The sequence below is a fragment of the Nycticebus coucang genome, chromosome 21 (genome assembly GCF_027406575.1).
Source record: "Nycticebus coucang isolate mNycCou1 chromosome 21, mNycCou1.pri, whole genome shotgun sequence".
Classification (NCBI taxonomy): domain Eukaryota; kingdom Metazoa; phylum Chordata; class Mammalia; order Primates; family Lorisidae; genus Nycticebus; species Nycticebus coucang.
Genome location: NC_069800.1, coordinates 44,965,793 through 45,030,497, shown reverse-complemented (window position 1 = coordinate 45,030,497; position 64,705 = coordinate 44,965,793). Strand labels below are relative to the sequence as shown.

Sequence of the window (64,705 nt, the reverse complement as noted above, 5' to 3'; positions counted from 1 at the left end):
CAGGACACCTATTATGTTCTAGGCACTGTGTTAAGCCTTTTCGGTGCATTATCTCACTGGATTTTTTATAATAGGTTCACAAGGAGAGATTATAATCTCCATTTTATGGCAAAGAAACTGTGGCCCCAAGAGAGAGAATCTACCCAAGGCTACACAGCAAATGGGTAGCAGAGCCCATTTCCACATCACTCTCCCACTTCCCGCATTCCACCTATACGTGTAAAATCAGCGATGGATTTTGTTATTTCTCAAATCCAGTGTAGCAATTGGAGCATGATTCAGTTATTCATTTGCTAAACTGAGAGGAAATAAACACTTAAACAGCCCTTGGAAAATCCTCTGGAAAGTCCCTGAGAGATGAACCAAGTCTAACCCAACAGTGTGATCAGAGGGTGAATTCACAGCCGTCAGCCCCTCACACAGACAGCCCTACTTTATGTGCTACGTATTAATTCTGTGTAGCAGCCACAGTGCAAAGCACTTTATAGTCATAAACTTATTGAATTGCCACCTTCGAGGAAGCATGATTCTCTGCTTTACAAAGAAGGATGCTGAGCTCAGAAAGGTGACCCTCCTTGTGGGTCACACATAGTATGGATTCAAATCAAACAGGGGTGTGTACGTATGCACAGTGCTGGTTGCATGTGCAATTGTACCAGGTAAGTAGAGAGTAGCTTTGGAAGAGCACATGTGGTAATGAAGGTATGAAGGATGCTGACAGGCCCAAGGGGTGGACTGTAATAGTGCTTGTTTGTAGGCCACTTCTTATCCATTCCCTCTCCTTCTTATGCAATTTGATTTCCTTTCAGGTGACCTGGTATGTGCAGTCCTAATGGGGCCCTCAGCACATGGCCCAACTGGAATCGCTCTTTTAAGGCTTTGCGTCTAGCAGGCAGCCATAGGAGGCAGGAAGAATGCTTGGGATTCACTCAGGGAGGGTAGCAAGGTGGTTAATAACCTAATTTCTAGAACTGGATAGCCATGCCTATTCCAAATTCTGGAGTCTACGGCTTAACCAGCTGTCTGAATTGGGCAGGCTACATAATCTCTCTGTGGCTCAGCTTTTCTCTGTAAAACAAGGCCAATAGTAGAATCTACCTCATAACTCTTCCACACTTAGAAAAGCACTGACATGCATAAAGTGCTGCTTTGGTGTGTTTGTTTGCCTTGATGTAATTCCACCAGTCTTCAAGGGCTTCTAATTCATTCCTGCTAATGAGACCCCTGGAGCATCCTGCTTGTTCCTGTGCTTTTCGGAGGATGGCCTCAGCCTTCCCAGTGATTCTGTGAGCACCTGATCCTCCTGCTAACCAATTCCTTCTCTGTTTAACTCAGAGCCTGCTGCTGTTGCCCACAACCCCAGATCGCTGGCTGTCATGTCACTTCTGTGTCTTCGCAACCCGAAACTCTGAAATCTCCAAGTTATGATATCCCAACTCCCAGTGGAATTCTGCAATAAGTCTGCTCTCTCCCAAATTCACATCTGGAGTCATGATAACAAAACCATCCAGGCCATTTCCTGCAGGTTGCAGCCTAATAAACACCATCTCAGGCATCTTCTGGGCTGTGTGACATAGTGAAACTATGGGGAGGGGTAGCGTTATCAGTCCTAAATTGGTGATAAGCCAATGAAGGCTCAAGGACATTAAGGAAGTTGTCAGAAGTTACACGGAAAGTTGGGGGCGGGACACAATTATAAGAGGGAATTTACCTAACAAATGTAATCAGTGTAACCTAATTTTTGTACCTTTGATGAATCCCAAACAATAAAAGAAAAAAGAAAGTTACACAGAAAGATGGGGTGGTTTTTAGGTCCAGTAGGGTGGAGGATGGCTGTGGATAAGAGTTGGGCTTTGAACTCAAACCCTTACCATTGCACGTGTTCATTTTCAGTTCTTCACTTATTCCACACGTCTTTACGTTGCTTTTTGTTTGTTTATTTTTCAGTTTGTTTTTAAAAAAGAGACAGGGTCTTGCTCTGTTGCCCAGGCTGGAGTGCAGTGGCATGATTACGGCTTATTGTTGTCTCAAACTCCAGGACTCCAGTGGTCCTCCTGCCTCAGCCTCACAGTAGCTGGACTATAGGCATGCACCCCCATGCTCTGCAAATTAAAAAATAATTTTTTTTTAGAGACAGGGTCTCACTATGTTGCCCAGGCTGGCTTCAAACTCCTGGCTTCAAGTTATCCTCCTGCCTCAACCTCCCAAAGTGCTGGGATTATAGGTGTGAGTCACTGCACCTGGCCCTTCTCAATGTTTCTAAGATTGGCTTCCCAGAGCCTTTGCACATGCTGTTCCCTCTGCTTGGAACTCTGTTTCTCTCCACCCTCTGCAGCTTCCCCTACTCTAATTTCTCCCTCTCTTTCAGATCTGAGCTTCTCACCCCTTCCGAGACCACCAGTATAACTTGACCCCTGTACAGCTCCCAATGTAACATCTCTTTGCTTCTCAGCAGTTACCACACTTAGCTATCATTTCTCCTGTGTAGTTCCTCACCTGTCTTTCCCATTAAATTGTGAGGGCAAGGACTTGGTTCTGGCTCAGTGCTTGGCACAATGTTTGGTAAATAAATGGATGAATTCCTGAGTCATCCAACTTCAGGAATAACTAGAATAACTTCAGTCATTGTCCTAGTCTGTTTGGGCTGGTATAACAACAAACCTTAGGCTAGGTGGGCTTGGTGCCCGTAGCCCATTGGTTAGGGCGCCAGCCACATACACGGTAGCTGGCGGGTTCGAACCCGGCCCCGGGGCTGCTAAACAACAATGACAACTGCAACAACAACAACAAAAATAGCTGGGCGTTGTGGCGGGTGCCTGTAGTCCCAGCTACTTGGGAGAATCACTTAAGCCCAAGAGTTTGAGGTTGCTATGAGCTGTGATGCCACAGCACTCTACCGAGGGTGACATAGTGAGACTCTGTCTCAACCCCCCCCAAAACCCCTTAGGCTAGGTGGCTTTAAATGATAGAAATTAATTTCTCAGAGTTTTGGAGATTAGGAAGTCCAAGATCAAGGCACTGGCAGGTTGAGCATCTGGGGAGGGCTTGCTCCTGGCTCACAGATGATGGAATTGCTCCCTGTACCTGCACATGGTGGACAGGCATTCTCCAGGGTTCTCTTTATAGGGCACTGATCCTGTTCATGGGGGCTCTGCCCTGACGACCCAGTCACCTCCCAAAGACCTCACCCCTCTAACAACATCACAGTAGGGGTTAGGTTTCACAGATGAATTGAGGGTTGGGGACACACATTCAGACCACTGCCGTCTAGTTTCTCAGTCTCCCTGCAAAGCTGAGGCCCAGTAGGGAACGATGGCTTGGCCACCGTGGCACAGCCAGTCAGCATTTGGGAAGTGATAATAGAGCCGCAAACAGCTACCACCGTGAACTGGAGCGTTATGATGGGCCTAAGGGGGGGATGATTCATAGGGGAAGGGCTTTGGGACAGTTTTGGTGGCTTCTTGCCACCAAATCTAAGGGGCAGGTACTATCATCACCACCACCATCACCATCATCATCCTTGTTTTACGGATAAGGAAACTGAGACTTAAGAGCGTCTGTGACTTGCCCGGGAGCGGAGGAGGAGACTGGACCCCGACTCTGACGCCACGGGTGTCCGTAGGCACCGAACCTGCAGCTCCCGCCTGGCCCTGCCAGTCCGCGATGGGGCTGCGGGACCCAGGCGGGAGCTTGTGGGAGGAGGAAGGAGAAGGGGGACAACTCGCTGGAGTTCCTCCGGGAGGCAGGCTTGGCCAAGGGCGGGAGGGGACGCCGGGTTCCCACCACCCGCGCCGCGCGCACAAAGGGGCCGCTGTTCCGCCCCGCCGCGCAGCTGGGCCTGGAGCAGCCTGCCCCGCCCCTGGGCCGCCCCCTGGCTGGTGGCCGACCCCGCCGGCTGTTTCTCCGTCAGTCTCTTGCTGTCTCCAGCCTCCGTCTCCACCGGTCCCCTTTCTTCTCTCTCCCTGTCCCCCGGCCCCCGCCCCTCGGAGATGAGGCCAGGGTCGGCGCCCAGGGCCAGCCAGCTCCGCTCGCTCCAGGGCTAGACGAGGGCAGGGGCTGCACCCGGCAGATGGACCCTCAGACCCACAAACCCAGCGACGAGAAGAGGAGCAGCCACCGCCGCTTGTAGCCGGTCACCATGGTAACGCCTGCCAAGGCTTGGACCACTTTGCTCTGACCCCTTCAGCAGGGCACCGTGCTCCCCAACCCTCTAGAATTGCCCCGGGTGTGCAGCACCTGACCTTTTAAGCAAAGACCTCCTTCAGTGCCTGGCCAAGGGTCTGTGCTTAACTGCCCTCCCCTCCAACAGGGGTGGGGTGGATGGGGTGCAGGAACCCATCTGGGGCCTTGTCCTTTGCAGGCCTCTCCACGTGTGAAGGGCTCAGAGTAAGATGGGACTGCTTGTAAACTTTAATTTGTCCCCACCTGTAGCACAGACCTGAGCTTGAACACCACCAGCTCTTGGGCCTTGGACAAAAGTTGGAGAGGTTTTGCATTTTAATTTTGGGCTGACGGTCAGAAATGCAGATTTTCCTGACATGGGGTTTGGATGGAGCTGGGGGTTAAAGTCCCATTCCAGCCCAGCTGGGCAGGTCACAGCAAGGAGGGTTAAGGGTGCAGAGTGGAGAGGAGAGAATTGTTTGCCAGAACTTGGGATGGCCTGGCTACTTTAGACTCGGCTCTGGGAAGTCAGATCAGCTCCCGTGAGAACTGGGTGAAGAGCAGGGTGGTACCCTCATACCTGGGCTTTCTGGACTGCCAGCTTGAGAAGGTTGGGACACTCTGTGAGAGTCGTGTGTGTGCACTTGGGTGCATTTGTGCCAGAATCTGGGAACAGGGATGAAAGAAAAGTCTGTTTTCAGGGAATCTCAACCCAGCTCCAGACAGGCCCAGGTGCCCCGGGCAGATTCGCAGGAGCTCTGAGGATTTGGAAAAGAGCTTTGAAGACAGTCTGGGGCTTTAACTGTAACTGTCCATGTTGAATTCGTATGGATTTTCAATCGAGTGTGTGTCCACATGCAGATGAATTGTATATAAAAGTGTATTCATGGGCGGTGCCTGTGGCTCAGCGGGTAGGGCGCCGGCCCCACATGTCGAGGGTGGTGGGTTCAAGCCTGGCCCCAGCCAAACTGCAACAAAAAAAAAAAATAGCCGGGAGTTGTGGCGGGCACCTGTAATCCCAGCTACTTGGGAGGCTGAGGCAAGAGAATCGCCTAAGCCTAGGAGTTGGAGGTTGCTGTGAGCTGTGTGATGCCACAGCACTCTACCAAGGGTGATAAAGTGAGACTCTGTCTCTACAAAAAAAAAAAAGTGTATTCGTACTCACATACACATGTGGACACACAGCACACTGTAGTGCTCCCACTGATTCACTGGCTGAACATACGTGTCTTCTCATATACAGGAGCCTAGCCCACCTGCTCTTTCATACTGCTAAAATATGGGCATACACCGGCAAAGCCAGGCACCGAAATCCACGCACACACATTGCTCTTGGAGCTGTTTGAAAATAATCATTAAAAAGCTAATGGTTATTCACCTCTCCCTGCAGGCAAGGCCCTGTGCTAGGTGATTTACATGTGGGACTCATGTAACTCACACCAACTCTAAGAGCTGGCCTGCTGGTATCTCCACCCAGGAGATAGGGACGGGAAGCTCTGGGAGCTTAAGTGGGTGCCCAAGGTCACCCGACCAGGAAGTGTGAGTTAGGACAGCCTGAAATCTGAGCCTGCACTCAACTGTCATAGTCACCCCAGAGCCACAGTGGGCAACCACTGGCATTTGCCAAATCTCTCCTGGTTTTGCATCTAACCTAGTTATTATTTTTAGAATCCAGAGACCCATCACTGAACCCCAGACCCTCAGATCAAGAGTGAGGCATTGGTTGGGCACCTGTAGTTCGGTGGTCAGAGTGCTGGTTAGAGTCAGGGGTGGGGAATAGGTTTGAACCCGGTCCAGGCCTACTAAACAAAACAAACAAAAAGTACTATAAGAGTGAGGCATTGGGCTACCCTTCTCAAAGTTTGAGCACCTCTTTCCTGATGGGCAGATTTTTCTCTCTTTCTTATCTTTAAATTGTGAAAGTTGTCTCCAGCCCACCTCTCTGGCCTCAATTCTGTGCTCCAGCCACTCTGGCCATGGTTTAGAACCTCTTAGGGTTTGTACTCCCTGCTGCCTCAGGGCCTTTGCATGTGCTGGTCCTACTAAGTGGAACACCTGTACCTGTGAATTCTTATTCATCCAGTAAATCTCTAACCAAATGTCACCTCTTCAGGAAAGCCTTCCCTGACTTCCCCGACTCTCACTCTACCATGCTACTTATCCTTCCTTTATGATACCCATCACAGTTGTAATTTTTTACAAAAAGCAAATTGATGAATGGCTGTCAATGTTTTAGAACAGCCCAGTATCACAGAATTGTATGGCGAAGGGGCTTAGGTTTCATCCAGTCCCACATTTCCCAAATTTTAGTATGATTGGAACAACTTTTACATATCTGCTTACTGGATAAAATGTTGTAAGAAAATAATAAAATCTGCTACTCATTATTTGCTCAGTATTTTTCTTTAAGTCAACTTGCTTTATACACTTAAAAATACATTTAAATAGAAATGTTTATGTCGTGACCATGAAAAATCAGTACCTATTGTCATAAATAAAAAGTAACTAAAATATATATATGTTCAGTGAAGGCAAATCTGTAAGTTCTGACTGATGAGGTTGACTGTGAATAATTCCAAAGCCGATGACTATTTTCTTTTTGTTAAAAAGAGTAATGACTAAGTATCTGAGGGGTGCTCAAGATATACTGACCCCAGACTGATGCTTTCTCGTTGGTGTCATCAGGAAGAGTAGAAGAGAATTAGAGTAATTCTCTTGCTGTGGTTTCATACAGAGTCTATGTCATCCTAAAATTGTCCTAAAATTGTCCTTGTGGGCCACCTGTGATCACCTTCTAATGAACTGATTGAGCCCAGTTCAATTCATTCAACATTGCCTGAGTACCACCTCACCCGAGCCCCCTTCTGTGTGCCAGGCCCTGTGTAGGATGTGGTCCCTGCCTTGGGGACTTGCAGTCCATGGGGAAGCCAGGACCATTCACTGAAAGTTCTGAGCTGTCCCAAGGATGGTCAAGTCCATCCCTATGCCTGGAAGCATGTGTCATGAATATCTAAAGAGAAGAGAGATAGGGCTTGAAGGGCTCTGAGGGGTGGGTAGGAGCTCATGCAATCCCAGGAGGGGGGCAATGGGAGCAGAGCACAGAGATGTGTTCAGGCAGTGCTTCTCATCTTAATGAATGTTAGGAAGTGATTTAAATAGCACAAATACATTATAATGAAAAATAAATTTAAGTTGAAAAAGAATGACAAAAAAATGTTGAGTAAGTCATAATTAATGGTAAATGTTAAGCAAATAACACATTGGGATATGTGAATCTGGCAAGAGTGCCTCATGAATGGGGAAGCCCTGAGCTAGAGCATAAAGCATGTTTGTTTATTTATTTATTTATCTACTTATTTATTTTGAGACAGAATCTCACTTTGTCACCCTGGGTAGAGTACTGTGGCGTCATAGCTCACAGTAACCTCGAACTCTTGGGCTCAACATATTCTTTTGCCTCAGCCTCCTGAGTAGCTGGGACTATAGGTGCCCACTACAACGCCTGGCTATTTTTTCTATTTTTAGTAGAGACGGAGTCTTGCTATTGCTCAGGCTGGTCTCAAGCTCCTGAGCTCAAGCAATCCACCTGCACTGGCTTTCAGAGTGCTAGGATTACAGGCATGAGTCACTGCACCTGGCCCATAAAGCGTGTTTAGAAGAAGTAGGAAAAGTAACCTGGAGGCCAGCTGGTGGGTCACAGAACCAGGCCAATGAGTTGCTAAAGTAATAGGGAGCCACTCAAGGTTGTTGAGCAGTGGAGGGTCACTGTTGGATCTGGGTGTTGAAAAGGCCACTGTGTTGGTCAAAGGAAAGTTTGGCCTGGTGGCCAGGAGCCTGGGGGAAAACATAGGACAGCTGGGGGTTATGTGCCCAGGTTCATACTGGAGTTCTGCCATCTATTAGCAGTAGAATCTTGACTTTAGTTTCTTAACTTATAAAATGGGAATAAAGGTACCTCGCCCATACAATTATTGGGATGATAAAGTAAAATAATGCATAGAAAGTGCTTATCACAGGCCTAAGACGAAACTTGCTCAAGAGGAAGCAGCCCTAGTTATAACTGTTTGGGTAGGATATGGTGAGTCCCAGGGCAGAAGCAAAGGGGAGAGGGAAAGAAAGGCACAAAGCAAAACGAAGTCTCAGAGAAGGGAAGCGACTTGCTGGAGGTCACTCAGATGATAAAAAACACAGCCTGACTCGAGCGTGGGTCTTCTGACGCCTACTCTTCTTGGCTCATGCATCTGGGCTGTTTTTCCAGTTTCTGAAAGATTTTTTTAATAAGGAGCCAATTCTCGCTCATACCTCCACCCACACAAAAATAAAAAGGCACTTAAAGCAAGAAAGTTTTAGTTGGATGGGAATTAGACCTTCCCAGCAGCCAGAGCAACAGAATGCTGGGTTTAGACTCTATAGTCTGGAGAAGTTTATTGGGGGAGTGTCCCAGGTACTTGAGACTGGAGGTCCTGCTGGGCTGTATCTGGCTCACAGATGTGTTTGGTTTGGCCAACCTTTAAAAACTTGGGAGGTTTTACTAAAAAAGCAGTCGATGAGACAATGCTGTGCCAAAGCAACACTCAGCGGCTGCTGAAGAGTAGGGGCGCAGATCGCAGACCTCAGTACTCCATACTGTTTCCCTGATGCTGAGGCTATTGGGGGCCACTCACCTCCCTTCCTGAATTCACTTCTGTCACCCAGGCAGCGACTGTGTGCCAGGCTCTCTGCTCACATTCTCTTGCTCAGCCCGTGCAGGGGTGCCAGGGGCTAAGCAAGGACAGCTATTTTGCAGTTAAAGAACTGAGGAGGGCCAGTTTCAGTGCTTCAGCCCTGTAATCCCAGCACTTTGGGAGGCTGAGGTGGGAGAATCTCTTGAGGTCAGGAGTTTAAATCCAGCCTGGGCAATATAGCAAGATTCTGTCTCTCAAAAAATGTTTTTTGAAAATTAGCCAAGCATGGTGGGCATGCCTGTAGTTACGTGGAGGCCGAGCCAGAAGGATCACTTGAGCCCAGGACTTTGCTGCTGGGCTCAATTGCCCCACCACACTCCAGCAACAGAGCAAGACCTTCTCTCTAAAAAGCATAAATAAATGAGAAAGAAACCGAGGCTTATCTCGGCCAAGATCACAGAGAAGAAAAGAGAGGAACCAACCCACAGCTGGGTCAGCCACATCCACCCTCCTCGCCTGTCCCTTGCTTTTCCCCTGCCTAGGGGCCACTAGCCTGGGGGGTGGCCTCCGCAACTGCCTGTCATTCCATTTCTAGTGGGGCCTAAAGAAGCTGTTTACCCTGCACAGAGCAAGGCTCACAGACTGGGACACTTTTGGTTTCCATAAATTGGCTCAGTTTGCCACACGCTGTTACCATTTAGGGACAGCCAGTGAAAAGGAAGAATGTTCTGAGTTAACAGGACTTTGCGCTCTCGGCCAGCGCATTACCTGCTACGGGCCTGGACCCCAGGGACTCATAGCCGTTCAAGAATTCAGGGAAGCAGTACACGATGAAGGGGGCCCTGGCAACTGCAGGATGGAATACTGGCCACTCTTATTCCCAATCAACCAGGCAGTCCAGCCTGGGTCCACAGGAACCCTACACCAGACGAAGGCCCCTCAGAATGATTTGCATGAAACTTAATAGACATGTTTCCATTCCTTCCCAGTGAGCACAGTCAGCTGGGTCTTTAACTATTCCAGGAGCCAGGGCAGGAGACAGAGGTGTGAGGCTGGGAAAGAAGAAAGGGAGGCAAGCCCAAGCCCCCTCTCCCTGCAGCCCAATGCCAGAGGAGCCCACCAAGCAGACAGGCAGAACCAGGCCACATCGCTGGCCCCTATGCAATGCTCATGACCTTCTGGATTGACACGGGGAGCCTTGTATGATGCCCGGGGTCATAGAAAACTCTCTATTCATAGTGGTTTTGTCTGGGCAGGGGTGTATTCCTTTACTTCTATTTCAATGTCTTTACAATCAGTCACTGCTATTACTATAATCTTAAGTATTATTCTTATTAAGTAAAATAAACAAATGTAAAGAATACAGGTTGATGCCTTTTTACCTATATACTCACTAAGTATACCTGTAACCACTTGCCCAGATGAACAGACAAAAGATCTCCCCTCTCCCAGAAAGAGGCTTCCTCGCAGCCAACCCTTGGAGTAATGACACGCCTAGGTTTTTAAAGAAAAAATGTCATATAATATAATCTATAGTATGTATAAAAACATTTATAAGCCTAGAAAAAAGTCCAAGTTGACATGAAATGAAGTGTTAACTACAGTTGCCCCTGAGGGCTGTGAGGGGCAGGAGGCTTGTAAGGCAGCTTTTAAACTTTCTTTATAGTTTGTTGGATTTTCCAAACATTCTGCAAGCAGCTTGTATAGTTTTTATAATCAGGAGAAAAAAAAACAAAAGTGTGATTGTGTGTGTTTTTAAGGCCAGTCGCCTTTTTAAATGGTCTCACCAGATGTTTGCTGGATCTTCTGAGATGTGGACTGAACTTTTCATAAAAATCCAGATTTACCCGTTTACTCCAACAGGCAAAGATTTTAATATCACTTAGCATCAGCTGCTTCCTTGCTTGGGAAGAAAAGCCGGGCTGCAGGGTAGAGTGCTAGGGTTGCCTTGAACCCTTGTTCTGTTCTGTGGGGGAAATGCCTAGGGATGGTGATATTCTGCCCCTGATTCATTGGGTGACCTTGGCCTTAGTTTCTCCATCTGTAAAAGGAAAGTACTAATCATATCTATCTGCAGGGGATCTTTCATTCTAGAATTCAAAGTATGATGAGGTTCAGGAAGGTTTGGAGCTTGGATGTGGTTTCTGAATGGGTTCAAGTAATCCTCAGTTGATAAGGAAGTTTAAAAAGATTGGTCTCATCCATCTTCCTGCCTCACAGGGAGGGTCTAAACCAGAAGCCACAGATACAAATGCTTTCAAGGGCCTGACAGGTGACATAGAAGACAGAGATTGGCCAAGTGTGAGGAAGTAACTTCTTCAGGCCTTCTGGGGGCCTCAGTAGAGGCTGGGACTTGAGCTTTGTCTGACGGATGAGTAAAGGTAAATAACAAGAACATTAACACTCCACCAACACTTTTACTTCTCCCAAGACCCTCGACGTCCCTCATTTCCTTGTATCTCCAGGATAAGCACCTCAGCTAGGCAGCATAGGAACTAGAACCCCATTTTGCATATGGGGAAACTGAGGCATGCCAAGGCTGAGATAGTTTAACTCATTGTTTTCTAGAGACTGGGATGCAGACCATAGTTAGGACCCAGCTATGTCACAGACTGGAGCTAAATGACACGGAACCACGTGGGGAGAGAGTCAGTCCCTTTTGAATTCTCTGATCTTCTGTTGACCCACGCCTTCCTCTGATGATAAGATATCTTTAACATCTTTTTAATAATGCATGACAGTCTTGATTTGGGAGAAAGACAGAAGACATCTCAAGCCTCCAGGAGGTGGCGATGTCCCCAGAATTTAATGGCATTATTTATTTTTTGTTTACTTTTCTTTTAAAAAGTAGGTTATTTGGCTTTGTGCTTATAGCTCAGGAGGCTAAGGCTCCAGCCACATACACCAGAGCTGGCAGGTTCAAATCCACCCTGGGCCTGACAAACAACCATGACAGCTACAACCAAAAAATAGCCAGGCATTGTGGCTGGAGCCTGTTGTCCCAGCGACTTGGGAGGCTGAGGCAAGAGAATTGCTTAAGCCCAGGAGTTGGAGGTTGCTGTGAGCTGTGATGCCATGGCACTCTACCCAGGATGACAGCTTGAGGCTCTGTCTCAAAAAAAAAAAAAAAAAGGTAGTTTATTTTTGTAAAATACAAAACAGTAAAATAAAACAGATTTCATATAATAAATCTGTCTTATATATTCATATTTTGCATTATTTATATTAATATAAACTACATAATTTATAGTTATACTCACAAATATCTAATAAATATAAATGATACATTTATTTATTATAAATAAATAACATAAAATATATTATAATATGTAATATAAGATATAACATATCTTATAAATAAAATAATATAAAAATCACCCTGTGCATCATTATTTTTGAAGTTTTATTCTATTTCTGAGAGTTAACACTGATTTTTCCTCTTATAGGGTAATGTATTAATTGTAATAACTATATATATATATATATTTTTTTTTTTTTTTGCAGTTTCTGGCTGGGGCTGGGTTTGAACCTGCCACCTTTGGCATATGGGGCCCGTGCCCTACTGCTTTGAGCCACAGGCGGCACCCTGTTGTAATAACTATATTATGACACAAAAATAGCAGTGATGGCTCTTACTAAGTGCTAGCACCTACTCAATGCTGGTCCTGTACAGATTATTTACGTGTATTATCTCATGCAATCTCAGTCAACTACAATCTCCATTTTACAGATGAGGAAACTGAGGCACAGAAAGTTAAGCAACTTGCAAGATCACACAACTAGTAAGAGACAGAACCTGAATTTGAACCTGGGCAGTCTGGCCTCGCTCTCATAGCCATTATGATGTGTAGAGTCTCATTTAAAAACACAAAGATGTGGGCGGCGCCTGTGGCTCAGCGGGTAGGGCGCCGGTCCCATATGCCGGAGGTTGCGGGTTCAAACCCAGCCCCGGCCAAATTAAAAAAAAAAAAAAAACACAAAGATGCAAGGTTTTAAAAAAATGAGTGCAATGGAAGAAAAATAGTAAGTGCTAAGAGGATAAATGGTATGTGGAGAGGCTAAACATTGTGAAAGTAAAGGTGGATGATTAAATGTCCAAAAACTAAATGAGCTTAGCCCAGCTTGATCTGCACACCAGGAAAGAGGCTAAGAGGGAGAAGGGACATAGTCAAGGCTGAGCAGTGAGGAGGAAGCCATACACCACTGTTCCAGGAGACGGGACAGGAAGTGGACAGGGCACCTGGCAGCGAGGGGTGCTGGCCTAATCCACTTGGGCATGTGTGTGTTCACTAGTGTCAGATGAGGTCCTCTAGCTCTTGTCCCCTTCCCACTGCTGTCCCCAGGATTGCATGGGGTGGGGAATGTTGGGAGCTGGGGGGGATTGAAGAGGACCATAGGCTGGATGAGCCTTCCCCTGTTCTGCCAAGCTGAAGATCCCTCCCCCACCTTACTCTGAGAACAGTCCCTCCTGGGCGTGTGCACTTTCTGATTCAAGTACTTGTTAGCACATCATCCCCTCTGGGCTCACTGACACGCCAGTGCCAGGACCCTCTTTCCTTCAGAGTGAGGCTATAGACATTCATTCATTCATTCTACAAATAGTGACGGCGGCCTACCCTGTGCCCAGCACTGTACGGGCCACAGGTGGGAGTGAGTCTTGTTTTACAGCCTCCCGGCACTGGAATCTTGCTAGGATTGAGGAATGCCATCTCCCTCCTCCTCAAAGTCCTTGTTTTATTTCCCTGTCTTTTGTCAAATTTTTCCCTCCTAAATAAGCCCCCTTTGTGTTGAGTTCTTATTTATTCTCATTTCCCTTTGCATCCCTCAGCAACAACTGTACTCAGAGCTTGCAGCCAGTCTAGGGCAACTGGGTCCTTCCTTCAGGCTGGTAGCCCCTGGGTCCTTGTTAGAAGGATCTGGTTAAAAACCTCTGGCCTTATCCAAACTGCCTATTTGACAGAAGGAAAAATTATAGTCCAGAGAGGGATATTTTGTTCATTCTTTCACAAAATATACTGAGTATCTGTTTTGTGCTAGGTCCTGGGCCAGGCACTGAGGACCCAGGGAGGAAGAGGAGCTATTGTCTGCTGTATTTGTTTCCCATTGCTGCTGTAATAAATGATCACAAACTTAGTAGTTTAAAGCAACACAAATTTCTTATTTCGCAGATAACAAGCATATCAGCTGTCCAACACAGGTCAGATAGAGCTACGTTCTTTTTTGGAGGCTCTAGGAGAGAATCCATTGCTTGCCTTTGACGGCTTCTAAGAGACACCCTCATTCCTTGGCTCTTCCTCCATGTCCAGAGCCAGCAGCACTGCATCTCTCTCATCCTGCTTCCAGAGTCACACTTCCTCTGACTCTGTCCTCTTCTGCATCTGCTTCTGCTTTGGGACAACACTGGGCCCATCTGTATCATCCAGGATAGCCTCCATGTTTTATGGCCAGCTGATTAGCAATCTTAATTCCACCTGCAACCTTAATTCCTCTTTGCTGTGTGAGGTAACACATTCAAAGGTTCCAGAAATTAGGTACCTTTGGGGGCTGTTACGCCTACTACAGCTGCCCTTAGGGAGCGCGGAATCCCCTGAGGGAGATAGTCATCAATGTGGAAACTGCTATGATAGGAGTGCTATAGCAGCCCAGAAAGGGGGACACCTAAGCCTGCTGGGTGGGGGCAGTGGGAGGTCAGAGGTGAGGGCTGACCTGAGTCTTTAAGAATGAGGAGTTGGCCAGGTGAGGAGGGAGTTGAAATGGAAGGCATTCCAAGAAGAAGGAACAGCATGTGCAGAGGCCTGGGGGTAAGCAGGAGAAGGTGTGTGCCACTGTGACTGCAGCAGTGGCCAGAGCATGAGGGACTGGACACCTGGAGGCTGGTGCTCCCTGAGGCAGTGGGAGCCCTGGAGGGACCTTGAGCAGGAGATAGATGAGGTCCAGTCTGCATTTGAGAAAGGTCCCTCTGAGGTCCTGGTGGGGAGTGGCTGGCCACAGAGGAGGGGATCCCAGGGCACAGGTGGTGGAGGCCTGGATCGGGGTGAGGACAGGCACAAAGCAGAGCACATGGTTGATGAGCAGTTGGACTAGGACCTGCTGAGGGACATTTGCATGTCAGAGGCAGGGACATTGGCGTGTCAGGGCAGTGTACTGAGCAGATTAATTTCTCACCCAGGAGCCTGACTGGGTGGTGGGGCCATTACTGATGTAAGCACAGGGGGAGGAACAGATTTGGGAAGTTGCTGGGTTAGGATTGATGTGTTGATGGCCAGTGTCTGAGAGACATCTAGAAGGAGGCCCCAAGAGGCAGCTGGATATATGAGGAGGCTCTCTGGACTTGTATCAGTTAGTTGTTGCTGTGTAACAAACCACCCCAAAGTCAGTGTTATAAAACAGCAATCACTGTCTCTCACCCATCTGCATGTGGACTGTGGATGTCTGATCTAGGCTGGCTTCACTGGGGGCACAGCTCCCTGCTGCAGGTGTGCAGGTCAGCCATGTGGTGGAGTTTGGGTGATGCCAACCTCCTCTTTCCCTTTGGCCCTGACCTGAATGCCCCCTCCATTCCTGCATTCTTTACTGGACCAGCAGATTTCATGTGAGCAAAGCCCTACAGGAGATGAGGGAACAAGGCTGTCCTGAGGAAGAATACTCTAAACAGAGGGATCAGCTAGTGCAAAGGCCCTGAGGTGAGATTGTGCCTCGTGTGTTTGAGGAACAGGAAAGAAGGCCAGTATAGCTGGGAAGAGCAAGTGAGAGGACAGGGTAGGAGAGGAAATCAGAGAGTTAGCAGGGGTCTTAGTCATATAGGGCCTGGACAGTCATGGTTATTAGCCATTACCATCATTATTATGGATATTGTTACTTTTCATTCTATCCTTCTGTCCCCTGCAGGACCCCCCATCCTTGGACATGGCCATCCAGCATGCCCTGGCGGGCCTTTACCCTCCTTTTGAGGCCACAGCACCCACTGTTCTGGGTCAGGTGTTCCGTCTTCTGGATTCCAACTTCCAGGGGGATGGGCTGAACTTCCTTCTGGATTTCCTGATCCCTGCCAAGCGTCTGTGTGAGCAAGTGCGTGAAGCAGCCTGTGTAAGTCAGGAGAGAGATGGTGTCAGGGGACAAGCTCTCCCAAAAATCACAGGTTTGGAGGGGAACAGCCAAGGAGGTGGGCTGATGTGTGACTTATCTCCCAGGAAGAGTGGCGGTTTGGGGTGGTTTTCCAAGTATCATTGTTTTCCCAAAGGGAGACATGAACCGCCCTCCCCTGGCCAAATGGAGCAAGAGGGCCACTTGGCCCTTTACCCTCTGACATCTAGTAGTCAATTACACTTTCATTTTCACTAGCAGGGAGGAATTAGTGACATCCTTGGGTGTTTCCAACCCTCGGAGAGTCTGCACTGAGGCTGGCACCATTGACATTGCCAGGTTGCCTTGAAGTAAGGCAGCTTCAATGGAAATAGTAGAGAATGCCCCAGAACTTCCCTGGAGACCCTGAGGTATCAGGAATCTTGCCTTTTTCCCTGGTAACCCCTTCACCTCAGATCTCCAGGAGGCTTTTCCTGAGGCAATGTGGAGAGAAAAATGTTTTAGGCAGGACTCATGGCTGCAAATAACAAAATCCTTACTCAGACTAGGGCAGGGTGGATCAGGCCTCAGACTAAGATGATCTACTGATCAACCCCCTCAAAGACTTTTATTTATTGGCTCTGCCTCTCTCTGCTTGTCAACATCATTCTTATAGGCTAATTGTTCCCCCAAAGGCCGGAGCCCAGGGAAGCTCTATGATTATCTCCTACTCTGGAGAGGATAATGAGCTCTTCCCCAGCTGCAGATAGAAAAATCTATGGGCAGCGCCTGTGGCTCAAGGAGTAGGGTGCTGGTCCCATATGCCAGAGGTGGCGGGTTCAAACCTAGCCCCGGCCGAAAACCAAAAAATAAAAAATAAAAAAAAAAAAAGTGAGACTCTGTCTCTACAAAAAAAAAAAAAAGAAAGAAAGAAAAATCTAAAGGAAGAATCCTGATTGGCCAGATTTGGGTCATATGTCTGTTCCTGGACCAATCGCTGAGGCCAGAGGAATGAGGTATCATGATTGGCCAGGGTTGAGTCAGGTGTCTATCTCTGTGGTCAGAGTGAAGAACAGTTGTTTTAAGGAAAGGATGAAGAGAAACCTGAAGAGACCAGACCCTAGAACTCCCACTGGAGAAACTTGCTCATACTTCTTCATGGGTTTCCTGTTTTATTTTAATGCCCCACCACCCCAGCCTTAAGAATCACAAAGAGATTCTTAGGCTCCATCAGCCTTTCTTGATTTGCTCAGGACACACCTGTCAGGCACATAGCTCATCAGGGACAAAAAGTAATGGTGGGGACTATGTGTGTCATTTTAGTGGTAGAAGGAAATCGAATCTGGCAGCTAAAACTTCAAGTTTAGGAACCAGATAGCTCAAGACACAGAAATTGGTATTGTAGAAGAGAGCTTCTTAGGGAAATACTTGCACCCAACATCCACATATCCAGGTTGACATTATTTCATGAAGATTCTTCCCCATCCTTATTTCTTCTCCCTGACAAGTCACATAACTGTCCATTTCCTTTATGTGGCCATTAAAACCACGTTTGCACTGCCCCCTTCCTCATTTTTCCTAGTGATCAGCTCACAACTCTTTCACATCTCTATTTTAATTACAGGTGAATTTAATTTAATTGTAATTATAGGCAAATTTGTGTCACCTCAGAGCAGGGCAGACTGACATGGGGTTAACAGTAGGGCCTCTGGGGTCAAGTGCCTCAGGTTCATATCCAGGCTCATCACTATGAACTTGGGAGATCCACGTCACCTCTCTGAGTTTCAGTTTCCTTATCTGTCAAGTGGGAAAGTTGATAACATAGCACCTAATGCACTGAAACGATGCACACAGCTTAGCACACCCTGGCACATCATACGTTCCTAGTAGCTGTTGGATCTCATTTCCTTGTTTCTTCCTCTGAAATGAAAATGTAGCATCCATAAAGTCTGCCTCTCTAACTGCCACCACCTATAGTCACCTTTAGATGAAGTCTAGAGAGGCTTGGAAACGGGCACAGCCGATTTCAAGTGTGAAGCCCTAAGTACAAGTCGCACTTTTGTCACTTAACAGTGATATGACTATAAGCCAAATAATTCACCTTTCCGAGTTCCAGTTTTCTCATCTGTGAAGTCAGAATAATCATACCTGAGCTGTTTGCTCCACTGAGTTACCAGGAAAAGGCAAATGAGATGATCACGGCTGTCATCTCAGTGGTGCTTTGCTGGCTGTTTTTTCTCATTCGATGAGAAGGTGAGGGAGAAAGCACATTGTAAGCCACAGCAGTCTGAGTGAAGAGGGTGGTAGAACTCAGGGGCTCACGAAGCCTTAGAGATATGAGGCTTTCCCAGGGCAGCACCATCGACAATATAACTGATAGGAATGAGTTCATCAGTGTGGAGTACAAATAAGGTCAGTTCTCACTATTTTCTTAATTAACAATTTCAGGAAACTCTTGTTTATTTAGCGGGAAGTTCAGCATCACTCTCTGGAGGCCTCCCACTTACACATTCAAATTATATAAGATTGCCTGGGATTTATTCAATCTACCCAATCAGGACTCAGACTTCTTTCAAAAAGCTGGGTAAAGAAGCCCTAAGGTTGGTCCAGTGGCCCTGCTGTTTCTGCTGCTGCCATATGGTGTCGTCGTTGGACTCTAGTCCTGCACAGCCCAGTGGAGAGCTCAACTGAGAGGGTTAAGGCCTTTTCTAGAATGACTTGCTGTGCCTATGTATGCAGGGAAATGCTGCTGGCATCTTCTCTTAAAAAAAAAAAAAAATTAAACTTTTGCCTTATCTGTGTGCTGTTACCTACTAATAGGAAACAAATAAATAAATAATAGAATTCAGGCCTTTTCAATGACATTTGGTAAGGAAAATATAAAAGGTCATCTAGTAAATTAGTGGCAGGGTCAAATTTCCTGACTTCTCATTCAATATTGTTTCTAATTCACCCCATATCCCCTCTACTTAAAAATTGGAGAATGGTATAAAAGCAGTAAATTACTTTTTTTTTTTTGAGACAGAGCCTCAAGCTGTTGCTCTAGGTAGAGTGCTGTGGCATCACAGCTCACAGCAACCTCCAACTCCTGGGCTCAAGCGATTCTCCTGCCTCCACCTCCCAAGTAGCTCGGACTACAGGCGCCTGCCACAACACCTGGCTATTTTTTTGATTGCAGCCGTCATTGTTGTTTGGCGGGCCCAGGCTGGATTTGAACCCATCGGGTCAGGTGTATGTGGCTGGCGCCTTAGCTGCTTGAGCCACAGGTGCTGAGCCAATAAATTACTTTTTTTTAAAGTGAAAATCCCCACAATTTTTTGTTGTTGTCCAAGGGAGAGGGAATTCATATTTATTGAACATCTACCTATTGCATACCAAGAGTGTATATGTACACACACACACACATATATATATATATACACAGATGGTCCTCAAATGACAATGGTTCAACTTACAGTCTTTTGACTTTATGATCATGTGAGAGCAATGCACATTCAGTAGAAACTATACATCAAGTACTCATGTAGCCATTCTGCTTTTCACTTTCAGTGCAGTATTCAATAAATGACATGGACTATTCACCTTATTATAAAATAGGCTTTATGTTAGATGATTTTGCCCAACTTTAGGCTAATGTAAGTGGTCAGACCACATTTAAGGTAGGCTAGGCTAAGTAAGATATGCTGTTCTATAGGTTATGTGCATTAAGTACAGTTAAACTTAGGATATTTTCAATTCACCATGGGTTTATCTGGCTGTAATGTAACCACACTGTTAATTGAGGAGCATCTGTATAATCTCACTTTATCCTCATAGCAATCCAGTATGCTGACACATATTGTTATTCCTATTGACAGACAGGAAAATTGAGGCTCAAAGTGTTAAGTAATTTGCACAAATTAGTGATGTAAACCTTTGTCCAAACTCATGTCTCCTTGACTTTAAAATAGAGAACTAAGTCTTGAGCTGGGGTGAGTGAAATTTTGGATAGATGGGGAGAAGAAAGCAAGAGCTCTTCAGGGGAAAGATGCTTGCTAACTAGTGCCTGGCATTCTGAGCTTTCTCCCTCAGGCCAGTGGGCCAGAAAGTATTTTCAAGGTCAGGGCTAGGACTAGGGTGAGGCAAGAGAGACAATCTTTGCATCACTCCAAGAGTGAGGGCCTCTTGCATACTGCCTCACCCTAGTCCCTGACCTGTTCAATATTCCATCTGGGAGAGGGAAGGAAGAAGATCCAAAAATGTAGTCATCTGGGGCCAGAGTCTCTGACACCACCCCCTTCTCTCCACAGGCCCCCTACTCACACTGCCTCTTCTTACACGAGGGCTGGCCTCTCTGTCTGCGGGATGAGGTTGTGGTCCACTTGGCACCCCTCAATCCCCTGTTATTGCGCCAGGGTGACTTCTACCTCCAAGTTGAGCCCCAGAAAGAGCAGTCTGTCTGCATCATGATCAAATGCCTCTCCTTGGACCTCTGCACAGTGGACAAGAAGCCTGTTCCTGAATCATCCTACTCTACACTTTTCACCCAAGAATGGTTGGATGGCATCAACAGCGACTTTGAGGGAAGTTCTCTACACAACTGCCTGGTAGCTTCAGAAAATGGGGTTGCTTCTTTGCCGTGGACCAAGATAAGCAGCCCAGAGTTTGTGAATGACAGACCCCGAGCAGTGAATGTCCCTTCCCCACCCTGGGGGTCCCTTCCATTAGAGGGATTAGATTTGAGCAGCCCTCAAGAGCTGCACCAGGCCAGATGCCCAGACAACCAGGTGTTTCTTGCCCAGAGTTTGGCTGAGGGTAAGGACAGGACCCATGGGAACAAGTATCCAGGCCTCATTAAGGTGGAGCAAGCCAGGCCTGAAGAGGTGGCCTTTAGGATGGACAATATGGCCAGCCAGGACTTAGAGGGGGACTATGTGGCTCTTCTGGACTTCTCCCAAGAGAGCAGAGGACACTGTTCCAGTAGGAAGGTGGAAACTTCCAGTGGGTATACTCTTGGGGCACTGGAGGAAATATCTGGAATAAAGGACATTCTTTTCTCTCGAAAGATGCTGCCTCTGTCAGAGGCCAGTGAGGGACTTTCCTCAGAAAAATGGGCTTCTGTGATGCCAGCAAGCTCAGAGGAGGAGCTCTGCACTTGGGGCTTGGGGAGAAATGTCAACCATAAAGCCACACCCACCCACCACTCAGAATGGCAGCCCCAAGGCCCCTATGTCAATGTCCTTGAGGACCCCGTGGACTGTGCCTCTGGACTCAAGACAGGTGTCTCAGAAGAGCCAGCTGCTGCCAAAACACAGAGAATTCTGGGAAACCCAGAGAATGTGGTCCAGCCCAGGTCTGGACCAAGACAAGCTTCCTCTCCCAGCCTGTGCCCAGCTCTTCCTGTGGCTCCAGTCTCTGAAACAAAGATGGAGGAGAAGACCACACAGGGAAGCAGGAGACTTCCCAAAGCCATGACCCGCTCTGGTCAAAACACCTCCTCTTCTGGGTCCCCCATTCCTGGGCTCAAGTTCTCATTCTTTAAAGGGCAGAGGCAATCCCCTGTGCCCCCAGAGAAGGCCTCACTACAGCAAGATGGGCCTTGGAAAGTCTTGTGTTCACTCAACTCTCCTAAATCCAACCAAGCCAGATCCTTGGGGAAAGGTAGGGTGCCCTTGCTCAGCTGCACAAGGGGGTTACAGTCTGCATGGAAAGCAGGTTACAAGGTGGTTCTGGTTGGAAGGGACAGAGACCCACCTGGGTTGGCTCAGTTTCAAACTACAGTGTAGCATGTTAAGGGGCTTGAAGTCTCATGGGTCTGGCATTGAGCAAGGCTTTGTGACTGTGTTACTACTGCCTGAGTTCACACCCCAGCTTCACCACACACTGGCCGTATGAGCTTGGCCAAGTACTCAACCTCTCTGAGTCCAAGTCTCCCTGTCTATGCAATGGATAGGGAATAACCTCTTCACAGAGTTATTCTGAGGATTCAAAGAGAAGTAAGGAGTTTAGCACAGTGCCTGCCACATAGCAGGAGATCGTTAGTTGTAAGCTTCTTATTGTTAGTCAGAAGGAGAAAGGAAATATTTTCCCCTTAGAAAATCCATCTTCTGCTTAACATCCCTTCCTTTGTTGCTGCTTCCCCCAGCTGGAACAACTCAGACCAAAACATCATCGGGCCCAGCCGCTGACTCAGCACCACTGACTGGGGAAAAGGCACATTTCCCAGAAGCTTCTACAGGCCCCCCAGAAGGAGGCCCCACCCTGGATGAGGAGCCCCCAGGGCCTGAGCTCAGGACTGGGGCTCTGAATGTCAAGGTTTTCCACTCCAGGATAGCATGCCTGCCAGGTTCTGGGGATCAAGGGGGAAGGTGGAGGCAGATGGGAGGGAGCTGGAGGGTCCCAAAGCATGCTGGTGGGAGAGTGGGGGGAAGTGTGGGAGGCCTGGGTCCCAGGCCAAGCCTCTCCAGGCCTCAGTTTCTTCATCTTTCCAATGATGGAGTTGGGGAAAAGTCAAAAACATCTTCCTCTCTGGGTCCCCCATTCCTGGGCTCAAGGTATCCATTCATCCTTCCTTCCATCCATCCATGTATCCATCCATCCATCTAGATTTCAGTGAAGCAGCCAAGGTAAATGTCAGGTAAATGCCCGACATTGTCTTTGGGGGAAGTAATTTATTGGAGAAGGAGAAGGGGAGGGAAGGAAGAAGGACAGGGCTGGGAAGGGAGCTGAGTAAGGCTGGGCCTGACCCCCAGCGGGTAGGGAGCTCTGGAGCATGAATCACCCCACAGAGTTGGCTCCTAAAAGTGTAGGGGGCTGCCTTCTGTATGCCTGGGTCTATCAGTCATTAACTGCAGGCTGATCCTGGGTCTGTCAGTCATCAGCTGTAGGCTGATCCTGGGTCTGTCAGTCATTAGCTGTAGGCTGATCCTGGGTCTGTCAGTCATCAGCTGTAGGCTGATCCTGGGTCTGTCAGTCATCAGCTGTAGGCTGATCCTGGATCTGTTAGTCATTAGCTGTAGGCTGATCCTGGAATGGAATGGGACAGGGGAGCCAATGATCCACTTCACCAGGAAAGGGCACGTGTGAGCCATTTACAGTCAATGCTTCTAGCCTCTGGGGGATGGTTCTCTGCCACTGAGGGCAGACACCCATGCACTGTTATTGCACTAATAGTATTCAGTACACAAGGTGTTCTCACTCCTGTTTATTGTTCACTCATCGTTATAACAAATACTTATTGGGGCCTGGGCTTGGCATGGTGGATTTATCATATTCTCTGCTCTCAGGAAACCTATATTCTAGCAATGAAGAAAATTCAATAGTTTATTCAAATAGATTATTGCAACCCAGTGTCAAAAAAAAAATTGTGATACTGGGGAAGCACAGAGGGCCATAGGGGCACAGACAAGGCCCTTGGCCCAGGCATGGTGCAGGAGTGGTCAGAGAAACTTCCTGGAGGAAGTAATGGGAAGCTCAGTCCTATAGTGTGAGTTATTCTGGTGAAAGTCTGGAAGAGTGTTCAGAGGGAACAGCATGTGCAAAGTCTGGGGATAAGAGAGACCACAGTGCTTTCTGGAAACTAACTATCCTGCAATTCTACCCTACTTTATAGACTTCTACATCTCTGTAGGACCTTGGGCACTTCCCTGCCTTTTTGCAGCTTCCGGGGCACATTGTCCTTTCCCCTGGCTATTTGCTTCTGTATTAATTGTACACAAAGGGTCTCATGATCCTCTTGGAGCTGTCATGTTCAAAGAGCTCAGATTTTGTCCACTGAAGGCCCTAGTCTGGGAGGAAAAAGACCTTCCTTTTAATTCTATTATCTCCCTGTGTGACCTTGAAGAAGTCGCTTGCCCTCTCTGTGCTTCAGGCACTCCCTTATGTAAGAGCAGGCAAATAAGACCTGGCTCACTGTCACTCTTTCCACAATCACTTTTGTTGTAATTCTTGGGGAATACAACATATGCTGATGGGTTCCCAGTGCCTGGCACATAGTATGTGCTCAAAAAGTATTTGCTGGGCTCAGCATCTGTAGCCCAGTGGTTAGGGTGCTGGCCATTATACACCTGGGCTGGCGGGTTCGAACCCGGCCCAGGCCTGCTAAAAACAATGACAACAACAACAACAACAACAAAAAAAATAGCCAGGCTTTGTGGTGGGCGCCTGCAGTCCCAGCTACTTGGGAGGCTGAGACAAGAGAATCGCTTATTAAGCCCAAGAGTTTGAGGTTACTGTGAGCTGTGAGGCCACTGAGGGCAACATAGTGAAACTCTGTCTCAAAAAAAACAAACAAAAAAAGTATTTGTTGACTGAATGAACAGTATCCACATGGATGCTCCTCCTGCTCTCTAGTTTGACCTCCTCTTCTCTAGTCATCTTGTCCTCACTCTCCAGGCTACTCCTCCCATGGCATCCTCCATAATTAGCTGCTCCCTCCCTGGTTTCCATCTCAAGACCCCGACTCCTTCATTGCCTCCTTCATTACCACTGCCTCACTTTCCAGCCCTCCACTGTACAATGTCAATAACCATAAACCCCCTAGAACCGACATCCCACCGATCCAACCACCTCTTCCTGCCCTATGGCTATGTCCCTCCCATTCTCTATCACGTCATCATGTCCCTCCATCCCAGCATAGATCCCAGGGCTCCTCAGGGTGACTGCCCTTCAAACACGCTCACTTGCTTGCCTAGTGAGAATTCCAACCTCAGTGAAACTCTCCACCTCCTCCCCACTGACACCCTCAAGCGAAACAGAGCTGGAGAAATTCATATAACCAGGCTGATTTGTCATGTGTTAGATTCCTGACCACTGACCCCCGGGGATCCCAGGGGTGGCCTTGGATTCTGCTTCACCTTTGGAGTCCTGGATAACTCCCCCCCATCCTGGATGATGACTGCACACCTCCTCTGTCCTCTGGCCGTCCCCAACTTTATTCTCAGCGGACCTTCCTTGAGTTTTACTGAGTATGCAGACGCCACCTTTCCCTACCGCCCAGACCCACACAGCTGGCACTCTACCATGGAGGACCCGTCTGTGCACCCTAAGCCAACCCCTCCACCCATGCACTGTTACTGTTTACCCACTCAAAGACACACCTCCAGCAAGGTCCTCCCGCCTTCCCTCCGTGATCACCGCACCTCTTCTTCCTCAACCATTCCTGTCAGCAAGAGAACATGCTGTCACGCCGCCAGCTCCATGCGACCCTTGTTCTTTAGTCCACAAAGGAGCCGTCTGCATTGTCTGTCTCTGCACCTTCTCACCTCTTTTTCTCTTTTCCACTCACTCTAAACGGAATTTCTTCCCCACGTGGCCACTGATCAGGTCTCATTAAGGTCACCAATGACTTCCGAGTTTCTAGATCAATGATGGATTCTCAGTCCTCATCGTCCTTACCCTTCAGCAGCAGTTGACACAGGTGACCTCCCTCCTTGGAAGGCTTTCTTCACTTGCCATTCGTTCAGCTGCCACACTCCAGCTTTACTGGCCACACTTTCTCAGCCTCCTTTGCTGTCCCCTCATCTCCTCACCCTGTAAGTCCTAGAGGCCCCTGTGGCTCAGCCCTTGGTCCCCTTGTCCCCCATTCACACTCCTCCCTGCATTTTCTCCCCCAGGAAGTGCAGCCTTTGTTGTAACTGCTGTCTCTATAATGACAATCCGCAGGTTTATTTTTTCAGCTTGGACTTTGGCCATGAACTCCAGCCTTGTTCATCCAACTGTCTGCTACGTGATGTCTCTATTGGCTGTCTCACGGGCACCTCCAACTCAGCGTGTCCACGTGTGGACCCTGACTTCACACCCCTCCCTCTTTCCCAAACTTCTAGTCTTTCCTCATGATAGTAAGAGGGGGCAACTCCAGCCTTGATTGCCCTCTGTCTTGTACCTCCCACATTTATTTTAGAGACAGAGGCTTACTCTGTCACCTAGACTAGAGTGCAGTGGTGCGATCATAGATCACTTCAGCATCTAACTCTGGGCTCAAGTGATCCACCTTCTTCGGCCTCCCAAGTAGCTGGGACTACAGGTGTGTGCCACCATACCCAGCTAATTTTTAAAACCTTTTTTAGAGCCAGGGTCTTGCTCAGGCTAGTCTCAAAGTCCTGCCCTCAAGTGATCCTCCCACCTCAGCCTCCCCAAGTGCTGGCACTATAGGCATGAGCTTGGCCTCAATTTGTTAGTAACTCCTGTCAACTCTGCCATTAAATTGTGTCCAGAATCTGATGGCTTCCCTAGACCCAGGTCCAAAGCAGCATAGTCGCTCGCCTGTTGCAGTAGTCTCTTCCCCGTTGCCTCTGCTGGTGTGTCCTCGTAGCCAAAAGGCCCCCGGAGTCTGTGCTGCAAGGTCAAGATCTACTCCAGGCCAACCTGGTGAAGCAGATGTCCCAGTCTTTCTGAATCTTTTCTTCACCTTGTCCTGGCCTCCTTTCTTCTCCTTAGGACCTGGGAGATTGAGCTCCAAATTTTCCATAAAGATCTGTCCTCAGGAAAGAAACTGATCAACACTAAGGTTTGAATGACAGCTCCGTGCTGGGGGTGGGGGTGATGTTTCAATAGGCACTGTATTAGCTTCCTGTTGTGGCCATAACAAATTACCATGAACATAGGGGCTTAACTCGACACAAATTTATTATCTTACAGTTTTGTAGGTTAGAAGTCTGACATGGGTCTTGCTGAGCTAAAATCAAGGTGTTGGCAGGGCTGCATTCTTTTCTGGAGGCTCTCGGGGAAGCCCCCCGCCCCTCCTTCTAGGAAGTTTCTAGAGAGCACACACATTCCTTGGCTTGTCCCTCTCCCTCCATCTTCAAAGCCAGTAGCACAGCATCTTTCTGAGCCTTCATCCATTTTGATACCTTGTTCTGACCAAAGCCAGGTAAAGTTCTCTGCTTCTAAGGATTCATATGATTAGACTGAACCATCTGGGATAATCTCCCCATCTCAAGGTCCAAACCTTCATCGCATCTGCAAAGTCCCTTTGCCATGTCATGTAACATATTCAGAATTTGGGAGCTTAGGAAATAGACATCTTTGGGGCCACCACTCTGCCCACCAACAAGCACAAAGCCTTTGGAGAGGGCTTCCCAGGTTTCTCACTGCCAAAGCCCTAACGCAGAGGGAGTGAGCAGGGTCCCAGAGGGTGAGCCCTCACCCTGGGCTCTCAGTTGCCCTAGACATATCTTTGGGCTCTTTTTTGTCTTTGAAATTTTACATGGTCGTATTCTACTTGAGAATATATGCACACTTGTTGCAATATTAAAAAATGCTTTCAATTGTTTGCAAATTAAATTACTTACTATTTCCCCCTCAAAACTTGGAGTAAATCTAATGCTACTGGCAGGTGCAACAAATATTTTGGGGGTTTGGGATAACCTCCACCCCCCATACACCACCCAACCTGCCATGCCCATTTCCACCTGAGACATAGAACCCAGTATGAACAGCATAGCTTCAAGCCAGGGTTTTGAGGTGCTAATGATGGCATTTCTGGCACCAGCTGTTAGGTGAGTCTGGCCTTTGGGACAAAGGAGTATCTTTGGCCCAGCTAAAGACAAATCATCAGGACAACTGCTCCTTGCTCTAATCAGCTCAGCCAGCACTGACTGAGGGCCTCTGTTCTAGGCAGAGTTTGGTAGGGAACTGGGCAAGCGCATTAATTGCATAACCATTGCCTCCCAGTATGGAATGTTCTTTTTTATTTATTTTATTTTATTTTATTTTATTATTAAATCATAGCTGTGTACATTAATGCGATCATAGGCACCATACACTGGTTTTATAGACCATTTGACATATTTTCATCACACTGGTTAACATAGCCTTCCTGGCATTTTCTTAGTTATTGTGTTAAGACATTTATATTTTACATTTACTAAGTTTCACATGTACCCTTGTAAGATGCACCGTAGGTGTAATCCCACCAATCACCCTCCCTCCACCCACCTTCCCCCTTCCCTCTCCCCCTTCCCCCTATTCTTAGATTATAACTGGGTTATAGCTTTCATGTGAAAGCCATAAATCAGTTTCATAGTAGGGCTGAGTACATTGGATACTTTTTCTTCCATTCTTGAGATACTTTACTAAGATAAATATGTTCCAGCTCCATCCATGTAAACATGGAAAAGGTAAAGTCTCCATCTTTCTTTAAGGCTGCATGATATTCCATGGTATACATGTACCACAATATATTAATCCATTCATGGATCGATGGGCACTTGGGCTTTTTCCATGACCTGCAATAAACTTTCTGGTACAAATATCTTTGTTATAATGTGATTTTTTTTTGTCTTCTGGGTATATACCTAGTAGAGGAATTATAGGATTGAATGACAGATCTATTTTTAGATCTCTAAGTGTTCTCCAAATATCTTTCTAAAAGGAATGTATTAATTTACATTCCCACCAGCAGTGTAGAAGTGTTCCCTTTTCTCCACATCCGCACCAACATCTCTGGCCTTGGGATTTTGTGATACGGGCTAATCTTACTGGAGTTAGATGATATCTCAAAGTAGTTTTGATTTGCATTTCTCTGATGATTAAGGATGATGAGCATTTTTTCATATGTCTGTAGGCCATGCACCTGTCTTCTTCAGAGAAGTTTCTCTTCAAGTCCCTTGGCCAGCCTGCGATGGGATCATTTATTCTTTTCTTGCTTATACGTTTGAGTTCTCTGTGGATTCTGGTTATTAAACCTTTGTTGGAGACATAACCTGCAAATATCTTCTCCCATTCTGAGGGCTGTTTGCTTGCTTTACTTACTGCGTTCTTGGCTGTGCAGAAGCTTTTTAGTTTGATCAGGTCCCAGTAGTGTATTTTTGAAGCTGCTTCAATTGCCCGGGGAATCCTCCTCATAAAATATTGGCCCAGGCGGATTTCTTCAAGAGTTTTCCCTGCATTCTCTTCTAGTATTTTTATAGTTTCATGTCTTAAGTTTAAATCTTTAATCCAGTGAGAGTCTATCTTAGTTAATGGTGAGAGGTGTGGGTCCAGTTTCAGTCTTCTACAGGTTGCCAGCCAGTTCACCCAGCACCATTTGTTAAATAGGGAATCTTTTCCCCACTGAATGTTTTTAATTGGCTTGTCAAAGATCAAGTAACGGTAAGTAGCTGGGTTCATCTCTTGGTTCTCTATTCTGAGTATGGAATGTTCTAAGTGCTTGAAAACTTTGCTACTCAAAGTGTGGTCTGGGGACCAGCTACATCAGCATCACCTGACCTAGGGACAGAGACAGGACCTCAGACCTGCTGAGCAGGTCTGCCTTCTAGCAAGATCCCTAGGCCTGCTGAAGCTTGAGTGACAATGCTCTGCCCCTCCATTCATTTCCTAATCAATCACAGACACTGATTATCTGATCCAGCCTGGTGCAGAGCTCTGGGCTACAATGAAGAATTTGACCCAGTGTACCCAAGAATTTGACTCTTAGTCTTATAGTACCGAACAGAGACTTATATTTGCTGTGGGAAGCTGGAGGTGGAGATAAGGGAAAGGATTCTTTTTTTGTTTTTTCTTTTATAGACACGATCTTGCTCTCTTGCTCAGGCTGGAGAGCAGTAGCATGATCATAGCTCACTGCAGCCTCAAACTCTTGTGCTCTAATGATCTTTCTGCCTTAGTCTCCAGAGAAGCTGGGCCTACAGGTGCCTGCCACCACACCTGACTAATTCTTTCTTTCTCCTTCCTTCCTTCCTTCCTCTCTCTCTCCCTCCCTCCCTCTTTTCCATCCTTTCTTTCTCTCACTGTTTCTTTCTCTTTCTTTCTCTCACTCTATTGCTCATTCTGGTCTCAAACTCCTGGTTTCAGTTAATCCTCCCTGCTTCAGCCTCTCAAAGTGCTGGGATTATAGGTGTGAGCTACTGTACCAACCCAAAGGGTTTCTAAAGAGGATGTCTTTCGGGAGGAGGTGGCATCTTGGCTGTCTGTGACAAGATGAGGGGGATTTCACCAGAAATAGGGGAGAAGGGCGCCTGGGCAGAAGGAATAGAGTGAACGGGCCTGGGAGGTGGCATCTGCCACTGGTGACATGGAGGGATATGGTGCTTTAGTGTCCTAGGTGTCCTACAACTGCCATAACAAAGTACCACAGAAGGAGTGGCTTAGACACACAAATTTATTTTCTCATGATTCTGGAAGCTAGAAGTCCAAGTTCAAGGTATCAGTTGGTTTGGTTTCTTCTGAGGCCTCTCTCCTTGGCTTGTGGACAGTCCCTTTCTCCCCATGTCCTCACAGATTCTTCCCTCTGTGTCCTCTTCTGGTCACAGTCATAATATATTTGGGCCCAGCTGAATGACTTCATTTTAATTCAATTACCTCTTTAAAGACTTTTTCTGGCCTGTGGCTCAGTGAATAGGGCACCGGCCCCATATGCCGAGGGTGGCGGGTTCAAACCCAGCCCCGGCCAAACTGCAACAGAAAAAATAGCTGGGCGTTGTGGCGGGCGCCTGTTGTCCCAGCTGCTCGGGAGGCTGAGGCAAGAGAATCGCGTAAGCCCAAGAGTTAGAGGTTGCTGTGAGCTCTGTGAGGCCACGGCACTCTACCCGAGGGCGGTACAGTGAGACTCTGTCTCTACAAAAAAAAAAAAAGACTTTTTCTCCAAATAAGATCACATTCTGAGGTACTGGAGGTTAGGACTGTAACACGTGAATCTGGGGGGGAGTGAGGTGGGGACACAGTTCAGCCCATAACGCAGTGAATGAAGCTGGAAGAGTGAGCAGACCCTGGGAGACTTTGGTGGCAGGTCAGGAAGCTTGCACTTTCTCCTTGAGGCCATGAGGAGCCACGGAAGGTTTTAGAGCAGAGGACAAGCACCCCTGGAGCTGTGATTAAGCTTTAGTCATCAGGTTTACAGCAGACAGAAACTCACCCATTGGTGTGGCCCAATGGGTGAATCAGGTTCTTGCAGAGAAGATGGGGACATGGGCCTGTGGGAGACTGGGAAGCTGCTTCCTCTCTCCAGGCCTCAGTTTTCTCCTCAGTAGAATGGGCCCAGGGACCTGATGCAGTGTTCTCTTACCTGAAAGACCCATCAGCTGTGATAGGATTTTGGAGGGACATGTAGCCGCATCTCCAACTTTGCAAGTTGTACGATTTTTTTCATGATTTAATTATTTCACTGTTTTGACTTTGCATTATGAAATTTTTCTAACATACAGAAAAATACAGAGAATAGTGTTATGAAGACCCATGTACCCATTACCCAGATTTAATAAATCTTAACATTTTGGCATGCTTCGTTCATTATTTTTCTAAAGCATTTTAAAGCAAATTACAGATAGTCACTTTTTACCCCCTAAATACTTCAGCATGTTCCCTAACACTCACGGTATCATTCACACCTAACAGATTAAAAATAATGCCTTAACATCACTGACTATCCAGTTCATAGTCAAGTCTTTCCTATTGCCCTGAATGAAATGTCTTTACTTTTGAAATTTATAGATGAATCTTAGGAAATAAGTCAAACCAATATCAAGAGCATATAAAGTGATCACATATACATGTGTATTTATATGTATATGATCTATGTGCATAAATAAATATAAATTTGTTTAATTTTTAAATTATATCACGTTTTAAGACATACATGAAAGAAAGAATGTTCCAGATGGTGGGACCCCTGTATAAAGCTGTGCTTGTGAGGGTGGTTTTGTCCAAGACTTCATGAACTATAAGGGTCTTGCCCACTGCAGAGGGTTGTGCCCTCATGGTGTGGGTGGTGGTGGCTGCAGGGTGGCCCTGAGTGAGGTGACTCTGGAGAGCAGGGCTGCAGGGCAGGCAGATTTTCCAAGGCCTGGGCCTCATTCCCCCTGCTCTACTTCTCTCTCCCCAAACCCCAGCAAAGTCACTGGCTCCCTGGCCTTGGCCTCATGACCCTTGTGGGGAGAGTGGGGCACAAAGCCCAGATTCTTGGAGTGGAAATAGCCTGGTAAGAACCCACAGCTGAATGTCGGCAGGAATAAACAGTGAGCTGGTGGTCACAGGGCTGTGCTCTCACCATGAGAACAGAGAGGGCGATCATTATAGGCACCACCATTCGCTGAGCTCTTGCTGTGCTTCTCAGGCAGCACTGATGTATCCTCCAAATAACCTAATAATAAGCTCAATATATCCCGCCATTTAACAGATGAGGAAACTGAGGCTCAAAGATGCACTGACTTGCCCAGGGACACACAGTGTGACAGTATATAGAGCAGGGTCTTGAGCCCCTGTCTGTGTGACCCAGAGCTTCTGTGATCCTTTCCACTCAGGGTTTCCTATATAGAGGGAGCTCAGAGGAGGGGGAGGCTACCTCTGTGTGGAGGAGCTATTCAGGGAAGACTTTTCTCAGGATGTGACTTGTGAGCTGGTTCTTAAGGATGCATAAGAGTTCAGAGTTCATAGAAGCAGAGAGAAAGGGTATTCCAGGCAAAGGAATCATCATGGGAAAGGCCCTGAAGGCTATGAAGGATGCTGAAGGCCATGGAGGATGTTTCCACCACCAAATTTCTCACTGCTCAGGCATGTCCTCTCTCCTTCAGGTGGTCGAGACAGAGCCAGGAGGCCCCTGCTTCTGTTGTCAACTATGGAGCAGGCCTGGGAGGCACCGTGGTGCACAGCCTCAGAAGTCACCAAGCTACTGTCCTACCTGTGCGCCATCCCTAGGTAAGGCTCTGAGCCGCCCCGACCACCCCACTCCCACCTCAACCTCCTAGGCCCAGCACCCTGGACCAGGCACTGAGCAGAGAAGCGCTGACACTTCCATCCAGTTGTCTGTTCCCAGAGTCAGTCCTGAGCCACATTCTGGGGGGATGGGGGAAGGCAGGACAGACTACATCTCTGCCATCAGACGATCACCAGGCTGGTGAAGAGATGGATGGTACCTAAGAAACAAACCAGGGGCAAACAACTTTCAGGAGTGTTAATATGGTGAAGAAAACAAGGATGTTGTAGATCAGTGGTTCTCAAACTTGAACATGCATCAGAATCCCCTAGAGGGCTATTAAAACACATTACTGGAAATTTGCATTTCTTTTTTTTTTCAAATTTGCATTTCTAACAGTTTCCTAGGGATGCTGCTGGGCCCAAGACCACATTTTGAGAACCACAGTTGGAGAGCAAGAAGGGTGGGAGGGGTAATTTCAACTGGGAAATCAGGAAAGGCTTCCCTGAGGAGGTGGTAATTGAGTTGTCACCTGAATGATAAGTATTTGTTCAATAAAAATTGAAAGGGTGAAGGAATGGGTAAGCGTGCGTGAGTGATGAGTGACCCAGGCTGATTTCTAACACCCCTCCCTCACATTCCTTCCCCCATCACCATGCAGACTTCCCACATTGGACTGCCTGAGACCCTGCCCCCAGAGGTGTGTTGCTCAGGACTAGCTAATAGGCCCCAGCCCGATCTAGAGGTCTGCTGCTTGGGGGAGGGGGTGGCAGTACAGAAGAAACCCTTCAGATACCTCTTCATGCACCCCAACCCACAGGAGTCATCACTGCTACCTGCTGGCCACTGATAGTTTTCTCCTTTGTGTCCCAGGTAGAGTGGCTTTTCAGGCCTGAGAGGGAGAAGGGACACACTTTTCTGTGCTGGGAAGTGGCCAGCGTGGTAGACAGAGCCCTGGAATCCTACCAGTTTTTTATGTGACCTTGGGGCCCTAACCACCCTTCTCTGGGGCTCACCTGAAAAAAGGGAGTGACCCAGTGGGCTCTGACCACCAAGTGGGGTCACAAATGATGGGGATGGGGGACAGTGGCAATGTAAACTGTCGAGGGCAATGCACACTAGGTTCATGTGTGCTTGGTTTGTTTTTCCACTTGTGCTCTGAGGGAACATTGGCTGGGTGCCTGCTCTGGGCTCAGCTTCATGCTGTGTGGTGTTAGGTATTGGGACAATTAGTCCTTGACTTTAAGACCCTAATTCTAGGGACCCAGAGGCTCCTAACGTTGGGCCTGGCCTTTGGGGTTCTCTAGGCTGGTGGCAGAGACAAATCTGTAAAAAAAAAAAAAAAAAAAAAATCAGTATTCCAGCACAGGCAGAGTTGGAGGCAGATACCCCCGGAGTTGGCAGTCATCTCCCAAAGCCTCCTCTCAGCATCTGCCACTTTGCCTCTCTGTGCTTCAGCTTCCCCTTCTAGGATAGTAATAGTAGCAAATACACATATTTACATCTCCCTTACTCTGGGCAGTCACTGAGCACTTACATCAGTGAACTAACCAGTCCTCAGGACAGCCCCTCATGACCTAGACAAGATAACTTGCCCAGGCCACCAGACACTAATGGCAGTACCATGGCTCCACTCCTGTGCTGGGCCACCTCTGATTTTGTCTATGAACTGGGTGGTTGTAAGGCTTGCAGGCAGTTAGGGTTTATTTTCCAAAGCTGCCTGGTCATGATATTGGCCAAGGATACTGGGACCACAGGCATTCACTGGCCTCATATTGTACCTGTTGGCCTGCTGTTTGGGAGGCTGGGGTGGGGTGGAGTGTGGGTGAGGAATCGGCATTTTAACAAGTCCTGACAATGGGATCGGTTCTGGAAATCCTAAGGTAATTGCTGTAAAGTGACCCATCATAAGCTCCAGGCATTGTGGCTGAACCAGTGAGAGTTTTTGGCTGCAAGTAACAGAAAGTCTGATTCAAAATGTTTTACCTGATAAAGAAATATATCATTCAATGTCTCCACCTTATTTCTCTTTGTAAGACCTTTTTTTAAAGAATGTCTTTCCCAGAAGCTCCCCAACTTCTCCTTACCTCTCATTGGCTAGAAACATGTCACATGCCCCCATCTAAACCAATCATTAGCCAGGGGGATTGAATCACTACTATTGGCATCAACCAATCAGAAGACCAGTTCTTGAGAGGCAATGGCTGTTTGGAGGGACTTGGATTCTTGAACAAAATGAGGGTTATGCCCACACAAAAGTACTGGGTGAATGCTGGGTGACTCAACCACTGTAGCTGGGCTAGTGGCTATAGTTAGGAAAATTAAGACCGTAAAGGAGGGCCGCATGAGGTATTGAAAAAGCTCCCAAGGATGGCGGCGCCTGTGACTCAAGGAGTAGGGCGCGGTCCCATATGCCAGAGGTGGCGGGTTCAAACCTAGCCCTGGCCAAAAACCAAAAAAAAGAAAAAGAAAAAGCTCCCAAGGGAAAAGCCGTAGGCTTTGCCTGGAGAATAATCCGGAGGGCTTCCTGGAAGCGGCGTTGGTCTTGCAGGATGAAGTTTCACTAATAAATCAGGGCTTCTAGCAGCCAGTTTCCCTCACCTTCCGCTAGGTCCTTGCCTTCCTAAAGTGCCCCAGGGCATCCAGCAAGACTGCCAATTCTGTTTACCACCCACAGGCCTGAAGATAATGCCAAGGGGCTGGTGGTCGTGATTGATGCCCGGAAACAGCCCCCACAGCCCAGTCTGGTCAGTGCCCTGCAGGCCACTCAGGTAAGTGGGAGGTGGAGAGCCTCAGTCTCGCGAGTCTTGGGAGCCATCAGGGGTCTCCTGACATTCACTGAGCACTGTGGGCTCAGGGCTGGAACCAGGACTCCCAGGCAGGGACTTTTATGGCAATTAATAGAAACCCCAGCCTAAACAGGCTAAAAGGCGAACGAAGCTCATTGGTTCACGTAACTCGACAGTGCGGGAGCTAATCCACCTTCAAATAAAGCTTGATCCAGGGCTCAAATATTGTCACCAGGACCGGCCTCCTCTCTCTCCACTTCTGGCTTCATTCTCCTGTGACGGTGTCACCCTCAGAGAGCCACCCCCAATTCCCTTAGTTGGCAGCGTGGCTCCCAGCAGCTCTAACTTTCCATGGTCTCTCATTTAAATCCAGTAGGAAGGAGTGAGAGATTATTTTCCCCCAAGATCTTAGCAAAAGTCTCATTAGTCCGGATTTGTTCAGGTGTCCATCCATCACCCAATCCCTGTGGCCAGTAGAATATAGAACAAAGATTCACTGAGATCTCAGAAACTTCCTGACCTGAGTATGGAGGGGGGAAGAGATTTCTAATCAGCCACTAGGGGGCAGCAGAGTAAATGGAGGTTTGGTATATGCTTACTCCAAGGTCTGACCTCCTGGGGAAACTGAGGCCCAGACGGGAGGGTTTGCAACACAGCTTAAACTTGGGGCTGCCCTCTTGACTTCCAGAGATTTACCATCCAAACACATCACACAAAGGTCCTAGCCTTGGGGGAGGGCAGCGGAAACCCCAGCTGGTCCCTGTGGCCTATTTGCCTGCATCTTAGGGGGAGGAGGGAGGTAATAAAGGCCTGGGAAGGCTCAGTGAAGACTTAGGCAGCACTCTGAAGTGCTTCTCTTTGACAGGTTCGGGCCCCAGCCTCTATCGGAGCTATACTCTACCTGGGGGAGAAGGCGGCTGCCCGGCAGCTGCAGACATTACCCGACACCCAGGTGAGGGGAGGGGAGTTGCTGGGCTTGAGCTGAGCAGGAGTGAAGAGGCTGAAGAATTGCAGAATTCCCGAGCTAGAAGAGGCTTTGAAATAATCTAGGGTAGGGCAATAAATATGAGACCTGGGCACTACAGCTCTCCAGTCCTGCTCGAATCAGTCTCAGGATGATTTCTCCCTGCAACCCACTCCTGGTGGGTACTGCCCTATGCTTGAGAGTTGCATATGGCATGAACCCTATTTGAAAAGCTTCATCTGGTCAACTCTTTTTCCTCCCTTCACTGAGGCCTAAGGCCACACAGTAAGGTAGCCCACTGCCTTTTCTGTACTGTGGCCCAGCCCTGCTCCTTCTGTATTTCTCTCCCTAATTAATACAGATGTGGGGTTGACTGGAGCCTGCAGGGAAAAGCCTGCAGCTGCTTTTAATTAGTGCCATATCCCACAATAATGAGCAGGGGCACCTAGCCCTTTGCCCTGCTTCAGGAGGTGACTTAAAAGGTCTCCTTCTTCCTCCTGGTCAGTAAAGAAGCACATTGTGAGCTAGAGTTGTGCTTCTCAAACTTTAATGTGCCCGTGAATCTCATGGGGGAGCTCATCAAAGTGCAGGCTCTGATTAAGTAGTTCTAGACTGGGCCTGGGATTCTGTATTTCTTACATGCTCCTGGGTGCTGCTGGTGCTGCTGGCCCATGTGCTGCACTTTAAGTAACAAGGACAACAGATGGGTCCATAAAACCACAGAATTCACTCAGTCCCAAGGCTAGTTATCCTGAGCTAGTCCCAGAATAAGCCTCAAATTTCATTACCTAGGAGAGACAGTCATCTAGTCCCTGTTCCATGTCTTAGGGGGCACGGTTAGGATTTGGTGACTTTTCCCATCAGCCTGAAGAAGGAGTGAGTTCCTGGGTGGATCACCAGAGGACAGTGCAAAGAGGACAAAGAAGTTTCATCACAAGGGCCAGCTTCAATCAGTTTGTGTGATTGCCTAGAGAGCTGTACTGGGAAAGAACCAAGGGGAGGGATGCGGTGGAGGACAAGTGCTATGATTGATTAATGATGTCTGCCTTGGGCACAGCCTGGGAGAACAGTACTATGAATGCTGTTTATTTGCCATTCCTTAACCAGGGTCTGTTTCTGAATTTTGATTTGTGGGAGCTTCCAGAGAAGATTGGTTGCTCACAAAGTAATTCTTTTTTTGTTGTTGTTGAGACAGAGTCTCACTATGTCACCCTTGGTAGAGTGCCTAGGCGTCACAGCTCACAGCAACCTCAAACTCTTGGGTTTAAGCGATTCTCTTGCCTCAGCCTCTCAAGTAGCTGGGACTACGGGCGCCTACCACAATGCCTGGCTATTTTTTGTTGCAGTTGTCATTGTTGTTCAGCTAGCCTGGGAAGGTTCAAACCCACCACCCTCGGTGTATGTGGCTGGCGCTATGACCACTGTGCTATGGGCTCTGAGCCACAAAGTAACTCTTAAATCCAGGGTCACCCTTGCCCATGGAAGGTGGAATGGTGCTAGGGAGGGGATCTCAGAAGGACCTTCTCAAACTCTGTCCCCACACTGAATCTCTGGTCCTCTTGATACTTCTTTTGTCTGCAGGTGGAGGTGCTGACCTCGTTGAAGGCCCTCAGCCACCACATGGACCCTGACCAGCTGCCTGCAGCCCTGGAAGGCCCCTTTCCCTACTGCCACAGCGAGTGGGTGCAATTCTTCCAGGTGTTTACCGTCACAGTCTATGTCCCCTGACCCTCACTCCTTCTCTTCCTCCTTTTACTCTTGTGCCCCATGGACCCATCAACCTGCCAGGTTCAAACCAGCCATTCAACAAAGGTTTACAGTGAAGGTACAGAGTGGAATGATAAAGAGCTCAGGCTCTGACGCCAGACTAGGTTCTAATCCCAGCTCTGTTGGGTGATCCTGGGTAAGTTACTTACCTTCTCTGAGCTCTGGTTTTCTTATCAGCAAATTGGGGGTAGTAATAGTACCTCTTCATGGGGGTTATGAGGATTAATTGAGTTAATGAGGGTAAAGAGCTCGAACATGCTAAGAACTGTATCTGTGTTAACTGAAAATAAATGTATAGGCATCTGCTCTGTGAACCACACAACAGCTCAGGTCGTGGTGCGAGAGGAAGGAAAGAAGGAAACTGCCAGTGGTGAGCTCTTTTCCTGTGGGATCACAATTCCTCCTCACTGCAACCCTGAGAAGGAGTATTTTATGCCCAGTTTAACACACGAGGACATGAATGATGGGGATGACTTGCACAACAGCACGCAGAGGATGACAGGCAGAAGCCAGTGCCCATAAATGCCTGCCCAGGGTGGTCAGCGTCAACCCAGTCACATTTGGGGGCTGGGTAATTCTTTTTGGTGGGAGCTGTCTCATGCCCTGCAGAGTGCTTAGCACCAACCTTGACCTCTATCTACTCTACCTCACAAATTATGACAATCAAAAATGTGTCCTGACATTGCCAAATGTCTCTAGGGGACAAAGTCACCCCTTGTTGAGAACCACAGATCTATACTAACAGTCTAACATGGTGGTTTATTTGCTTTTTCCCACCATTTTTTTTTTGAGGCAGAATCTCACTCTGTCACCCCAGGTAGAGTGCCGAGGCATCAGCCTAGCTCACAGCAACCTTAACCTCCTGGGCTCAGGTGATCCTCCTGCTTCAGCCTGCCAAGTAGCTGAGACTACAGGTACCACAACTCCTGGATAATTTCTCTATTTTTAGTAGAGACCAGCTCTGGCTCTTGCTCAGGCTGGTCTTGAACTCCTGAGCTCAAGGAATCTCTCCACCTCGGCCTCCCAGAGGTCTAGGATTATAGGCGTGAGCTACCACCTCCAACCTACACGATCTTTTTAAAATTATATTTTTCAATAGGCCATATATTCAAATCTCAAATGGTACAAAAGGGTGTATGCTGAAAAATCTTCCCTACTTGCCCCCACCCCAGGCCCCTAGAGGCCTCCCATTAATCTGGTGGCTTTTGAACTGTACTTTATTATTTTAAAATAATTATATTTCAAAATATTTAGGAGATACAAATGCTGTTTTGTTACACAGGTATATTGTATAGTAGGGAGGTCTGGGGCTTTTAATTTACCCCTTACCCAAAGGGTGTACATTGTACCCAACAGGTAATTTTTCATCCTTCTTTGGCATCTCCAGGGTCTAATATTCCACTCTGTACGACCATGATTACCCACAGTTTAGCTCCCATTTCTCAGTAGAACATGTGGTATTTGATCCCCCATTCCTGAGTTATTTCACTTAACATAGTAGCCTCCAGTTCCATCAGGTTGTTGCAAAAACATTATTTCATTATTTCTGTTGGCTGAGCAGAGCTCTGTGGTATGTGTGTGTGTGTGGGGGGTGTGCCCCATTTTCTTTATCCACTCATCATTTGGTAGACACTTAAATTGATTCTTTATCTCTGATATTTTGAATTGTGCTGAGGTAAACATAGAAAGGCAGGTGTCTTTTTTCTTTACATAAGTTCTTTATTTTAACATACAATGTAAGGCAGATCTTCTGAGAGCCCTTTGAGCTCCGCGAAGAATCCGGTTAGATAACAACCAGTGGTTATTAAGCGCAAGGCTCGATTCCGCCTTTTCCCCTTTTCTCTGAATTGCTTTTCTTTCTCTCATCCTGAAAAGACATTTTCATTTTACTCTCTCGTTTGAGTTTGTTTGGGCTTTTCTCCTGAGAAGTGGCATTTTCATGCTGCTAAATTGACTTTTTTAAATTTCAGATTAATGCGAGGATATTAACCATTAGGTTATACAGTTTACACATGGAAAGTTAAAGTCCAAGTTGTAGCTGTGTCTTTCGCCTAAGGAGTGTGATATCTTCTTGATATAATGACTTCTTTGGGTAGGTACCCAGTACTGGGATGGCTGGATCTATTTTAGCTTTTTTTTTTTTTGAGATAGAGTCTCAGTCTGTCACCCTGGGTAGAGTGAGGGTGTCAGCCGTGGCATCATAGCTCACAGCAATCTCAAACTTCTGGCTCAAGCAATCCTCTTGCCTCAGCCTCCCAAGTAGCTGGGATTACAAGGTGCCTGCCACGATGCCTGGCTAGTTTTCTATTTTTAGTAAAATCCAGGTCTTAGTCTTTTTCAGGCTGGTCTTAAACTCCTGAGCTCAACCAATCCACCTGCCTAGGCCTTCCAGAATGTTAGGATTACAGGCATGAACCACTATTCCCAGCCAATATTTTAGCTTTAAACCCTCTCCTTTAAATGAAATCTTACTTATAGTCCCAGAATACAAAATTTATACTGATAGTGACTAACGGTACATTGGGGGCTCCATTCTAAGTGCCATGTACACATTAATCTGTTTAATCGTCACACAAGTCTGTAAGGCAGGAATTATTGTGATCCCCATTTTTACAGAGGAAAGTGGAAGCAGAGAGAAGTTAAGGAACTTGCCCATGGTCTCGCAGCTTGTAAGTGATGGAGCTGGGTTGAAGTGGGACCGGGAGAAAATGTCCCCCACCCCAGCTCTCCCTTCCCTTCCTTCTTGGCCCCCTCTGGCCTGGGAGTACCTCAGGCCTATCTTCTTTCTTTTTTTTTTTTTTTTTTTTTTTGTGGTTTTTGGCCAGGGCTGGGTTTGAACCCGTCACCTCCGGCATATGGGACCGGCGCCCTACTCCTTGAGCCACAGGCGCCACCCTTCCTATCTTCTTTCTTCTCTCTCTCTCATTCCCAACACCAGTGCTTCCCAAAGTGTGGTCCCCAGGCCAGCAGCCACAGCAACACCAGGGAACTTGTAACGCATTCTTATGCCCCATCTGAGGAGCTGAGTCAGAAACTCAGGAGTAGGGCCTAGAAGTCTGTGTTTTAATTGGCTCTTCTGATGATTCAGATGCAGCTGAGGTTTGAGAACCACTGCTTCACACCAACTCTGTGTCCTCCTGGGTGGGGCAAGCATCCTCCCATTGGCCCAGACTGACAACCTCACTCTGGCCTCTGTCCTACAGAAGCTGGACCCTTTCCTTGCTGACCTCCGCAAAGCCTCCTCCCTGCTACAGGCTTCCATCAAGGAGTTCGAGAAAGCTGACCCTCCTGGGGGGCTGCAGGTGAGCCTGGAGCATGGGCTGGGGAAGCTGCACCACGCCCCAGACTCCACCGACCAAGAGCATGGTCAATGGGACAACCAAGGGAGTATACCATCATCCCTGCTTTTCATTCATTTGTCTAATGTTTTGGGGGCAGCTACAGTGGGTACTGCACTGCAGACACAGCCTTGGGCAAACTGAATTGTACTTGCCTTCACGGAGTTCATGGCAAAGTAGCAGATGTTGCCTTTTAAAAAGTACACAAAGAAATGAATATGTAGACCCAAATTGTGGCAAATGCCATGAATGTAAGATTGAGAATAATGGGAAAGGAAGGAGGGCCTCTCTGAAGAGATGGCATCTCAGTTGAAGCCTGAATTTGAGAAGTAGGATGCCTTTGAGGGGGCCTGTGTTCCAGGGAGAGGGCAAACACGTGCAAAGTCCCTGAGGTGGGATTATGCTCGGGGTGTTCAGGAATGGCAAGGTTAACGTGAAGCTGAAGGAGTGGGAGGGAAGAAGGAAAGAACCATTGTAGGTTCAAGTAGATCCAGCAGGGGCCAGATCAAGGAGGATTTGGGTTGCATTTTGATTCTAAGTGGAAGTCACAGCACTGTCTCCCCTTGCCAGGAGCAGGGACAGGGACAGGGTGAGGTTGGAGGTTCAGATTTGCACTTTGAGATGCATTCAGCTGCTATGTAGAGAACAGACTGTAGGGGGAGCCAGAGGGCAGCAAGGAGATCGGTAAAGAAGCTGGGATGGGTGTCCAGCAAGAATAGGGGTGGACCAGTGAGGTTGCCATGGTGATGAGAGAGGGAGTGATTCTAGGAGATGTAGAGATAGAAAGGACTTTTTGGAGGACCTTGAATGTCAAACTGGGGATGTCAAGCTTGTTCTGGCGTGGGAAGCCTTCCAAGGCTGCAGAGGGAGAGTGGGGATTGGCCCTCACGGTACCTCTCTGCACTGGCAGGAGGCCACCAGGTGCCTAAGCAAGTCCAAGGAGCTGATGGAGGCTGTGCTGAGGGACCCTGGCCTACTGAGCCTCCAGCGGGAAGGTGGAGCCACCCTGGCCAGGCTGCGGCATGAAGCCAGCAGGCTGGACTTCAACCCCGATGTCAGGTACAGGTATCCAGGCCTTCCCTGCCCTGCTCCCATCCTGTTCTGTGGCCTGGGAGCTCAGAGCTGGAGCCACCCCCAACAAGGGGACACATTGTGGCACTTTCAGGGCCTGTATCCCAGATTGAGGCCTGCTCGGAGGCTGCTACCCTGGGCCTTGGCAATTTCCTCATCTCTTTCCTGCTGCCTCCTTCGGCTCTGGCCATCTTCAGCCCGGAGTGGGCATTTGGAGGACATTCCCTGCCCATTTCTGGTCACCCTCATGGACAAGTGCTTTCTCTGTCTCAGATGCTGGGTGGGCTGCTTCAAAGGCCTGTCTTATTTATTCTGATAAGACCCTATGAGGCCTATATCGTGCTCACTGACTGGTGGGCACCAGAGGCTCAGCATACTGAAATAATACCTGAAAAATGGCCAGTTGGGAGTTTGAATCCAGGCCATTTGGGCATTCCACCCCATGTCCCTGCCTTTCCTGGTGGCCTGTTCAGTCTCCCTGGGAGAACCTCTTGGTGTGTCAGGGAAAATGGACATCCCTGGAAAGTACCAACTTTCTTAAATTTCAGGGGTGGGGGAAAGTCAGTCATTAAATTGATCAGTAATTGAAAATATTTTATCTCTATTAGAACATGGCTACTAGGTGGGCGGAGGGAGGGGGATTGGTGGGATTACACATGCGGTGCATCTTACAAGGGTATATGTGAAACTTAGTAAATGTGGAATGTAAATGTCTTAGCACCATAACTAAGAAAATGCCAGGAAGGCTATGTTAACCAGTGTGATGAAAATGTGTCAAACGGTCTATGAAACCAGTGTATGGTGCCCCATGATCACATTAATGTACACAGCTACGATTTAATTAAAAGAAAAAAAGAACATGGCTACTTATATTCAGGATTCAAGTGCAAAGTTTCATGAGCTTTTAAGAATAATTTGTTTCACTCACAGCCTGTAGCTCAGTGTTTAGGGCACTAGCCACATACACCGAGGATGGTGGGTTTGAATCTGGCCCAGGCTTGCTAAACAATAATGACAACTACAACAACAGGTGTTGTGGCAGGCGCCTGTAGTCCCAGCTACTTGGGAGGCTGAAGCAGAGAATTGCTTAAGCCCAAGAGCTTGAGGTTGCTGTGAGCTGTGATGCCAGGACAGGGACTCTACCAAAGGTGACATAGTGAGACTCTGTCTCTGGAATTTTTTTTTTTTTTTTTTTTTGTGGTTTTTGGCCAGGGCTGAGTTTGAACCCTCCACCTCCGGCATATGGGACCTGCGCCCTTACTCCTTGAGCCACAGGCGCCGCCCGTGAGACTCTGTCTCAAAAAAAAAGAGAATAATTTGTTTATTGAACCAACACCTAAGTAGCACTTAGCACACCCACAGCATCGCCCCAGGGGCTTTACAAATATTAACTCATTTAATTCCCACTCCTGCTGTAGATCCTGGTAATATTCTTATTTTACAGTAGCAGAGCTTGAGGTGCAGAGATAGGGCAATTGACTAGCCCAGGGTCACACAGCTGGAGTGTGTTGGGACCAAGACTTGAAAGCTGCAGCATTAGACTTTGAGAAAGATTCACAGTGTGGGAGCGCTGGCAGCAGTGGTGTGAGGTCACCTCCCTGTCCCTTGCAGAGCCAGGTGGGGCTGGCACTGTCTTTCTCAACCTGTCCGCTGCTCACCTGCCCTTGCCCTCTGGTCCACCGAAGTTCCCTCCTGCCCCTTGGCTGCCGGCAGCTCCACCAGGGGGCACTGTGGTCCCACAAAAGCTGCCGCCTGCTTTTGTTCCGCCGGTGGCGCCGCAGCCCCAGACTGTCTTGCTCCAGGTGGGCGGGCATTTTCGAGCCCATTCACGCACCCTGGGTCCTCACCCCTTCGCTGGAAGGGTGGCGACCCATGGAGAGCTGCGGTCATGTAGGGAGGCCCCGGCAGAGTGGGCGCCCCCTCCCGACCCCCGGAAAGCAAGCTTTCTTCTATCCTCTTTTTATTTTCCTCCAGGGCAGGGTGAGGTGGAATTTGAGATTTTGCCCTTCACTCAAGTGTGGCCCTCCCTGGAAATCCCATCCACACCCCTTCCTGTGCGTCTTGTGGCTTTGACTTTTTTTTTTTTTTTTTGAGACAGGCTCTTGCCACTACAAGCTCTTGCCCTCGGTGGAGTGCTATAGCGTCATAGCTCACAGCAACCTACAACTCTTGGGCTCCAGTGACCCTCTTGCCTCAGTTTTTCTATTTTTAGTAGAAACGGAGTCTTGCTTTTGCTCAGGTTGACCTCGAACTCTTGAGCTCAAGCAATCCAATCCATCTGCCTCGGCCTCCCAGAGTGCTAAGATTACAGGCCACCACGCCCAGCTAGATATGACCTTTTTTTTTTGAGAGAGAGTGTCTCATTTTGTTGCCCTCCGAAGAGTGCTGTGGCCTCACAGCTCACAGCAACCTGCAGCTCTTGGGCTTAGGCGATTCTCTTGCCTCAGCCTCCCGAGTAGCTGGGAGTACAGGTGCCCGCCACAATGCCTGGCTATTTTTTTGTTGCAGTTTGGCTGGGGTCAGGTCCGAACTAGCCACCCTCTGTATATGGGGCCGGCACCCTACTCACTGAGCCACGGGCACGGCCCAGCTTTGACCATCTTTAAAAATGAGGTCTAGAAACAACCCTGGACTGGCTCCAGTTCAGACTGCCAGCCGTGGGAGTCATTTCCTCTCTCTGGACCTCAGTTTTTCCATCTAAAATGAAGGCTGGGAGTGCAGCTACTCACCATCATTGCATTAGGGATGGTGAGCGCTGATACACACTGTGTGCTGGGCACTGCACTGTGTTTCACTCACATGAGAGCTGGTTCTCAGCCCTGGCTGTTCCTGGATATGTCTAAGGTACTTTAGGAAGCACCAGTGTCTGATGTTTGGGTCCACTGGGAGAGTCTGACTTAGTTGGTCTGGGGTAGGGCCTGGGCATTGAGATTTTTTTTTCTCTAATCATGTCCAGATGAGGTTTGAACTTGCCACCTCTAGGATGGCAGGGGTGGTGCTCTAACCACTGAGCTACAGCAGCCAGCCAGCGCTGAGATGTGCCCAGCTGGCATTGAGATTTTTGGAAGCTCCCAGTCAGGTTCTAACATGTAGCCCAGGCTTCAGAGCCAAGGTGTTGTATTGTTCAATCCTCACAACCACTCTGTGAAGGGGATTCTGTTGTTATCCCTATTTTATAGATGAAAAACAGAGACACAGAAAGGTTGAGAAATTTGCACAAAGTCTCATACTAGAAGGCGGCAGGGCTGGGGTTTGAACCCACCTCTGTCCACATGGCTTCATAACCTCATAGGAAAGGGGGAGGGTCATTTCACTTCCTGCTCCATCCTCTGGTTCTCCCAGTCCCATGTAAGGGCAAAGCTGAGGCCCAGAGAGGCATAGGGACTTAACCAAGGTCACACAGCAAATCAGCAGCTGGAAATAGCAGTGGTGTAGGGTTATCTCTCCATCCCTCACGGTGCCAGGTGAGGCTGGCACTATTTAGGCTGGGGCCACAGAGTTAGGGGGCAGGCCTATGCTAGGCAGAGGTGCACGAGGGTGAAGGGGACATTGTGGGCCTTTTCTCACCCTCCCGCACCTCCCAGGAGCCATCTGGCTGAAGCTACCACCTTGTACAGCCTTGTGGACGAGCAGCTTCATGTCCTGGTCACTGTGTCCAACAACCTCCTGGGGAGGCTGGAGCTCCGTATCCGTCTAGGTCGCCTGGAAGCTGCCATCCACCAGGTGAGAGGGGGGCTGGCCTGGGGCACTGGGGTACTGTGTGGCTGCCTTCCTACCCTGGACCCAGAGCCAGCCAGGTGAAGGCTCGGCTAGCTGTCCTTCGAGGGCCAGGCAGGCATCCCTGGGGTATGGCAACTGACATGGCACTCAGTAAGTCCTTAATGGGTGAAGATATAACCCCAAGAGCTGCACTTAGTGAGTACCAACTATGTGCCAAGCCCTGGGCCATAGCCTTTAAGAACATCATTGCTTTTCAACTTTATCTCTTACCAGTGCTGTCGGGAAGGTGTTAGGATTTCACCCACTGCACAGATGAGTAAACTGAGTCTGGGAGACGTTATGTCACTTTCCCATAGTTGCATACACAGGGAGGTGTCTGAACTCACATCTGGGACTGCTTTATCTGATAGCTGACATGTTCCTTTAAGCCTGAGGCCTGGAATATAGTGTATCCTGATCAGACAGCCCAGGTTCCAATCCCAGCTCCAGCATTCACCAGAGGTGTGAGCCTTGGCAAGTTACCTGTTCAGTGCCTCAGTTTCCTAATTTGCTGATAATCTTAGTACCTGCTACATTGGGCTCTGTGAGCATAAAGTGAATAAAGATGTGCTCTTTAGGACACCCCCGAAGGGAACAGCCACTTGAGAGCCATCTGACACCTCTGTCCCTCATTGAATCTTCATGTCTACCCCATTTTGCTACCTAGAAAATCACAGCCCGGAAAGGGGAAGTGGTTTTCCCGTTCACACAGTGAGTCCCCAGTGGGCCCCCAAACCTTCCTCTCCAGCTTGCTGCTGTTTCCCCAGCACTGTTTGCATCACCCCATGCCCTAGGAGACTCATCACCCCTAAGGCCATCCTTTCTTTTTTTGAGAGTCTTGTTCTGTTGCCAGGGATAGAGTGCAGTGGGGTCATCACTACACCCTCTATCTCCTGGGCTCAAGTGATCCTCAGGGCTGTCCCTTTTAGGACTGGTGGCACTGAGTGGTTAAAGTAGCTTAAACTTGCCTCCCTGTGGCTTCATTCAGGCAACAGTGTGCATTGAGGCCTACTACCCTGTTTCCCCGAAAATAAGACAGTGTCTTATTTTAAGGTGTGCTCCCAAAGATGCGCTAGGTCTTATTTTCAGGGGACGTCTTATCTTTCCTGTAAGTAGGTCTTATTTTTGGAGGATGTCTTATTTTCGGGGAACGGGTTATGTGTAGGGGTCTCACACAGGGAGTCCTCTCTCCTTTAGATATACAAGAGTGTGACCCACTCACCCTGCACCCATCCCCAAATTCATGCCCAGAATTGGTAGAGTTTCAGTCCAGGCCAGTGGTCATGGGCCTAGCCACTAAATGACCGAGGACAGAAGACTTCAGCCTCCAAGGAAGTGGGGGTGGGGGACTGGCCAAGGGGCATCTCCCTAGCAGTACCTCCTGTCCAAACTGCCATCCCTTGCCCCAGGTTGGTGACTGGATGGAGCAGGAAGGGAGCCAGTGCCTGCAGGTGCTGACCCCCCAGAACGGGAGTCTGGAGACAGTGGAGAAAGCCCACGCAGAGTTTGAGGACTTCTTCCTTCAGGCTGCCGTGCGTCATGAAAAACCAAGGAGCATGTGGAAAGGGCGTTGAAGGGGTGGCACTGCCAGGGCAGGGATGCAGAGGTGGGCAAGTGCAGAGAAGTTTCCAGAGACAGGAGATGGGCTTAGACCACAAAGGCTCAGTGGAGGTGTTATCTCCTCCAGGAAGCCTTCCCAGAGCCAAGTCCCAAGAATATTCAGAATGGCCCAGAGGGTTTCTTAAAATTCAGGTTCCAGGGCCATCCCCTAGGCTTACTAAGTCTCAAGGAGCAGGGCAGGGACGCTGCAGCAGGATGATTCTGCCCATCTCAGGGCTCTGGAAACTCCCAGGCCAGGGAGAGGGAAAGGGTGTATACAAAAGAATGGCCTCTAACCCAGACTTTGGGGTCAGGAACATTTTCCAGAAGGAAGTGACATCTAAACAGACTCCACTTGGGCAACATGACCTGCCAAGGCAAAGGCCTGGACTTTCTGAAGCATAATATTTATTAAAAAGCCCTGTGATGTGGGTGTCATTAGAGCCCCCATTTTATAGATGCGGAAACTGAGGCTCAGGACGTCTCATAACTCAGCACCAGGGCATGGGAGGTTCTTGAGCTCTGCGGGAGGCCGCAGCCAAGCTGGGCACTGAGTGCAAGTCCCTGCCCTCCCCTCTCAGGCCCAGTACCACCGGGGCCTGGAGCTGTCCAAGCAGGCAGCCCAGCTGGGGGCTGCAGCCGGAGTGGCCAGGGAGGAAGGAGAAGCAGCCCTTGCAGAGCTGGCAGCCTTCACCTCCACCCAGCGGGCCTTCCAAGCCAAGCTGACCCACTTCTACATGGCGGCCGAGCGGCAACGCACTGACCACGAGACGCTGCTCCACCTGCACCGCTTCTGCAAGAAGGTGAGTCTCGGGGCCACACGCCCAGACCCCTCTAACACTTGGCTGGGGGTGCAGTGGGGACAGAGTGGCTGAGACACAGCAGCTGGCTCTTTGCATGATTCATTCCAAAGTCCCATGAAGGGGAAAGAGCATTGGGAAGGGGAAGAGCTGGGATTTGAGCACAGATGTGTCCACACCCTATAACATGCCCTATGGCCTTCTCCAAAGAGAGGAGGAAATGGTGACAGACGCCTAGTCCTGAAGGATGAGGCTGAAGATGCTGGTTAGGTGGTCAGGAGGGCAGCCCTGTTACTGACCGTGTACTCCTACGCAGCTGTGGGCACCTTACCTGACCTGCTTCTCACCATGTCTCTATATGAGGAAGAGATGAGCGCAAGTGAACTGAGACTCAGAAAGTGACTTCCTCAAGGTTGCCCAGGGGGTCAAGCAGGGTTCGATTTAATAGCTCTTTCCAAATCCATGAAGCCAAACCCTTCATTTCTCTGATGAAGAAATTGTCCCTGACCCAGCAGGGACAAGAACCCACATGCCTGGGCCAAGCCCAGTGCCCTCAGCTGCCCCTCCCACTCGGCACCAAGGACAGAGTGTGGGAAGAGCCTGACCCTTGCTGCAGGTGACAGAAAACACAAGATGCTTCAGGGGGCAGCTCATGCCGGGGCAGCAGACAGGGGAGGCAGATGGCAGTGGCAGCAAAGGGATCCCCCTTGTTCCAAATGTATGAAATTAGAAAGCAAGATAAAGGTGGAAACTGAGGCCTATCAGAAGCCTTGTGTGCTTGTGTGGCTGTGTGACTCTGGCTCTCAGCTCCCTGATAATAATAATAACCAATGGTTCTGTAATTCTTATTATGTGCCATGCCCTATTCTAGTCATTTCACGTGTCATTTTGCTGTCACACCAATCTTGTAAGATGGTTACTGCTTTGATGCCCATTTCCACGTGAGAAAACAAAAGGTCATGTAACTCCCCCAGGGTCACACAGCCAGCAGAGTGACTGAGTTGAGATTCAGACTAGCTGGCGCTAGTACCAACTTTGCCAGGTAGTGAGAGAATGCAAGTAGGGCTTTGCTCAACTTTGGAATTATTATTATTTTAAGACAGGGTTTCACCCTGTTGAGGTTCAGCGGCACGATCACAGCTCACTGTAACCTTGAACTCCCAGACTTAAGTGATCCTCCTGTCTCAGCCTTCCATGGGGTTGCTGCCACCACTATATCCCTGGCTAATTTTTCAATTTCTTTAGAGATGGGATCTTGCTATGTTACTGAGACTGGTCTTGAACTCCTGGCCTCAAGTGATTCTCCTACCTCGGCCTCCCAAAGTGTTGGGATTACAGGTGTGAGCCACCGTCCCCAGCCTGGAATTATTACTAACATCAGGATTAGTAGTAGTAGGGGAAGGAGTAATGCCTCAAGGGTTAAAACAGCTGAAAGCTTCTTTGCTTTTTAGCCAATTTCAGCCCCACTGGCCTTCCCTTGATCAACTGAACTTGCCCTGGCTCTGAGGCCTTTGCACTTGGCAGTCCCTCACCCTGGAACGCTCTTCCCCTCGTCCACTGGTTTCTTGTGTTTCTTCTGCTCTCAGCTCCCATGTCCCCTCCTCACAGAGGCTCTTCCCGGGCCCACCCTGCCCCCGTTCTCGTTCAGGCCCTGTTTTCCACTTCCTGGCCCTCACTGCTGAGATCTGAAGTCATCCTGACACCCACAGCGTGCTTGTCTCTTGCATGTCCCTGTAAGGTGAGCTCCCTGAGTCAGGGACAGGGTCCGAGGTAGCCCTGGCTCCATCCGCAGGCCTAGCACAGAGTGCTCAGAGAGCAGTGTGGATGACCAGCCCTGTAAATGGAGGGAAAGGAGATAGGAGAGAGGCTGGGGGTGGCCTGTGAGCAGGTGGTGTCTGTCCTGAGCCCAGAAATCACACAGTGGGAGGCAGTGGCCTTGACTTTGTGTCCCTCCTCAGCCAACTCCTCCCTGGCCCTGAATTTCAATCTCTACAAGGGGCTGGGCAAGATGACTTCTGAGCTGCTGTCCATCTCTGTCGAGCCTGGCTGGTAAGGTCGAGTCCCAGACAGACAGACTGATATGCAGGAGAGCCCAGTGCCAGGCTAAGCCCTGGGTGGGGAACGCGGGCGAAGCAGCTTTGGTACTAAATAATAATAACACGATTGTGCTGCTAACGGAGATTTATGGAGCCCTTTCCCTGCCATGAGCTCCGTGTGCTTCCACGAATATGAAGCCATTTATCTAAAGACAAGTTCCCTTAATCCGTGGAAAGATGGTCTCTTCGGAGAAAATGGTTCTCCAATCCCCACAGCCTAACAGCTTGCTGTCGGGTTCTAAATTAATGGAGAGAAAGATTATGTTTTTCACAAGCTGCTGGGAATGTGCTAGCTCCTTTGCCGTTTGCAGACATTTTGTGGGGCAAGGAGGGGACAGATAGAATCACAAAATGGGGCAGAGGTCCGGCTGGAGTGAGGTGGCTCTGGATCAGGCATGGCCGACTGGCTCACTGTGTCACAGCAGGATGCACCCCTGTCTGGGGCCAGCTTTTCCTTCCAATCACTTGAGGCCAGGAGTTCAAGACCAGCCTCAGTAACATAGCAAGATCCCGTCTCAGAAACAGGGTAATTCCAGGGTGGAATCCCAGCTCCTCCCTGACTTCCCCTGCAACTTGGGGCAAGTGACTCACTTCTCTGAGCCTCCGTTTTTTCCTCTGTAAATGGACCCACTGGTTCCACTCAGTGTGATCGTACATGAGACACACAGAGCTTGGCAAACAGTGTTTGATAAACAGCCAGATGAGCGTCCCTCATAGGGGTGATCCAGATTTTCAGCTCTGGATCAGGCATTCCATGACCACCGAGGGCAACACCCACTTCACAGAAGAAGAAACTGAGCCCCGGGTGGTGCCTGTGGCTCAAAGGAGTAGGGCACCGGCCCCATATGCTGGAGGTGGGTGGCAGGTTCAAACCAGCCCTGGTCAAAAACTGCAAAAAAAAAAAGAAAGAAACTGAGCCCCAGGGAGGGCCAAGTTCTGACTGGCCCATAGGTCTATGAGAAGGTCCCTGAGGAGACTAAGGGTGCTGGGGGCTGTTTTTAGGTGGCAGATACATGTACCCCAGGGAAGAGAAGGAAACCATTGTCATCACAGTCAGCAGAGAGAATCACAGCCAAGCCGAGGGGGACCGTAGCACCAACTGGCAGTTACTAACTCCATCCAGCAGTCTGCCCCTCTTTGCTCCAAGAGGCACATCCTTGTCCTCATGGAGCCCCCACCTCCCTCTCTTTTTGTCCCCCAGATGACCTGGTTCCACATGGACTGTCAGGACCTGATGACCCAGCTCAAGCTGGGCAAGGCCCAAAGGGCCAGCCCCGGGGACCAGCGTCGTCTCTGCCGCTACCTGCACAGACTGGCATCTGAGTTCCCTGCTGAGAAGCTTGTGGCCATGGGGCTGCAGGTGGCCTCCCTGAGTCGGCCAGGCCTGGGCCGGCACCTGTGGGAGGAGGCCCGGGTCAGACACAAGGAGATCCAGATGCTCCTGAAGAAGCTGTAAGCTGCTGCCCTGGCCCAGCGCCTCCTGCTGCCCGCTCAGCACACCTGGAGTCAAGAGGGCCAGCTGCCAAGGGCCAGGCTCTGGATGGAGAAGTCACTTCCAAGGGGAGGTGGGGCCTGCCGCTGCAGGACTCTCCAAACCGTTTGCCAAAGGCCACCAGGATGGGGAAGAACAGACATTTCCAGGTTGGCCCTTCACCCCAGGAAGCTGGCCAGGCCATAGAGGCTGCTGAAGGCCCAGGCCCCATCGCACTCTATGATCCTGGTCCTGAGTCTGCTTTTACCACCCTCTTCTCCTGGCAGAAGCTCCCCAGACAGAGCCAGTCCCCCCGCCCCACCGGGGGCAGCTTCTCTTCAGAGGCAACAGACTCACAGACATCTCTGGAGGACTCACCCTAGACAAGTGCCGTTGTAGCCCTCTAGCTGGGAGCCCCCTTCAATGGTGCCAACCTCCGGGGAGTGAGGAGCTGGGTTCAGTCCCCTCAAGGTGTCACTATAGGGTACTGGTTTTACATTCAACCTATGCAGGGAAATTGAGAACCATGGACCTGACCCCCCAGTTCCAGAAAATGGGAAGACCCAATTCTCACCCACGCAGAGTAGTGAGAGTGAGGGCCCGAACCAGGATGCAATAAAGCAGGTGCGCTAGGGTCTCGCTGTGGAAAGACCTGGGGGTACAGGACCTTCCAGAGGGTCCCCTCTTAGGCAGGCATGTGGCTTTCCCTTTGGGCCCATGGGCTAGAGATGCCCTCATATGGAATCCGGAGGTGGCTCCTTATGTTAGGGTTCTACAGAAACAGACCCTGGGACAAGAATTCCAGTGTAAGTGTACTTGGTGGCAATCCCAGGAACCACAGGGGCAGGTGAGGAGTAGAGAAGTGAGGCTGGGGAGGGAACAAAGCATATCTTATAAGAAAATTGCCTTGGGCTGGCTCGGCACCTGTAGTCCCAGCTACTTGGGAGGCTGAGGCAAGACAATTGCTTAAGCCCAAGAGTTTGAGGTTGCTGTGAGCTGTGAAGCCACAGCTCTCTACTGAGGACGACATAGTGAGACTCTGTCTCAAAAAAAAAAAAAGAAAAGAAAATTGCCTTGGGGGTAACCATTCTTCTGGACCTCTGGAAGGCAGCCCAGAACACTAAAACACACCCCAGAGTTACTACACCCAAGAGGTGAAGTAGCCCAGATGTTTGTCCGTCCACCCATCCCCAGGAGTTAGCACTTGTGGACTGCAGGCAAAGTAGGCTTCATCAGCCTCAGCAAAGACAGTCACCTGCTTAGGCTGGAGGCCCATTCGTGTGTACAGAAGGGCATGGGACATCTGCTGCACTCTGCTTCACGCGGCCCCTGCAGTGGGCATGGGCTGTCATTCTCAGATTCAAGGAAGCGCATGGAATCTTGTTCTTTTATGCTCCAGAGAGAACCTTCTTCCCCTCAGGGGTTCGCTGTCTCCCTCACCTCCCCACCAAGCCTCGTCACACCTCCATCACCCCCAGCCCTGCCTCTCTTTGGCACATCCTCTGGTGCCCAGTGCCACTGAGGTTCCAAGGGCAGCTGGGGCCGAGTGAAGGGAAGGACACTGTCCTTGTCCAACAGGTGGTGGGGACAGTGGACAGAAGCCCATCAAACTGGTCTCAGATAGTGTCCAAAAGCCAGCCACTCCTTCCATACTGCCCAGAGCAGCCCCTGCCAGTGCCTCCCCTGAGTGCCATTATGCTGGAAGAGTTTGCCACCCTCTGCCGTAGGATGCATTACCAAGGTGGCCTCCTGGCAGCCTAGCCCAAAAGTTTCCTGGCTCAGGGAAGAGGGTGGGGGCAAACTCCACCATAAGGTTGTGGAAGGGGAGAGAGGCAGGCCCACAGCAGGCACAGGAGGGCAAACAGGATTCTTCAGGAGTCTTCTCAGCAAAAAGAGTTACACACTCAGTGCCCAAACCAGCTTCAGGAATCCTCCCCAGGTGTGGTTTAGAGCCTTCCTGACTCAGAACTACTAACAGAGCCAATCAAAAGGCAGTTTCCCAGGGGATCCTGCCCCCCACCCCAACAATTAAAATCTTGGGACTGGTCAGAATTCGCATTTGTAGCCAGTTGCTCAAGTGTTTCCCCTTGTGATTCAGCAGGTGGGGTGCTGCTGGGGAACACCCGGGCCTGGGCCTGAGCTGCCCCATCCCAAACCAGCTCTGATTCTTGTTCCCCTCCTGCCTCTTCCATTCAGACAGGCCCAAGGCTGCGTGAGGTGTTGGATCAGCCCATCTCTATCTATGCCTGTCGCCTCAGAGGGGGGCCAAAGGCTCATAAAATGCTGTTGCCATAGCAACAGCATCCAGCCAGTGGGGACCACAGGCAGGGAGCCAGGGAACCTGGGCTGCAAGGATGGAAACTGACTTGTGAGAGACCACAGCTACTGCTAGGAAGAAGGGAGGCTGTGGTGTGGCTGAGTAATCCAAGAACCCTTGGGTGGGAGGGATCCCCAAGGTCACCTTGTGCATCGGTCTGTCTCCAAAAAGAACCGTACCCCAACAATCTGTCCACTTGTAGCATCCCCTGGTGGGAAGTGGATATAAAAAGAAATATAATAACTATATACAAAAATAATGAGTAATATTAGCTCATGTTTCTTTTTGCATTTTCTTTGTGCTCAGCTTTGTGCTAAGTCCTTTATTTATTTATTTGTTTATTTACTTATTTATTGAAACACAGTCTCACCTGTAACCCCTCCTCTCTGGTGCTCTGTTCATCCCACCTGTCCAATGGGGGTGTTGGGTGGTTAAGGATCTTTCTCCCTTTGGGGATCAGAGAGCCTGGCTTTGCATCCAGGCGTCACAGTGTACTGCCTCTGAGCAGACAGGTGCCCCTCAGCTTTCCCATCTGTCCAGTGGATTTGACAAGCCTGCTGGGTCAGGAAAATATCTCCGAATGCCTGAGTTCTGCAAAGCTTCAAAAGTCTGGGGCCTTGATAGGACTGAAGTGCCCCAGACTGTTTGCAAGCCCAAACAGAAGTCTAGGTACTTTTCAGTTTATAAAGTAGTTGTTCTTCTATCCAGTTCTTTGCCTGATATTTACTGCAATCCTGAGGGGCACAGACGTCATGCTCTGGGATATCCCCATTTTACCAATGAGAAGACTAAAGCCTGGAGTGGGGAGGTGACTTTCCCAAAGGAAAGGAGTCCCAAAGGGGAAACCTGAAGATCTGGACCTGGTTCTGGATCAATGGCAAATTCAGAAGAGTGGACAGGTCTCCATCTTATAGGCCACTCTGAGGTGGGTCCCCCATGACCTTGAGCTTTCTAGTTTAAGTATCCAGACCCTGGTGAGACAGCTGGCTGGACTGAGAGCACAGTCTGACCTCATGGAACATGTTCTATTCTCCAGGGTTTGTGAACTGGCCTCCAGCCCTGGAAAAATCCATCTTGCCCTAAGCCCCAACCTCTCTAGGCTGCAAAATAGTTCTCTGAGGCCACAGCCAATGAATCCCCTGTAGAGAAAGTGTCTGCCAGGCAGCAGGACTCTTGAAGTTCCGTTCCCCTCTGCCTGGGATGTGCTGGGGGTCCCCAAATGAGCTAATGCACTCCTCAGGCCTCACTTCCCCAATTTGTGAAATGGAAGGATTAGGCCAGACCAGGGAAGGCAAATTGGGGTCATTTTGCATGTGGAACTGCTGGCCTGCCCTCCCAACTCTGCCTCCCTCTCTGTACTGAGTGTCCATCCAGGCACCCAGGCTGGAAACCTGCAAGTTGTCCCTGAACCTCCCCTTGGTTCCTAAATCTGCCCACCTGATCTCTCTCTAATCTACTTCTCTCTCCATTTTCCCTATCCTCATTCAAGCCTCCATCTTCTCTCCCCTAGACGACTATAACAGTATTCTTAATGGTCTTCTCATAGCCATTTGGATCCCCTTTATCTGTTCTTCACACAAGAACTAGAGGGACCTTTGCAAAGTGTAAAATAATATCAGTCTTGCTCAATACTGACCAATAGCATTTTATAGCTCCTCAGATTAAAAAAAAAAACAACCTCCCTTTGATCAACAAAGCCCTGTGCATTCAGCATCTGCCCTCCATGTTAGCCTCGCCCCAATCTCCACGTTTTCTGAGTTGCAGCAACACTCACTTGCTTTCAGTTCCTCAGTCATCCCAAGCTGAGGTCACGTTCCTCAGAAGCAGACTTGACAATGAGGATTCAGATGCAGGTGATTCATTGAAGAGGCAATCACAGAGAAACCAGGCAGATAAGGAAATCAGGGAAGCAGTGGGGCAATTTCAGACAGAGTCACAGCCCTGCTTGATTGCCTGGGGAGCACTGGGAGGTATTTGCTTGATTGCCTAGGAAGCACTAGGAGGTATTTGCTTGATTGCTTGGGGAAGGCATTTGCTTGATGGCATGAGGAACACTGGGAGCTATTTCATACTTCTGAAGCTCTTCGGGCTCTGAAAATCCTGTGGCACAAAGCAGGGTCCGGTAGCCCAAGGGCAGAACTTGGAAGACAGTTGTAGGTATGGGCCCATAAAATATAACAGTCTGTATCAAGAACATACAGAAAGCTTTCCCAACTAAATAATAATCAATTTGAAAATAGGCAAAAGATCTGAACAGGCATTTCTCTAAAGATGATCTACAAGTGGCCAATAAGCACATGAAAAAATGCTCGACCTTATTAGCCATTAGGGAAATGTAAATCAAAACCACAGTGAGCTATCACTTCACATCCACTAGGGTGTCTACAATCAGAAGACGTATAACAAGCGCTGGTGAGGATGTGAAGAAACCAGAACCTTCGTACACTATTGGTAGTGATGTAAAACCATGCAACTGCTCGGGAAAGCAGATTGGTGGTTCCTCAAACTGCTAAACATCACGTTGTCATATAACCCAGCAATTCCATTCCTAGATGTGTACCCAAGAGAAGTGGAAGCATGTGTACATGTATGAATTTATACACTGATGTTTACAGCAGAATTATTCATAATAGTCAAAAGGTAGAAGCAACCCAAATGCAGATGAACTAATGAATGGATAAACCAAGAATGCTCCATACGTACAATGGAATATCTTTCAACCATAAAAAGCAATGAAGTCACTTCCTAACTTTCCCCATGAAGCCCAAATTATCCTGATACCAAAGCTGGATATAGCTATCACTAAGAAAACTACAGGCCAATATACCTGATGAATATAAATGCAAAACTTCTCAACAAAATACTAGCAAACCAAACACAACAGCACATTAAAAGGATTATACAGCCTGAGGGGGATTTATCCCTGCAATGCAAAGGCAGCTAAACATAAGAAAATTAATTGATAAAATATGCACATTAATAGAATGAAGATACATAAACCACATGGTCATCTCAATTAATGCAGAAAAGGCATTTAACGAAATCCAACACCTTTCATGATAAAAACACTCGGAAAGGGCAGCGCCTGTAACTCATTGGATAGGGCGCTGGCCACATGCACCAGGGCTGGTGGGTTCAAACCAAGCCCCAGCCTCCTAAAAAACAAAAAAATAGCCAGGTGTTGTGGTGGGCACCTGTAGTCCCAGCTACTTGGGAGACTGAGGCAAGAGAATTGCTTAAGCCCAAGAGTTTGAGGTTGCTGTGAGCTGTGATGCCATGCACTCTACTGAGGGCAACAAAATGAGACTTCTGTCTCAATAAAAAAAAATAAAAATAAAAACACTTGGAAAACTAGGGATAGAAGGGAACTTACTCAATGTGATAAAAGATTGTTTATGAAAAACCTACAACTAACATCAAACTCACTGGCGAAAGAACTCTTTCTCTCTAAGATCGGGAATAAGACAAGCATGCCTGCCTTCACCACACTACTCAATTTTGTATAGTTCTAGCCAGAGCAATTAGACAAGAAAAAGAGGGCGACGCCTGTGGCTCAAGGAGTAGGGCGCCGGTCCCATATGCCAGAGGTGGCAGGTTCAAACCTAGCCCTGGCCAAACCCCCCCCCCAAAAAAAAAGAAAAAGAAAGAAAGGGCATCCAAATTGGAAAGGGAGAAGTAAAACCATATACTAAAAATATTAGATCTCATTATTTTATGTCTAGAAAATCCCAAAGAATTCATATTAAAGCTACTATGGCTAATAAACTCAGCAAGGTTTTAGGTTATAAAATCAACACACAAAAATCAGTTCTGTTTTTATACATCAGCAATAATGATCCAAAATGGAAATTAAGAAAACAATTCCAATTTACCATAGCAACTAAAAGAATAAAATACCTAGGAATAAGTTTAACCAAGAAAGTGAAAGATTTATAAATTGAAAACTATGACATTACTGAAAACTACAAAACATTACTGAAAAAAATTAAAGAAGACCCAAATAAATGGAAAGGCGTCCCATGGTCATAGATAAGATTGTTAAGATGTTAGTAGTACTACTCAGAATAATATATAGATTTGATGTAATTCTATCAAAATTCCAACCACTTTTTTTGGGAGAAATTAAAAAACCCAATCCTCAACTTTATATCAAATTGAAAGAGGCCCCAAATAGCCAAATCCACTTAGAAAAGAAGGGCAAAGTTGGAGGACTCAGAGTTCTCAACTTCAAAAGTTACTACAAAGGTATAGAAATCAAGACAATGTGGTACTGCTCTCATGATAAACATGAACAAATGGAATAGAATCCCAAGACCAAAAATAAACCCATACATGTATGGTCAATTGATTTTTTTTTTTTTTTTTGTAGAGACAGAGTCTCACCGTACCGCCCTCGGGTCGAGTGCCGTGGCGTCACACTGCTCACAGCAACCTCTAACTCCTGGGCTTACGCGATTCTCTTGCCTCAGCCTCCCGAGCAGCTGGGACTACAGGCGCCCGCCACAACGCCCGGCTATTTTTGTTGTTGTTGTTGTTGTTGCAGTTTGGCTGGGGCTGGGTCTGAACCCGCCACCCTCGGCATATGGGGCCGGCGCCCTACTCACTGAGCCACAGGCGCCGCCCTGGTCAATTGATTTTTGACAAGGGTGCCGAGTCCGTTCAATGGAGAAAGAGTAGTATCTTCAACAAATGGTGCTGAGTCAATTAGATCTCCACATGCAAAAGAAGGAAGTTGGACCTCTCCTTCACACCAGGTACAAAAATTAACTAAAAGCAGATCAGCAACCTAAATATAAGAGCTAAAACTATAAAACTCCTAGTAGAAAATGTACGAGTAAATCTTCATGAGCTTGGATTTGGCAATGGATTCCTAGGTATGACACCAAAAACACAAGCAGCCAAAGTGACCATAGACGTTATCAAAATGAAAACCTTTTGTGTATCAAAGGGCATTATCAATAAAGTAAAAAGACAAGCTATAAACTATTAAATAGGCAAATCACGTCTATGTTAAGGGTTTGATATCCAGAATCCGTAAAGAACTCCTACAACTCAACAACAAAGGGACAAACAACCCGGTTAACAAATGGGTAAAGAACCCGAATAGGTATTTCTCCAAAGAAGATATACAAATAGCCAAAGGCACCTGAAAAGACATGTCATCATTCATTAGGGAAATGTGAATGAAAACCACAATGTGCTCCCATCACATAGCTACCAGGAGAGCTATGATAAAAAATGTAGAAAATAATACGTGTTGGCAAGGATGTGGAGAAATTAGAATCCTTGGATATTGCTGGTGGGAATGTAAACTTGTACAGTTGCTGTGGGAAAGTTTGGAAGGTTCTCAAAAAGTTAAACATAGAATGATCAAGCAATTCCATTCCTAGTTATATATTCAAAAGACCTGAAAACAGGGACTCAAACAGATACTTGCATGCCAATACTCATTGCAGCATTATTCGTGAGAGTTAAAGGGGGGAAACAACCCAAGTGTTCATTGGGTTGAATGGATAAATCATCAGATGAATAGATAAATCATCACATTTTGTTATATATACAGAGGGTGTCAAAAATGTCTACACATTTTAAGAAAGAAAAAAATGTAATAAAATTGTAGTACTCAATATAGACCTATAACAAAAGACGAATACAAGTCATATTGAATGCCTCTTATAATTGCAAAAGTCAAATGTGGCTTGAGTATCGCAAACTTAATACAGTTTTTTCATTTCACATATCACATTTTGTTTTGTATAAGTGCATCTATATAGATACAGACACATAATGGAATATTTTTCAGTCTTATAAAAAGAAAGGAATTTCTGAGACACACTACAACGTGGATCATCCTTGAAGACATTATGCTAAGTGAAATAATCCAGACACAAAAGGACCAATATTGTGTGATTTCATTATGTGAAATGTTTAGAACAGGCAATTCATAGAGATGTAATGCAGATGAGAGGTTACCAGTGGCTCGGTGGACAGGGAAACGGATAGTTGTTGCTACACAGGTACAGAGTTTCTGTTTAGAATGATGAAAAAGTTTTAGAAATAGTGGGGATAGTTGACATTTAATTGTAATTAGTGCCACTAAATTATGCACTTAAACATAGTGACAAATTGTGTATGTGCGTTCACATATATTATAGCACAATAAAAAGTTTTAAGGAAAAAAATACTGATACATGCAATAACATAAATGACCTTGTGAATTTTATGCTGAATGAAAGAAGCCAGTCGTGGAGACTACATATGATATCGAATGTCTAGATATGTAAATCTATATATAGAGAAAAGGTATTAGTGGTTGCTTAGGTCTGGGGGATAGGGAAGGTGAGGGAATATGGGGGTGATCCCTAAAGGGTACAGGGTTTCTCTTTGAGATAATAAAAACGTTTCCAAATTGACTGTGGTTATGACTGCGCATATCTGTGAGTATACTGAGAACCATTAAATTGCACACGCAGATGAGTGAATTGTATGGTGTATGGGCTATTTCTCAGTGAAGCTGCTTCACACACACACACAAACATGCCAGAGGAGGGATGTACAGAAATAAAAAGTGATCACAGGGAATCTGGGTGCAGCACTGACAGTGTCTACTCCACGCTCTTCTTGTCTCAAGGCCTGGAATGTTCTTCTTCTACCTTTTCAGCTAGTTAAGCCTTCCTTATCCTTCAGTTATCAGCAGTGTCAGCCTTTCCTGACCCTGAAGTGGTCAAAACCTCCTTTAATAAAACACCAAGTACTTCTCCTTCATAGCGTATATCAATTGCTATTTTGCAATATTTTATTTACTCACATCCCCTCCTAAACTGTGAATTTTGTGAGAGCAAGAACTGAGCCTGCCTCAGATCAATATATCCTTGGCACAGGGAACAAAATTAACAAAATTTATCAGATGAATGAATGAATGGATTCAAGCCAGCTCTTTTTGATTAGCAGGGGCTGCCTAGAACACCTGGCTGGCTCAGTAAAAAAGAATTCTATGATTGATTAAAGATGTCTGCCCTGGTGTTAGCAGGGTCAAAAGTAGTTGTTGTGTCCCAAATTTGCTATCCTTGAACTAGATAGGGCCAAGCCTAAGCAGTCTCCCATTAAAGGGTGCTCAGGACTGCCTAGAAACAGTCTCATTGCTCCCCCATCTCCCAGGAGAGGAATGCAGTTGTCATCCCACCTGGCCTGAATAATCAATCACGGAGCCACACAGAGCCCGTTAGGATTTGTCACTGAGCCACATCCAGGTGCGACGGGCAGGAGCAAGCAGGCTCATTTGCATCTCATCTACATGAAATTTGCATTTATCTTCGCAGCCCCCATCTCTTTGCAATTTTCAAGTTAAAATGTCATTATCGCTCCTGTGAAGCCTGTTATTTCTTGATTTCATTCTCTCTGCTCCTCTACCTCCACTCCCTCCCCCACGTCCTAGCCAGCACTGTGTGGGTGGGAAAAGGAAATAGGGATTGAGCTCTGGTTCTGCTGCTGATTGAGTCACTGTGACTTTCGTCTGTGGGCCGTGTCTGAGGCACTATGCACCAGGTGGGGATGTGGCTACAGGAACTGCCCTTCAAGCATCCAAAGGAAAACTGACACAAACTTGGTGTCCTCCACTCGAAGCGCTCGATCTCCACTTCTAAGCCTTTGCCCATGCTGTGCCCTCCTCCTGGGAAAGCCCTCTTCCTTTTCTGCATGTCATAATAGTAGCTATCTATAACAAATGTCCAATGACCCCCACCCCTTAGGACTCTGCTTATGCCGTGCCCCCAGCCCCTGGGTCATAGGCTGATAGGTTGAAGAGACAGACATGTGACTCGATCTAACCAATAAGATTCTTTTTTTCCCCAGGATTTGGACTTGGGACTCAGAGACGCTCCCCAGTTTCTGAATTGAACACGTATAAACTAAAGTGCGAGGGCCACTTTGTCCAGCAATGTCTTCTGTGGAAGTACTAAGGCTGGCAGGCTCAGTGCCACGCTCAAGAGGCCCAGAGGGCTCAACAGCCCTGTCTCTAGGCTCAGCCCCCACCCTCCAGCCCCAGGCCAGGCTGCCCTGCTCACCCCCAATTCCACAATTCACCACCCCACCCGGCCCCCAAGCCTCCTCTCCCATCCTTCCTTCATGCTTGATTGAGCAAGCTCTGGGGCTTCTGTTCCTTGCAACCTGACAAGATAGCAGGCAGGTGAAATGTGAGCTCAGCAATTTGATATTTGACATCTGAAAGAGAGCATCGAAATTGTCATGAAGATAAAAAGCAGAGCTCTAGCGAAATTTTGTTGCTGTGGTGATCTCAAGGAAAAGGGGCATCATAGCTCTTTAGAAACAGGGGCTTCCTATGACCTTACTCTTCCAAACAGACTTGTCTACAACCCTGCACAGAGGTCACCTTCTCCAGGAAGCCCACATGGTGCCCTTACCCTCCTCTGGCTCTGAACCCTGCAGCACCCCCAGGTGTTTTTCCTACCCGCTTCTTACTCCCTTCTCCTGGCTTTCACCTCCCCCACCCCAGCTTTGTGCAAAACACCATGGGCAGGGCCTTATCCCAGGTCTCCAGGTCTGCCCTTCTCAGCATCCAGCATAGTTAATTAATAACCTTAGACTAATACAAAATAATAATAGCCTCTTACTTACTGAGCAGTTATTCTGTGCCAGCTTTGTCTCATTCTATCTCCTCAGCAGTTCCGTGAGGTAAGTTGGTTTAGGGAACATGCCTGACCACACACAGCCTGTAAGGGAGAGAAGCAGGAGGCAACCCAGGCGGTCTCTTTTTGGAGACTTGATTTGAGTTGCCCCTGGGTGCCTCATGACTTGAGTAGTTCTCAAGAGTATAGGGCCCTTCTGGGCCTAACCTGAGGCTGATGTTGGAGTATCTCACATTGGTGCTTCGGATACTTTGAGTTAAGCAATGACCAGTCCGTAGGGTGACCAGACATCCCTGTTTGCCCTGGACAGTCCTGGTTAATGCCTACAGTCCCTGCTTAAGATCTCCCCAAAATGTTCCAGTTTGCCCAATTACATGGTCACCCTACCAATCTGGTGACTTTCATCAAGAGCAATGTCTCCCAGGCACTGGGGAGGGAATGAGTGGGTCTGGTGCCCTCCTGGCTGTTGAGCAACAAGGCTGGGGCTGGAAAGCCAGGCCAGGGCAGCCTCAGGGCTGCTGGGATATGGGCATGAGTCACAGGACTATCTGATCAGCTGGTCTCAGGAAGGGATCTGCTCCCCCGTCCCTACCCTTCTGTCATTCCCACACATCCACCTCACCCCTGGGGAAGGAGCTGTGGGCAGGATGTCAACTAGAACTGATAATAGTGTCTGCTCCCCACCCTCAACTTCTTCAGAAAGGTGTGAGCTGCTTTCCTCTCTGAGCCTCTTGTTAAAATGGTAACAATTGGGCTGGGCATGGTGGCTCATGACTATAATCCTAGCACTTTGGGAGGCCAAGGTGGGAAGATCACTTGAGCCCAGCACTTTAAGGTTACAGTGAGCTATGGTCATGACGCTTCACTCCAGCCTGGGAGACACAGAAAGACCCCATCTCTAAAAAAGGAACAATTATCAATGCCACCTCCAGCTGGGGCTCCTGGGAATTCTAGTTGCCAATGGCTTGGATCAGGAAGCTCCAAAGCACCTGAGCAAAGGGTTGGAAATACCCCAGCATGCCAGTACCCTCAGGGAGGGCCACTTCCCTCCTCCAGAATGAAAAGTGTGCCCCTGAGTGTAACTGCCAGGCTTGGGGTCTCATTCCAGCTCCACCTCTTATTCTCTATGTGAGTCACATTTCCTCTGCTAGAAATGGGGGTGGCAGGAGGAGTCCTCCCCTTCAGGGCTATTGTGACGTGGTGCAGATAAACCTCAGCACATGGAGGGCCATGAATGGGCGTTGACATCATCATTATTATTTTTTAAGACACAGTCTCACTTTGTCACCCTTAGTAGAGTACCGTAGCGTCATAGCTCATAGCAACCTCAAACTCTTGGGCTCAAGCAATCCTCTTGCCTCAGCCTTCCAAGCAACTGAGACTACAGGTGCCTGCCACAATGCCTGTCTATTTTTTAGAGACAGGGTCTCACTCTTGCTCAGGCTGGTCTCAACTTCTAAACTCAAGCAATCCACTTACCTTGGCCTCTCAGAGTGCTAGGATTATAGTCAGGAGCCACCATGCCCAGCCTGACAACATTATTGTTAATTATTAATTATCATTATTATCATTATTAATTTGACCCATTTACAA

The 64,705-nt window shown here is 48.1% G+C and overlaps 1 protein-coding gene across 1 annotated transcript; it reads left to right on the top strand.

Moving 5' to 3' along the window:
- The first annotated feature begins 3,957 nt into the window (after positions 1-3,957).
- Positions 3,958-52,255, top strand: KIAA1755 (KIAA1755 ortholog). Its single transcript, XM_053573974.1, has 14 exons — positions 3,958-4,141; positions 15,714-15,911; positions 20,177-21,527; positions 22,012-22,212; positions 32,375-32,498; positions 35,174-35,267; positions 36,151-36,237; positions 37,831-37,947; positions 41,220-41,318; positions 42,265-42,419; positions 46,010-46,148; positions 47,594-47,716; positions 48,365-48,586; positions 51,881-52,255. The coding sequence occupies exons 1-14, from the start codon at positions 4,139-4,141 to the stop codon at positions 52,133-52,135; spliced, it is 3,168 nt and encodes a 1,055-aa protein (XP_053429949.1). The 5' UTR covers positions 3,958-4,138; the 3' UTR covers positions 52,136-52,255.
- The last annotated feature ends 12,450 nt before the right edge of the window (positions 52,256-64,705 follow it).

Coding starts and splice junctions, on each gene's coding strand:
- KIAA1755 (XM_053573974.1), top strand. Junction 35,268..36,150: donor GTGCCCTGCAGGCCACTCAG/GTAAGTGGGAGG, acceptor TCTCTTTGACAG/GTTCGGGCCCCAGCCTCTAT. Junction 36,238..37,830: donor AGACATTACCCGACACCCAG/GTGAGGGGAGGG, acceptor TTTTGTCTGCAG/GTGGAGGTGCTGACCTCGTT.